The sequence below is a fragment of the Manihot esculenta genome, chromosome 12 (genome assembly GCF_001659605.2).
Source record: "Manihot esculenta cultivar AM560-2 chromosome 12, M.esculenta_v8, whole genome shotgun sequence".
Lineage (NCBI taxonomy): Eukaryota > Viridiplantae > Streptophyta > Magnoliopsida > Malpighiales > Euphorbiaceae > Manihot > Manihot esculenta.
In genome coordinates this window covers 36,241,065-36,312,695 of record NC_035172.2, presented here as the reverse complement: position 1 = coordinate 36,312,695, position 71,631 = coordinate 36,241,065, and the positions used below count along the sequence as shown (strand labels likewise).

At 36.7% G+C, this 71,631-nt stretch overlaps 5 protein-coding genes across 13 annotated transcripts; 4 read left to right on the top strand and 1 right to left on the bottom strand.

Annotated features, from left to right (window-relative positions):
* Positions 1-6,957: 6,957 nt before the first annotated feature.
* On the top strand, positions 6,958-9,126 carry LOC110627701 (thioredoxin-like protein YLS8). The gene is made up of 2 exons (XM_021774049.1): positions 6,958-7,177; positions 8,606-9,126. The coding sequence occupies exons 1-2, from the start codon at positions 7,058-7,060 to the stop codon at positions 8,912-8,914; spliced, it is 429 nt and encodes a 142-aa protein (XP_021629741.1). The 5' UTR covers positions 6,958-7,057; the 3' UTR covers positions 8,915-9,126.
* A 1,530-nt stretch (positions 9,127-10,656) lies between these two features.
* LOC110628464 (rhomboid-like protein 14, mitochondrial) lies at positions 10,657-13,610 on the top strand. 3 transcript variants are annotated; one of them, XR_002490056.2, is made up of 3 exons: positions 10,658-10,987; positions 12,092-13,053; positions 13,537-13,610. XR_002490056.2 is itself a non-coding variant. In XM_021775120.2 (2 exons), exons 1-2 carry the CDS (start codon positions 10,778-10,780, stop codon positions 12,872-12,874), a joined length of 993 nt encoding a protein of 330 aa, XP_021630812.1. In that variant the 5' UTR covers positions 10,657-10,777; the 3' UTR covers positions 12,875-13,056. The 3 variants fall into 3 exon arrangements, 1 of the variants encoding a protein (XP_021630812.1); XR_002490058.2 differs by having other exon boundaries at positions 10,849-10,987; positions 11,649-13,053; XM_021775120.2 differs by lacking the exon at positions 13,537-13,610 and having other exon boundaries at positions 10,657-10,987; positions 12,092-13,056.
* LOC110628465 (proline-rich receptor-like protein kinase PERK1) lies at positions 13,061-17,368 on the bottom strand. 3 transcript variants are annotated; one of them, XM_021775121.2, is made up of 10 exons: positions 17,037-17,368; positions 16,645-16,953; positions 15,215-15,271; positions 14,791-15,107; positions 14,658-14,714; positions 14,488-14,558; positions 13,788-13,846; positions 13,570-13,704; positions 13,323-13,484; positions 13,061-13,197 (listed from the first exon to the last, which is right to left on the bottom strand). In XM_021775121.2, the coding sequence occupies exons 4-9, from the start codon at positions 14,936-14,938 to the stop codon at positions 13,457-13,459; spliced, it is 498 nt and encodes a 165-aa protein (XP_021630813.1). In that variant the 5' UTR covers positions 14,939-15,107; positions 15,215-15,271; positions 16,645-16,953; positions 17,037-17,368; the 3' UTR covers positions 13,061-13,197; positions 13,323-13,456. The 3 variants fall into 3 exon arrangements, with proteins under 3 accessions (XP_021630813.1, XP_021630814.1, XP_021630815.1); XM_021775122.2 differs by lacking the exons at positions 13,061-13,197; positions 13,323-13,484; positions 13,570-13,704; positions 13,788-13,846; positions 15,215-15,271 and having other exon boundaries at positions 14,389-14,558; positions 17,037-17,296; XM_021775123.2 differs by lacking the exons at positions 13,061-13,197; positions 13,323-13,484; positions 13,570-13,704; ... (2 more) ...; positions 14,658-14,714; positions 15,215-15,271 and having other exon boundaries at positions 14,737-15,107; positions 17,037-17,296.
* Positions 17,359-21,248, top strand: LOC110627672. The gene is made up of 6 exons (XM_043948510.1): positions 17,359-17,394; positions 17,683-17,757; positions 18,783-19,054; positions 19,222-20,872; positions 20,960-21,092; positions 21,187-21,248. The coding sequence occupies exons 1-6, from the start codon at positions 17,359-17,361 to the stop codon at positions 21,246-21,248; spliced, it is 2,229 nt and encodes a 742-aa protein (XP_043804445.1).
* A 32,269-nt stretch (positions 21,249-53,517) lies between these two features.
* On the top strand, positions 53,518-64,159 carry LOC110627288 (proline-rich receptor-like protein kinase PERK14). Of its 5 annotated transcripts, none has more exons than XM_043948658.1 (15): positions 53,518-53,756; positions 53,842-54,150; positions 54,283-54,360; positions 54,496-54,560; positions 54,734-54,813; positions 54,982-55,114; positions 56,913-57,062; positions 61,567-61,618; positions 61,942-62,304; positions 62,376-62,462; positions 62,545-62,615; positions 62,680-62,765; positions 62,849-62,987; positions 63,098-63,254; positions 63,758-64,159. In XM_043948658.1, the coding sequence occupies exons 1-15, from the start codon at positions 53,645-53,647 to the stop codon at positions 63,775-63,777; spliced, it is 1,902 nt and encodes a 633-aa protein (XP_043804593.1). In that variant the 5' UTR covers positions 53,518-53,644; the 3' UTR covers positions 63,778-64,159. The 5 variants fall into 5 exon arrangements, with proteins under 5 accessions (XP_043804593.1, XP_043804594.1, XP_043804595.1 ...); XM_043948659.1 differs by having other exon boundaries at positions 63,098-63,259; XM_043948660.1 differs by lacking the exon at positions 63,758-64,159 and adding an exon at positions 63,340-63,728.
* The last annotated feature ends 7,472 nt before the right edge of the window (positions 64,160-71,631 follow it).

Here is a 71,631-nt window from a genome sequence, read left to right as displayed (position 1 = left end):
ATTTAGAGATGAATAAATCAATAAGAGAAAAGCTTCTAGTTGAAGTATGAGTCTAATTCAGTTTGTTCAGAATTGGTCATTGATTATTTGAAGACTCCTTTTTGATTTCAATAAATTAGTTTTGGTTGTGGAAGACGCTTCTCACAATCCAAATTCCTCCTTAGTTTTAGTTTGATTAGGAAACGTTCGCTAATCAAACACTAATCAACAAGTTGCCAAGGAACGTCCTTGGGGCATTATAGCATCGAACAACTGTTGATTGCATTAAGACTTAGAGAAACCCAATTCTATCCTTGCCAACCGCGTGGTCAAGTTTAGATTATGCAACCTGATTGAATGTGTATTTGAACAATCCAAGCAATTACGGACCTAAACCATTCAAACAATATTACTCAAGCAATTTAAAAGCAATGGGCCCTTATTGATTCTAAAAGCAAAGTAATACTTGTAGAAAAGATCAGATTGCATAAATATTGAAACAAATAAGAGTTCAACAATGGAGTATTAAACCTCCCAATTCATAACAAATCTGAATATTCTCAACTTCAACTAGAAAATAATGAATTTAGCCACTCATGGTGACTAAAATACACAAAAGAGATGAAAAGAACGAAAAGAAAGAACAGCTGAAGAGTTTCTGGCGAGGGAGAAGGTGCTGAGTTCCTGATCAGAAGATAGTCCTCTTGCTGGTTTTGAGACTCCCCTTTTATAGCTGAAGAATTGTCTAGGGTTTTGAAATCCCTTTTTGATTTGATGTTGGACTCCTCTTTTGATGTTGAATTTGATTGCAATTGGATTTCCTTGGATGAGAAGTTCTTTCGTGGCTCTTGGATTAGTGTTGGAAGTGATTGGATTGGATTTGGACTTCTGAAAATTCGGATTTCTGTTTGCTGTCCATTTTCCCGCTCTGCTGTAATTTTCTGCTGTCAAAGTGATTTGCCCGGCGATTTGACCAGTTTCTTCAAGTGATTGGGCAAATCACTGGGCAAATCGCTTCTCTGTGAGTCAGTCCTCTATGCCTTTGCGAGTGCTTTGGCCAGTGATCTTCGATTGTTTTGGTCAAATCACCTGCCCATATCACTGCTGTCTGTTGCTTCTGGGTATTTGCTTTAGCTTGATCTGGGCAGTGATTGGAGCAGATTTTTGGGCAAATCACTGGGCAAACCATCCTTTTGTAAATTTTCTGCACTTTTTCTTCCATTTTCCAAATTCTTCCTTTTCTGTAAAAACAAGATAAAAACCATAAATTAAACTGAAAAATGTGTAAATAAGCAATAAAGAAGATAATAAAAATGTGGCTAAATTATGTTTGATCAAAGGGCTACCCGTGAGAGACGAGGTGGAAACGCCCAAGGTACTAGCGAACCACAATACCCAAGGGTAGGGGTGAGCATTCGGTCGGTTCGGTTCAAAATTGAACCGAACTGAATAAACCAAAAATCAAAATTTTAGTAATTATGAAAATCGAACTGAACTGATTTTGGTTAGAAATCGAATCAAACCGATCTGATTCAGTTTGATTCGATTCGGTTTGATCGGTTTCGATTTTTAATAAATTTTTTATTTTTTTCACTTTATTTTTAGTATTTTAAAATTTAATTAAAATATTTTAATCTTAATATGATTTAGTTTCTCTATATTATTGAAAATAACATATTATTATCACTAATCGGTTCGGTTTTTTTGATTTTTTCTGATCAAAATCGAACCGAACCTAAATAATCAAAATTTTTGAAATTAAAAACCGAATCAAATCGAATTGAATAAAAAACCGAACTGAATTTTCAAATTAATTCGGTTCGGTCGATTTTTTTTGTTTGAACCGAATACTACTCACCCCTACTCAAGGGTCCGGTCCTCGTTAGCAATTGTATTCAATTCAGTTGCGACGAGGATGTCGCAAATTTAGCGAGACCGAGTGTAACGGTCAGCGGTCAGTCAGCTGCTTCCGCTGCGGCAGAAGCTGTGGAGAAGTTGTCCCACATCGAGAAATTATAGAAAATTGGAATTGTATATAATAGGTAGTACGAAATTACTAAATAACTTGAGTTAATCATTTTGGACCAAGTGAAAAGTGGGCTAAAAAATTATTTGGGTCAATTTGGACCCTTGGGTATTATGGTTTGCTAGTACCTTGAGCAATTCTACCTCGTCTCTCATAGATAGCCCTTTCCTCGCAGGTCTACTGGATACAATTGCTAATCAGGACCGGACCCTTGAGTACTGTGGTTCGCTACTACCTCGGGCGGCTCCACCTCGTCTCACATGAGTAGCCCTTTCCTCGCAGTTCCATTAGGTCTACACAATTTATCTGACCCATGGTGGCTCTGATATCAATTCAAACAGTTCGGCCCAAACTGAGCCAAATAATTTTTGGACCCACTTTTCACCTGGTCTAAAATGATTAACTCAAGTTATTTAGTAGTTTCTTGCTAACTATTATATATAATTCCAATTTTCTATAATTTCCCGACGTGGGACACCGATGTGGGACAGCTTCTGCAGCAGCGGAAGCAGGTGACCGTTACATACCATCTGGAAGATGAACGATGAAAATATTAGAAGGTAGTGAGATATGTGAGAATAGAGATAAATGAGAGCAAATATAGCTAGAAGCCCGTGTCAATTATGCAGATCCAATATTCACATCACTATTGCAAAAAAAAAAAAAAAAAAAAAAAAAAAAAAATACACTTGGTTGGATTCAATACCTGCAAAGTTGGAGGAGCTGAATGTGCTTGGATTAGGGATGTCAGGCGGGCGGGTTTTCACGGGTACCCGATCTGCCCAAACTCTATTAGGACAGATTTGGATTTTTACAAAACGGATTCGGGCGGGTTCGGGTTTAAAATATTTTACCCGTCTCGGATTCAGGTAGGGTTCAGGATTAGGTAATCGGATACCCGTTACCCGAACCCGATTAGTTATATTATGTCAAAACTAACCCTAATCCCTAATTTCTTTTTTCATTTTACTCGATTCATACTTCTCTCTCTCCGTCGGCGCCTCTCTCCCCCGCTTCACTAACGACTGCCGGCAGCCCAGGCACCGGTGACATTTCCTTCTCTTCCCAGTCGACAATAAATCTTCTTTCTCCTGATATCTCTTCTTTCTCTTCAATGGCCACATCTCCCACTTCCCAGTCGGAGACAACTCTTCCCTCTCCCCTGTCGGCATCGGCGACATCTCCTTCTCTCTCCCCAGTCGGTGACATCTACTCTTTCCAATTGACGCTTCTCACCCCACTTCACTGAGGACTGCTGGAGACAACCCTTGCCTCTCCCAATCGGCGTCGGCGTCGGCGACATCTCTTTTTACTCTTCAGGTTTGCAATCAAATTTTTTGATAATCAATATCTTTTATGTGCATGTTGTTAAAGAATTTTTAGTTACTATTAAAGATTTATAGAATTTATACACTATTATTTTGATTATTTGAATACTGTTAACGGTTATGATGGGGTGATTTATTATTTTTATTACTATTACTACTACTTTTTCTTCTGCCTTTTTTTTCTTTGTCAAAAAGAAGAAGAAAACAAGATTTGGGGTTGTTGGGGCAGCGTGGGAAAAGAATAAGCTGAGAATGGAGGATAATGTCATAAGCTAGCTGTGTTCAAGGATAATTTTCCTTTGTGGCTCTCTCAAATCCAAAGTTGATTATAAGATTGACTTCTCCACATTCAAAAAGGATATAAAAAATTGGATTCGGTCGGGTCCGAGTACTATGTAGGTAGTGTTAAACGGATTTAGAACGGATATGGGTAGTAAAATTAAAATACTAAACGGATTTAAGATGGATTCGAAAATTTTATACATAATCGGGTTCGAATTTGGATACTCTCAATTTTGCGGGTACCCTACCCGTTTACATCCCTAGCTTGGATCAATGACCGTCTTCACTTTCATGTATCAGGCAATCTCTTGCTGAATGATTTTTGATAAGTTTGCTGCATTATCGCTGGCATGATCAACTATGGGTATATCAAAAGGTGTTTCAGGTAATGGTGCCTGCACTGTGAAGGCATAGTTTTGTGGTCCCAAACACTTTTGACATAATTCCTTGTACCAGTCTGAAAAACCATGGAGTTTAAAATACCTGTCCCTTGTATGACTCGGTGCTTTGCAGTGATTACAATATCGATCTTCTTTCTGCCAGAGTCACATTTTCTTCCCCCATTATTCTGATTTCGGGATATTGCAAAATCTCTATTGTTTTCAGATTTGTACACCATGTCCTTTGCAAGCAGTGCACCAGCATGATCAGAAGAATCGGCAATAGCAAGCACCTAACATTGTTTCTCAACTATGAATATGCTCTTCCAACATTGGACAGGAGATCTTGTAGAAGGATTTGGTTTCGCACACTATCATACCCATCATTCAGTCCCATAAGGAATTGAATTAGCTTATTCTCGTTTTCAATATTAGCTACAGCCTTTGCCACCCCACATGTACAAGTTGGAAAGTTTCTCAAACAAGCAAGCTCATCCTAGAGTTTTTTAAGCTTAGTGTAATATACTGCCAAGGGTGAGTTTCCTTGACTGAAAGTGCTGATGTCGCGTTTAATTTGATAAAGTAATGGGCCATTGCTCTCACCGAATCGTTGTTCCAATTCAGTCCACAGTTCATGCGAGATGGCCGCATATAAAAATGCTTCTACTAATTCCTTAAGAGATGAATTAAGAATCCAAGAGATAACCATACTATCAACTTGTTGCCATTTTTCAAGAGTTGGAGCATTTGCTGGTGCTGTAATTTTGCCATTGACAAAACTGAGTTTACTCTTGGCCCGAAGAGCTATTATCACTAATCTGCTCCAAGAAAAATAATTAGCCTTGTTAATGGGCACTAACAACCGAGACTCCTGGGTGATCAGAGTTGAGCAGTGTATAAGAATCTGTAGCAATATTGCTGTTGATAGCAATATTATTATTGAGGGCAGCCGTGATTTCAATAGGATTACAGTAGTATTTGGGTCGTTATAATGAAGAAAGAATGAATTAGGCCACAAGATTAATGCTCTGATACCATAATGCAATAAATAATAAACAGGGAGAGAGAATTGTGTTTTTCATATTAAATCTGTATAATGCCTTCCCTTATATATACAGGTGGAAGAATAATCTAGAATACACTACAATCCTCTATAACAGAATATACAGTTATCACATATACCTTTATACATGTATTTTGGCTCACATGTGCTGGGTGATTATCCCATACTCCTCAATATCTCAATCTTTTAATATTGAACAGTTGGGATTCAATTATTAGGACTCAAAAACATGAGCGGTGCATTCTTAGTTAAGGCACTAGTAAAGAAGAAAAAAGCCAAATTAATTGATTGCTTTTTTCACACTGCAATGAAGAGAATAGAATAGAACCTAAATGAATAATAAAAAAAAGGAAAAATTACTTTGTAGTCCCTGAGGTTTAACGTAATTAACACTTCTGTCCCTCTATTTTGGCGACCCAACACTTAAGTCCCTCACTTTCCTTTCTGTCCAAATTCGTAGTCCTTCCGTCAAAAATAGCCGTTTGGGACACGTGAATTGACAAAATTAACTCTCTTCTTCTTCTTCTTCTTCTTCTTCTTCTTCTTCTTCTTCTTCTTCTTCTTCCTACCATTTCTGCAACTTTTTCTTCTTCTTCTTCTTCTTCTTCTTCTTCTTCTTCTTCTTCTTCTTCTTCCTACCATTTCTGCAACTTTTTCTTCTTCTTCTTCTTCTTTCTTCTTCTTCTTCTTCTTCTTCTTCTTCTTCTTCCTACTCTTTCTACAGCTTTTTGTTCTTCTTCTTCTTCTTCTTCTTTCTTCTTCTTCTTCTTCTTCTTCTTCTTCTTCTTCTTCTTCTTCTTCTGGAATTTCACGTTGAAAGAAGGGCATTTTTAGAAAAAATCATCACATCTCACTTTTGACTCTTTGACCAAACGGTTTAAATGGACGGAAAGACTACGAATTTGGACGGAAGAGAAAGTGAGGGACTCAAGTGTTGGGTCGCCAAAATAGAGGGACAAAAGTGTTAATTACGTTAAATCTCAGGGATTAAAAAGTAATTTTCCCTAAAAAAAATAGGTGAGGAATGCTAGTTTAGAGTAGAAGACCGTTATAAATAAATAAATAAATATTTTCTTCTCTAAACGAGCCTCCTTTATTTGTAATTTCTTTTTTCATTATTACTCTATTATTACTCTATTCGTTTAGATTCTATATCTTTTTAGAGTCAAATCTGCAAAGAAAATATATAATCTTGTTCTTCGTACCGATATCTTGATTAAGGATATAACTGTTTTGGGTGTTTTAATAATTATATTTAAGGATATTTCTCTCGTTAAGATAAAAAAGAATGTAATATAAACATAAATTTGAGAAAAAAATTCTAATAAATTAAAAAAATTTGAAATATGAATGTGAATTTATAAAATATTTTAGATTATTTTATTTAATAAATAAAAATATAATTAATTAAAAAATAATAAAAAACACCTAAATAATAGGTGAGAATTTTATATTTTAATCAAAATTAATTTTTATTCTTAATTAAAATTAAGATAAATCTTAAAAATTTGGTTTAATTTTATAAATTTAAAAGTTTAGAATATAAATGTGAAAGTATTTGGATTATTTGAATTAATAGGATAATTAAAAAAAAGAAAGTATAGTATTTAGATATAATGTTATTTAATTTAAAAAGATAATGATATTTTATAATTTAAATATGCCATAATAAAATAAATTTAGTAATTTACATAAATCGTTTAAAATTAATTTTCAATGTTTAATTTAGTTAAATTAAATATTGAAACGCCATTTGATTTAACATAAATCAATTATGTTAATATGATTTAAAATATTTATCCTTGTCTATAAAAATATTTTGAAATATATTAAATTAATGTAGAAATTATATTATTAAAATAATTTAAAAGACGTTTAATTTCACATTTCTATTGATTAAAATAATTATCGTTACCGCACTTAAACTGTAGGATCAAGTAATCGTAGTGAAGAATTGAATTCTAGGGATTCAACGACAAGGTAGAGACTAGAGAGCCATATGTCGTACCTGCTTCCTCATTTGCATTCAGGATGGGCCGTAGATCAGGCAATCTTAGCGGAGGAAGAACGCCTCGTCGTTATCCGCTTCGGCCACGACTGGGATGAGACCTGCATGCAGGTAAAACTCAAATCTTTCTTTCATCCTTTCTCTTAGGTATTTCAAAATTGATCTCTATTATGCTTTGGTTGGCTTCTCTACTATGCTTCTCGTAGCTTATTACCGGAAATTCAATTTTTTTTGGGTCTCAAGAACCGATCCTCAGAATTTTTCTTTTGGCTTGGAATTGGACTTTCTTGCATTTGTTTTACTTAGTAAATGCCTAATTGTTGTGTTGGCTTTATTCATCTATAATTGAGAGGGACTTTTTGGGCGTAGTATTAAATATTATTTCCCCCCTTGTTTCTGTTGTTTTTGCCCCCCTCAATTATAGCTTATATGAGGATAATTACGGATTGTTTGGAATTAAGGGTTACGGCTTAATAGTTATGGAAAATATTTGCTTTTCAACTATTTCTTGGAGTAATTTTTTTTTGTCAATAATATTTTATTACCATAATTGAAACTGTACAGCATACATCAAAACAAAACAGTGCAAAGAAACCACCCCATTTAGTATTAACAGTGCTCAGCACCAGCTCACTGCCTACACAAATCAGAGGCTAAAACCAACATATTCTCCACAAATACAAACCACAGCAGTAAAAACCAACATCCAAACACCACAGCAGATCAATCTGTGACAATATCCATTTTTGGCAGCAATTTCCTGCACCATAATAGCAATTCCATTCCATACTCCCCAACCATGGGAGTAATGTACCAACACCCGAAGAACAATCTGCAACAGCAAATTTTTTCTTTCAGTAGCAATTTTCTGCAGCACAAGATCAATTCCATTCCACACTCCACTCTTCAAGTAAAATTGTAGAGGCACTCCCAGCAAACAAGATCATAAGTATTAACAGCACATTTTTCATTCCAGCAAAGCACCAAACCAGCAGATATTCAGATTACAAAACCTCACTCATTTGCAGTCAATGGATTGTAGACTTGTAGTGCTTTTTGTGTTGCATCCTTTTTTTTTTTTTTTTGGTTGATGTTTTCTTCTCCTTTCAGCTGTTAAATGGGTTTAGCTGTTTAATTTGACTGCATTGTGCTATATATTCAGTAGACGTCTTACCAAATACTGTACATTGTGAAGCTGAGAAGTTTTATCTTCAATAGAGTTGAGTCAATTGAAATTGCAAGATTATGCTTTTACATGAAAGGTCATTTTTCGTGGAGCAGTTTCTGTTTGGTGAAAATATATCTGTGTCCTGGCTATTGATACTATATTCTTTTAGTCTATAAATGCATGATGTTATCTGATGAATTTCTATTGTTAGGTAGTTTTTCTTGATTATAAAGTGAGCTTTTCCATTTAAAAATTGTTTGGAAGACCAACTCAACCTGAATTTTCAAAGGTTATAGGCAAGGGGCCCAAGAATGGGCTCTAATATATCTAGTAGTGTTAACTCTCAATTTGGTTTTATTGGTCTTCTTTAGATGGATGAAGTGCTTGCATCAGTTGCTGAGACGATAAAGAACTTTGCAGTCATGTACCTTGTGGACATAACGGAGGTGCCTGATTTCAACACAATGTATGAGCTATATGATCCATCCACTGTTATGTTCTTCTTCAGAAACAAACACATTATGATAGATCTTGGAACTGGAAATAACAACAAAATCAATTGGGCTCTCAAGGACAAGCAGGAGTTCATTGACATTATTGAGACTGTATACCGTGGTGCAAGGAAGGGTCGTGGTTTGGTTATTGCCCCAAAAGATTACTCCACCAAGTACCGCTACTAAGTGTGTAAGAAAATTGTTCATTGGACTATGTAAGAAATTGTTATGAAAACAATATGTATGCATAAAACCTAGCTTCAAAAATTAATAGATTGTAATCTCCTGGTTAACTAACTAGGAGTTTGTTATGATGGTATAGTTCCTTTTTTTCACCTTTTGCATGGACAATGTATCTGATGTTTATTTTGAGTTGAAACCATAGAATTTTCTCTGCCTTTTCTTTCTTTATTTATTTACAATTAGGTAATTCTATAGGAAAAAGGGTTGTTGGTGTTAGCTTAAAATATTCTTTGAAGTAGATCCAGTGTGCTGCATAAGAACACATGTATTTCAGCTCTAAGGACGAGCTGGCACAAAGAAGAGGCGACATTCTTGGCCATGGAAATGTTATGTGTGAGGTGGGAATGCATTGTAATGGTCATATATCTGCTATTTTTTTTCTCTTTCACCTTTGTGAACTAGACCGAGCAGATTCCTAGGGCCACAGGATCTAGATATATAATAAAAATGCTTGGTTCCTTCAGTAGGCTCTGATGCCAAATCACCACCTACATGTTCATACAATCTTCCAAATCCAACAGCTTGGGCTCTTCATATATTTGTTGCAATGGGTGCAGTCACCATTGGAGTTCCCCACCTAATGGATCCCTATGGTTCTCTCTTGTTTGTCATCTATATCTTTTTGCTCTGCAGTATTTGTTGAATCCTCTGAAGTAGCTCTAGATCCCACACCTTTTGTTTGAGGCAGGAAGTGCTCCAGCTGATAGGAATCCAGTACTTATGTGATATATGTAAGTTCTTGCGCTTTGGCTTGCATGCTTTGTGGCTGCCTGAAGCTTTATCAAATATTTGGTTTAGTTGCATTTTGGGCAATCTGTGGATGGTTTGAGTTTGGTGATTTTCAGTGTAACCAATTTGAGATTGATCTGATTGATTGGATGGCTGATATTGTTTCTTCTCTTTGGAATTGGAACACATATGATTATATGTTCATTAGTGATTGACACATAGCTAATACTTTGAAATAATTATTTGTGCAATGCTTGGTCAATTTTCATGGGATATTGTGAAAAATGAAATCAAAGGCAATGTGCCCTTAACCAAGTAACCTAATGCTCAAGTATTTGCTCATACTTCAAGGCTAAGAATTTAAATCATTGCATTACAATTAAATTGAGAAAAAAAAAATCAGTATTATCATTAAACTAATCATTTAGAGATTAATTATGGAAGTACTAGATTAAAGATCATGAAAAAAAACTTCGAACCAAAAATGTTGACTTTATTTTTGTAAAATTTAATTAAAAACTGAATATAATATTCTTGAAGTGTATATTTTAAATTTAAGCACTATTAAACATAAAAGGTTTTACTTTTCAAATTTTATATAAAGGGTTTTGATAATTTGCTCTTATTTTTCTTTTAAGTAAAGAACACAAACCTTTTTGTTATGTTGAGATAAAGAAAAAATAATAATTTTGCAAAATATGGGATTAAAAATTAGTATATATGATAAAAAATATAAATTAATATTATCATTATACTACGAGTAGTCATTAAATTAAAATTAAAACAAAGTAAGGATTAAATATTTTTTAAAGCCTTAATTCTCTAAAGTCATCTATTCGAGTTTTATAGAAATTAATTATATAAAAAATTCAATAAAAAAAAGAGTGGACTCACAGCAATAAAATGAAGTTGACTGCGGAAGATCCGTGCCCAGCCATGAGAAGGAAGCAAAGTTCTAGAATACCCTCGCTGCAAGAAACCGACTTTCAATTCATGCATTTAAAGTGAGATGCGAGGCCTTGGGAAATCGATTCATACAATCGAGCAAATCGAGGAAGAGATTGGCAATTATCGGCGATGGAGAGAAGCGGTGGCAGGTTTTCAAGGGGACTGTTGCCGTTGTTGGCATTTCAAACGGTGGCCGAGTACTATAGGCTGCCATGGAAACCACCTGTCACGGCAGGGCTTCTTGCAGCCAACACTCTCATCTATTTGAGGCCTGCTTTTCTCCATCCTATCCTCCCTTCTATTCATGAGGTCTGGTTCAATCCCTATCTCATTCTCAAGGTATGGATTGACATCCTCTTCCAGTTTCTTCATTTCTGTTTGAATTTCCTCCTTTTATATGGTATTCATAATATTAAAGCTCACAACTTACTAATTTCTTTGATTGATTAACAGAAAAGGTTGAAAAAAAAAAATCCCTTGCTCTTGTTGGAATTAGCTTATAATTCAGCTTGACTATGTGCTTTATGATTGCTACTCTACTTTATTGTTGTCCAAGGATTGCTGGTCACCACTGTTTGATAAAGGACAGGGTGTATGTTCTAGTAGCCTAAATTGGTTATTGAATTTTTCGTAGTTTGTTTTGATCTCCTGTCTTGCCATTTTATGATTAGTGTTAGAAAGTCATTAACGAATTTTTCAGGCCATCTTGAATAAACTGAACATTATGACCATTTCATTTAAATTCGTTGCTTCATGAACCTTTGATTGTTGTATCTACCATTCTAAGGTATATGCAATTGGTGATGTTTTGGTAACATGGCTTGTGAGAAGCAGGGGAAATTTGAATTGGAAATTCTTCTTGAATTTGGGCACCTAGTCGGGCTAGTTCCCTAAAATAGCCAAAACGCTGCATTTTAAACAATGTCTGTCAAAACTATATCCTCTTTCGCATCCTTGCCCATTTTCTGCTTCAACTTCAGAAAGGCCACGCTTATTGCAGAAAACATTGATGTGGGTCGTGGCAGCTGGTATCTGCTTTGGAAGTACATGGATAGTATTGCTAGGCTTGATGGAGTAGGATGGATAGTGTTTGGATGAAAAAGAAGAAGTGACAAAATGCAGAAGGAAAGAGTGGACTCTGAAAAACAGCAGTAGTTTGTTTACGGAGATGGTTTAAATGTTCTTTTCTTTTGGCCTTTTTACTTAAAGAAGACTGCCTACCATAAATTTTCCCTCCACCTCAGCAAGTGTTGTCATCACCACATTATCAATTGCATCCACCCCCAATTGTCACTGATTTAAAATCTCACAGAACAAATTGATAAAACTAAAGCATGGGATTGTATTGAAATGTCTGCAAAGTTCAAGATATTTGGATCAGTAGGCCTATTTTGTACGTAAATATTCACCTTTTTATTCAACCTTTGCCTTTGAATGAAACAGTATAGGGACATGAAACGTTTCTTCCTCTCACCATTCTACCACGTTGGGGAGCCTCATCTGGTGTACAACATGCTGTCTCTTTTGTGGAAGGGTATCCAGTTGGAAACTTCAATGGGAAGTTCTGAATTTGCATCTATGGTTGCTGCACTGCTTACTATGTCCCAGGGCATCACGCTGCTACTAGCAAAGTCCCTTCTCTTGTTCTTTGACTATGAAAAGCCTTTCTATTCTGAGTATGCTGTTGGGTTCTCTGGTGTTCTCTTTGCAATGAAAGTCGTCCTTAATTCTCAGTCTGAAAACTATACATATGTGCATGGACTGGTGGTACCAGCGCGCTATGCTGCATGGGCTGAATTGGTTCTTATTCAAATTTTTGTTCCTGGGGTCTCATTTCTGGGCCACCTCGGTGGAATACTTGCCGGAATTCTCTATTTGAAGTTGAAAGGATCATTTTCAGGTCTAGACCCATTGACTTCAGTCGTAAGAAATCTTACAGGCATATTGAGCTGGCCTTTGAAGTTTATGAAAGGCTTACTTAGACTAAGGCGGCCACGGATTTCTGGTAGGGGAACTGTGGGAGGGAGTCAGGCAGGAAGGACGGTATCAGGGGTATGGAGGTGTCAAGCATGTACTTTTGATAATTCTGTTTGGTTAAGTGTATGTGAGATGTGCGGGACAAGTCGAGGCCACAGTGGATTTTCATCCAGCCAATCTCAACATCAGTATGACAACCTAACATTGGCAGAAATACGTCGAAGGAGGATTGAAAGGTTTGGTCGATGATTGTTCTGTTCTCCTCAATTATTTTGAATATATTGGGTATCATCTTATAGCTGATGCTGGCAATGGCATGTTTCTCATTTCGTCGTGTTAATTTCATAGTTCGTTCGATAGCAAATTGGTGATCATAGGCATGGCTTGCTTTCTACTCTAATATCAAATTTTGTAATTATTATTTTCTTTCATATGGTATGTTAATTTGTTAGGTATTTGTTTGAACCACAAACTTCTAATCTTCGTTTTTTTTTTCTGAACCACAACCTAACATTGTCATTGCTTGACCATATGCTTTCCACCGTGACGTTTCCTTGTAGGACTCCAACTATCTGCGTCAAATAGAACCAAGTTATAATCATTCATAGGATTTATGTTTAATTATAGTGGAAGTTATATGGGATCTACCATGCAATTGTTGTATTGTATTATTAAAATTCTCTTTAGATTTACGTACCTGGCTCATTTGTGGGCGATAATCTGCAAGCTTGTACACACATGATGCGGCACAATACATCACTCTCCTCATTTCTCTTTTATTGTATTGGTTTTGCAATCTGGGATCTACAGTAAGATCATGATTTTCTGCTTCTACAGCTCTTTTGAGTTGAGGCGCAGCCTACAATTTAAAAAACAAAAAATACTAGTGACTATGTTATCAGAAACATTGAATGTGCAGTGAACTGAGAGATTTGAATGCGTACCCATATAGACAAGTTATTGCTAATGCCATCTTTGTTTTCAACAGAGTAATCAATTGCAGAAGTATGATCCCAAAGGAAAAGACATCAAATTTAGTAGTAATCTCTCCATCATTCATATACTCAGGAGCTACATAGCTGCATGCATTAGAATAAATTAATAGGACGAGAACTTCTCCTAATATAAAATAAATAAATAAGAAAAAGAAAATATATCTTACCCCAAATTTCTGTTTGCATTATAGACAGACGGAAAACGATGATAATAATAATCTGAAATCTGAAATTAAAATTTTGATACATAATGTCATGTAAAATATATAAAAGCAGAGGACAAAACCGAGTCTTAATTCAACTAATTTCATATTTCAAATTTATTTCGTCATTATTTATAAATTACTAATATAAAATTGTGAAATTAACATATAATTGCCGGTAAATTCAAATTACATAGTATAAAATTGTTTTTAAATATATATATATATATAGTTCTACTAAGAAATATATATTTATATATATCAACTTAGAAAAGAAATATAAAAAAAAGTGAGATGTTATAAAACTAAAGCTACATAGAAAAATAAATTAATATTATCATGTATAGAAACATAGGCTTATACATATACACATATAGAATTTTTTTACTCTTATATTTATAAAAGCTTCATTCTAATTCTCATTATCCATCATGATTAATATAATTCATTTAAATTTAATATATTCATTATAGTAAATTAGTTGTATTAAATTATTAATTTTCTATTATGAATTAATTTTTCTTTTAAATATATATATAATCTCTAATTCAAAGACTGTATTTCAAATCTAAAGGTACAAACATTTAGCTTTAAGGTAGATATACCGTTATAATTCTCTTCGTAGTTATTATTACAATATAAAATTACAAAAAATGACATCTACCTTTGGTTCAAAGTTTTCCTGGAGAAGAATGTTATTCAATTTCATATTTCCATGTATCAACTTAGGCTGACCTAAAATATATATATACCACAAAAGTAAAAGTAAAGTAAGCAATCAATTCTTTAAACATTATTATCAATAATGTAAATATGTTATTCCTTTTGCAATACCTATGGCCATTTTCATTCTGATTACCCAACGGATATTGTTCTTGAATTTTCCTTTTCCTGCATGCAATTAATGAATGAATTTTTCTTTTTTTTTTCATAACATTGAGTACATATAAAAACAAGAGAGACTCACCATGTAAATGAAATTGCAAGGAGTTGTTGGAAACAATCTCATAAACAAGTAATCGATTGGATCCTTCACTGCAGTATCCAAGTAGCTCTACAAGATAACGACTAATTTCCATAATCTTCTTCTTAAATTCATTGCTTCTGCTGATCATGATTTCTTTGTCCGAATGCTTAAACTTCTTAATTGCAATTTTAACATTATCTTCAAGGGATCCCTTGAATACTATGCATTTGCTAATTCTTCATAAGTGAAGCGTCTTGGCTCAGTAATTTGTACGCTTTCAATGCCAAGTGCAGTTTGTATATCAATAGAAGCACCAACTGCAAAACACACAACGGTTATAATCAAACCGTTATATATACTATAATTATATATTAAAATTTTTTATAATTCACTTATAAAGAAAAATGAATGAAAAAATACATACCACCAAGAGATATACTTCCCTGTGAAAGCGTAGTTCCCCTTAAAGATTTTCAATTATCTACATCACATGGCATTGTTAACAAGAACACCATATATATACTTACATTATTTTATATTTATATAAAAAATTTTAAATTTTAAATAATAAAATTAAATTTTTTTAAATTCATCACAGTAATAATCAAAAGAATTAAATTGAATACGAAAAAGTTAATAATAAATTATTATATAATCTTTAAAGTTTTATATTAATAAATATATAATCTTTTAATTTAAATTTTATATTAAAAGTACATTTATTTTATATTGATTATATATAATATTAAATAAATATTTATTATAAATAAAATTTTCACTATATAAATATCACATATAAATATTATATATTAAAATATTCTATGGTAAATTTTATATTTACCATTACATATTTTAAATATATAAAAAATTATATTTCATATTAATAATATTAAATAAAATAAAATATTATATATTTTAATATGAAAAGCTATTTTTTTATTATTTTTATAAAAATTTAGATATATTAATTCATTTTATTTGAAATATTCAATATTTTTATTTTGCTTGTCCATATAACAAATAAATTTATAATGTATATTAATTTATTGAATAATTCGTTAAAAAAACTATATTTCATATTAATAATAGTAAATAAAATAAAATATTATATATTTCATACTATAATTTTTTTTATATATTTTAAATTTTTATTAAATTAAAATATGCATATAAAAATGAAAATTGAATAATAGAATTAAAAAAAGACATTATTAAAATAAAAATATATATTTTAAAAATTATTTTATTTTAAATAAAATTTTAGAGACTATATTTCTATTAGTGGATCATTTCACTTCAACTAAAAAATATATATTGTATTTTTTAATTTAAATTTTATAAAAATTCAACTAATAATTTGCTACTATATTAAAATTGCACTATTATGAATTAAATTCATATTCAATTAACTACTTCTGCTATGCGGTTTTTTTTTTTTTTTTGGCTAATCAATTCTAGAAGCACAACATCAAATGAATAAACAAAAAACTTTTCAGATATTTTTTGTATTTCATATTTTGAATCTGCATAACTACAATAAATAAAATGCAGTTAAGATTTCTTTTTCATAGATTAAAAATTTACATGAATCCTCAAATTTATTATTATTTTTTTCAAGTACATAAAGTCATTTATACACGAGTTATTTTGCGAGTATTGATGAATATAAGCTCTAAACTTTAAGCAACTCTGTGTTTTAAATCCATATGCAGATTTTATGGCAATATTCCTTCTTGTTGGCCAATCCAAAACTTCATCTTTTAGAGTTAAAAATGTAAACTCAGCTCAGAAATTACATATGTATGATGAAAATCTCAGGGCAAAAAAGAAATAAATAAATAAAAAAAGACTGACCATCTAAATGATGTCTCAAGGTCTTGTTGGGAACATACTCTAATACAAGCAATTTATCTGCACCTTCATGGCAATAGCCAATGAGCTTGACGAGAATTGGTTGACTCACTCGTTTATGGCATTTGATCTCCTCTGGTTCTCCATACTTTTTGTGTTTAAGTTTCTTGATAGCAACGCATTCACTGTCAAGTGATCCTCTAAAGACATCACCAAAACCACCTGAACCCAGCCAATTATTGTTGGAGAAATGTTGAGTTGCCTTTGATAGTTCCTCGTAACTGTACTTCCTCAGCGCAGGTGGATTTAGTTCTGACAAAATCATAGGACAAATATTTTAGTTTTTTTTTTTTTTTTTTCAAAAACAAATCCTAAGAGTTCACATAAAAAAATACCTCTGCTGTAATCGCTCTTTCCAGACGAGGAAGCCATCAAGATTTGCAGACGGACAGCTATGCTGCACCGCCACCGCCGAGAGAGAGATGGGTGCTTATTTAGGTTGAGAGAGAGGGCGAGAGTTACAGACTAGGAATATGTTTGGGTTGAGAGAGAGAGAATAATGTAGGTTTTAGGGAAAATTATTATTTAATTTTTAAAATGTAAAAAAACTAATTAATTTACGGTTTCCACTAATGTGCACCATTTACACAAATTAATTTTTATTTAATAAGAGAAATTACAATTTCAATAACAAAAATATCTTTTTTCTATATAATAATGGATGAATCTCGATTTTCATTGCCACTCTCCGTAGTAACATGCTGTTGAGGGCTTTAAAGAAATTGGAATTTTTCATATTAATAGAACTTTGATGAGGGTATATTTGCACCCATCAAAAAATTAAAATTTTATTTTTAAAATACCAAAACTCATATAAATATTTTTTGAAATGTATTAAAATTTAATAGATAGATTAAGCCAATATTTAAGTCCCATCTCAAATTTTATTAATTTTTTATTTGAAAAATTAGTAAAGTTATATATATAGTAAGTGCACGCCTTTGCGGCTTTTCCATGATTACTTGTCCTTATTGACAAAAGGTAAAAGGCTCAAATGGCATGTTCTCAGAAGAAAAGAAAAACGCGTTCAACTTCATAATTACAAAGGAAGAATTTGTATTTTTCTTTTAAAGCGTGGGGGTGGTGCTACCCATCCTCTGTCCTCATATGTCTCACTCACATCATTTTCGGCCAAGCACGCAATAAATAGCAGCGGCACGCGGCACGCGGCACGCGGCACGCGGCACGCAGCACTGTTTTAACTTTTACTTTCTCGTTAAAAGTAGTTTCGCTTTCCTGAGGAATATCAGTTTAGCATGATTTCGGTTCTGAGTTTCTCTTTTTGTCTTAAAATAACTGTATTTAATTATTTTCATGAAGCTTTACATTCGGAAACTCGAATTCCTATAAAAAATTATTAGATTATTGTTATTCATAATTCATTCTAATTAGACCTGATATAACATTAACCTAGAGAAACTTCGCGAGAGAACGAAAGGACAGGTTGATTAGTTTGTTTTCGACCGTTGGCCTTCTCCGCCTACGGGTGGCCGATGTTCGATGGTCCAATTTGTTTTTCTTTTCTTGTTTTATAAAATTTTAGTGTTAAATAATAAAATTTTTATAAAAATCATATTCAAAAGTTAACAAATAACTTCTTATATAAAAGTTGGAGGCTAAATTATATTTTTTACCTTAAAAAACATATAATAATATTAAAAATTATAATTAATTGAAAATTTCATCTAATTTTAATTCAATTCTTGTTAGAGAATAAAATTGAACTCAAATAATAAAATAAAGGGTAATTTATGATTTAGTCCCTGGGTATTGCCATTATTAACAAGTCAGTCCCTGTATTTTCAGAAACCTATTAAAACGTCCTTATATAATCAAAACGTTAACAAATCAATCCTTCCATCCACTATTACTCTTTTTTCCGTTAAAAATAAGATGAAAAGACCAAAATAACCTTAGTGTAACTTTTCCCCAAATCGATAATTTCTCTTCTCAAATCCCTATCCTCTCTCTCTCTTCTCCCGAAAATGAAAACCTCTGTTCCGAAATCCCTAATTTCTCTTTTCTTCCCAAATCGATAACCTCTCTCTTCCTAAATCCCTAACTTTCTGTCTTCTCCTAAGTCGATAACTTCTCTTCTCAAATCTCTAACTTCCCTCTTCTTCCCTAAATCCTCTCTTCTCGATTTTGTTGGTTTTTATCGAAGAGAAGTTGGGTTCTGTCGAAGAGAAGTTGTGGTCCCGATTTTGTTGGTTTTTATCGAAGATAAGTTGGGTTCTGTCGAAGAGAAGTTGTGGTCCCGATTTTGTTGGTTTTTATCGAAGAGAAGTTGGGTTCTGTCGAAGAGAAGTTGTGGTCCCGATTTTGTTGGTTTCTGTCAAACAACTGGGGAAAGGTAACTTTTTGTGCTTTCTTTTATTTTTTTTTTTCTTTGGATGTGTGATCATAATATTTGTATTATAGTAAAACATGTGGGTACCACTTACTGTTACTGATAGTTTTAGTGTATTTTTTTTTCAGGAGATTTTGACTAATTAAAGAATGTGTGATTCATGTGTGCAGGTCTGAAAACATGGCTGTGGAAGAGAGATTTACTGTGGTGTTGACATATGAAAACAAAACCGATTCTTTATATAATGTCCCTATTGCAAGGTATTCGTACATATCCTTGTTGTCTGATGTTTATAAGTTGTTTAACATAGCTGCATCATTTGTTTCGTTTGTTACTGGTAGTGGGATGAGTGTAGAAAATGATGATGATTTAATGTTGGCTTTTGAGTTGTACAAACGTAGTCATAAATTGCCTTTGACTGTACACGTAAAGGGGGTCCCTCTGAACACTGAGATGTCTGATGATGACGATGATGATGATGATGTTTGTATTATTGGTGAGAGCAGTGATACTGGTGAGGGTAGTAACCTTGGTGAGGGTGGTAATACTGTTGAGGATATTAACCTTGATGATGCCTTAGGTAGAAAAACTCCCCCATTAAATAGGGATGTGTCCACAAGAGGTAGGGGCAGGAGTGTACCATTAAGAGGAAAGGGAGGAAGAAGCAGTTTTACTAGAGGTAGAGGGATAAGACAGGAAAGTGTTAGTGAAAGTGGGCAGTTAGGGGGAGGGGCCAATGAATCACCACAAATTGATTCTGAAAGTGATGTATCATTCAATGAAAGTGAGGTTGGAGATGATTTACCTGAAGAAGTTATATTTGACAATGAGATTAGTACTGAGGAGTCAGATGGGTTATCAGGTTATGCTAGTGACAATGACAAAGAGGTTGAAGATAGTGAGAATGAGTCTTATGATCCAAATAATAGAAAGAAAAAATATATTGATCCTTATCATGGCATGTATGATCATCCCTACCAACACAATGAAGGGGAAGATATTTTGTTTAAAGAGGGCCAAGTTTTTAAGGACATTGTAACTTTGAGGAATGCAATGAGAGATTATGCTATTAAGGGGGGATATGATATTACAAGAGTTAAAAATGACTCTACTAGATTAACAGCTAAGTGTTCCAGTACAGGATGTCCCTGGAGGTTTCATGCATCAGTTTTGTCTGACCAAGTCACTTTCATGGTTAAGACTCTACATGATGAGCACACATGCATAAGACCATTAAGAAATGAAAATTCGAATTCAAACACCAAGTGGATAGTAGAAAAACTTAGGGAAAAGCTGAGGGCAGACCCTGACATGAGTTATGAACTCATGCAGCATGAGTTGATGGGAAAATGGGGTGTGGAAGTTCCTGTGTGGCAATTATATAGAGCTAAGTGCAAGGCTAGAGATGAGAATATGGGCATGCATTGTGAAAGTTTCCAAAAACTTAAGAAATATGTCCATTATTTGCAAACATATAACCCGGGTACAGTTGTAAAAATTCAGCCAGCTCCAAGGGTTAATGAAGATGATCCTTTTGTTTTTCAAAGAATATGGATTATGTTTGATGCTATAAAGTCTGGGTTTGAGAATGGTTGTAGACCCTTTATAGGATTAGATGGTTGCCACTTGAAGGGTCCATATGGAGGGATTTTCCTAGTTGCAGTCATACTGGATGGAAATAGAGGTGTGCTACCTCTTGCATTTTCTATAGTTGAAGCAGAATGTGGTGATAGCTGGACATTTTTCCTAGAGAATCTTTATTCTTGCATTGGTGGAGGAACTGATGCTAGGCCTTTAACTATTATGTCAGATAGGCAAAAGGTATGAATTAATATTCAATTTTTTTTTAATTTAGCATATTGAACTCTATGCTATTAATTTAAGTTACTAACTATTTTTTTGTTGTAGGGACTCATTGATGCTGTCAAAAATATATTTCCCAATGCATCTCATAGAGTTTGTTGCAGGCATTTATACATGAATTTCAAGAAAGAGTTCCCTGGACTGATGCTCAGAGATGATTTTTGGAATGCTGCAAAGAGTACTCATTCTTATGAGTTTTGGCTTCACATGAAGAATTTGAAGCCCAAGCGAGATCAAAAGCCATATGACTGGTTGATCAACATACCATTCAGTCAATGGACTAGACATGCATTCTGGCCTGAAGCTAAGTGTGACAATTACACTAACAACATGACTGAATCATTCAATGCATGGATAGTGAAATTGAGAGGTTTGCCTATTATCAATATTATTGAATCTATTAGGCAGAAATGTATGGTTAGGTTGCATAGAAGATTTGTTAAAGCTCAAACATGGGAAGGGATAGTTACACCAAGAACAAAGAAAGTATTGAATAAAATCATTACTGCCAGTAGGTTTCTTAAGTTGCTCCCTGGTAGAAATGAAGAGTATGAGGTTCATGAGGGTCCATGTAGGTTTGCTGTTAGTTTAGCTAAAAGGACATGCAGTTGTGGATGGTGGGATATAAGTGGTTTACCATGCAAGCATGCTGCTAGAGCAATTGCATATGTTAGGGGCAATATTGAAGAGTTTTGCCATGAATATTACACTGTGCTGTAACGACCCGGAAATCCGACCCGTTACCGGCGCTAGGATCCAGATCGGCTTAAGGCCGCCGGGACCCGTAGCAAGCCAAACATACCTCCTGTAACCTGTAATATCCCATACATGATCAACATACATAAAGCTGTAAACTTTTTTTTCTTTCTTTTTCCAAGCTTAACCTGAACATGTGCACATCAATAACATAACCACCACTGGAGTCCTCATCAAATGCTCCAATGGGGTATTTCATCATTCGATAAGCTTGGACTATCAAATACATCATAAAATCATTTCTATAGATCATGTGCCAAGGGGATAACCATAAACATAGGGTCAAGCACATACTAATCCTCAATCATCATCATCCTTACATATCATAACTATACATTACTCATTCATTACATTACATGGTCATAATTACTCATTACATCATGTTCATGTCCACTACTATCTATTACAACATACAAGGCTTGACTTCACTCTAGCCGACTTCTTGATCTATCCTGTACCTGCAACTTTGGGGATAAAGGGAGTGGGGTGAGCTACTAGAGCCCAGTGAGCAGAAACTAAAAACATTTGTTTTAATTCCTCCATTTTTAGGTATATTATTATTCATTTTATTATTGTTATTATCATTTAACTTTTTCTTTCTTATTCATGTTTTCATGTATGCGCCATAACACAAACATTTCACAACAAGGATGAACTTGTCACCATTTAGCCCCAATCTTTCTTACTCATACATGCCGGGGGCGTAGAGCCGTAGCAGGCACACCCGGACTTTCATAGTCAGTCATAGTGCCAGGGGCGTAGAGCCGTAGCAGGCACACCTGGACTCACATAGGCTATCATGACATACAAGGGCTAATGGATCATTCAACATTCATCCACATCAACAACAAAGTATGCAATGCAACATATTCGTGAATTCTAATGCATACAACCTAATATTGCATAGCATAATGATGCATGGGCAATGCTTTATGATTCATTCATTTATTCCTTTACTTTAAAGCTTAAGGAGTTGTTCCACTCACCTGGTAACTGAAGCTTTAATAACGAACTCTGAACGACTATCTCACAACCGGGGGTCTCGGTTCCTCGGGTCCGAACCTACACAGGTGGACGCAAATGAGGCACCAAACATACGTGAACATGACTCCAAAATACTCCCCAAAGACCCCCCAAAACATCCTGAAAACATCACATGAAAACATACAAGAAATGGCTGAACAGGGCACTTTCGGCGGCAGGTTCGGCGGCCGAAAGTCCCTCTGCAGCCGAAAGTCATGCAGGTTCGGCGGCACTTTCGGCGGCCGAACCTCCCAGACAGAGACGAAACTTGAGTTTCGGGGGCAGGCTTCGGCAGCCGAAACTGCCTCCACAAGGGGGTTCGGCGGCCGAAAGTCACTTCGGCGGCCGAACCTGAGTTTCTGCCGAAGGGCAGAAACTTGGCTCCCTTGTGTCCAAAGCCTCCAAAACGCCTCAAAACATGCATAAACTTGTTTCTACACATGCATACACATCATACATCACACCTAGGGGTCTCAAACTATAATATACCCCAACTACAACACTTCAAACAACACATTTCAAACATACATTGTTCAAAAACATACATTATACCCATAAACATACACATAACCTAAACATGCATTCTAACCCATAGATCTCGCATAAAACTTATTTAAAACATAATAAGAGTTCAAGATCGACCCTTACCTCTTGAAGATCGAGAGGAAAACGACCTTGACTCAAAGATGGGAGGATTGAGCTCCTTGAACCTCAAAGCACTTAAACTTGCTTAAAACTTGTAAATCTTCAAAACAAGGTTATAAACTTGTTAAAAACGTGAAAGATTGAAGGAAAATGCTCAAGATTGGTGAGGGGCGGCGAAGGTTTACCTTGGCTGACAACGGGGAAGAAAAGCTCGCCCGTGCGGACCAAAGAGACCCTTTTATAGTGGCTGGCCAGGCCACGTTCGGGGGCCGAATGTGCCTCCGCATGCATGCCATGTTCGGCGGCCGAACATGAGGTTCGGCGGCCGAACCTGGACTTCCCTCACTCATGCTTTCGGGGGCCTAACGTGCCTCCAAAATGCATGCATGTTCGGCGGCCGAACTTGACTTTCGGCGGCCGAACCTGGGTTTTCCTCCAAAGACTTTTCATGCAAAAACTCATTTAATTTCATACTTAAAACCATTGAAATACATGAAAACACTTCATAAAATCATAGTTTTACCCTTCTAGAGGTTTCCGACAACCGAGGTCCCACCGGACGGTAGGGATCCCGATACCGGAGTCTAGCCGGGTATTACATTCTCCCCCCCTTAAGAACATTCGTCCCCGAATGTTCCTCAACTAACATACAAAGCATGGCATCAATCATAACATACAACATATCATACATGCAACACATAGGACAACTAACACTCACCTCAAAACAGATGGGGGTATTGCTGGAGCATGGACTCCCGTGTCTCCCAGGTGCATTCTTCAATATTGTGGTGGTTCCAAAGGACTTTCACCATCGGAATTTCCTTGTTCCTCAGCTTTCTGATCTGAGTGTCTAGGATCCGCACTGGCTGTTCTACATAGGTGAGATCCTCATGGATCTCCATATCAGGCTCACTAAGAACCTTACTCGGATCTGACACGTACTTCCGTAACAGAGAAACATGGAAAACCGGATGGATTCTCTCCATCGAAGCAGGCAAGTCTAGCTTGTACGACACATTACCGACCCTCTGAAGCACCTCGAAAGGACCGATGTACCGTGGAGCTAACTTACCCTTCTTCCCGAACCGAACCACTCCTTTCATAGGAGACACCTTGAGCAAAACCAAATCCCCCTCCTGAAACTCTAGCTGTCTTCTGCGGGTATCTGCATAACTCTTCTGCCGACTAGCAGCAGTCTTGATCCTCTCTCTGATTATGGGTACTACCCTGCTGGTAAGCTCTACTAACTCCGGACCCGCAAGAGTCCTCTCTCCTACTTCCTCCCAGCAGATAGGTGATCTGCACTTCCTCCCATACAAAGCTTCATATGGAGCCATCCCTATGCTAGCATGATAGCTGTTATTGTAGGCAAACTCCACCAAAGGTAGATGCTGCCTCCAAGAACCGCCAAAATCTAGCACACACATTCTGAGCATATCCTCTATTGTCTGGATGGTCCTCTCTGACTGTCCGTCTGTCTGTGGGTGGAAGGCAGTACTGAAGTCTAATCTGGTACCCATAGCGTTCTGCAGACTCCGCCAAAACCTGGAGGTGAACTGGGGCCCTCTATCTGACACTATAGATACCGGGACCCCATGCAGTCTGACAATCTCATCTACGTACACCTGCGCCAACTTGTCCACAGAGTAACCACTCCTGACAGGGATGAAGTGAGCAGATTTGGTGAGTCTGTCCACAATCACCCATATGGAGTCCAATCTGTTGGACGTCGCCGGTAACCCCACTACGAAGTCCATAGCTATATTCTCCCATTTCCACTCTGGAATCGGTAGTGGATTCAACATTCCAGCCGGCTTCTGATGCTCTAGTTTCACCCTCTGACACACATCGCAGGCTGACACGAACAGTGCCACGTCCTTCTTCATAGCTAGCCACCAATACACTCTCTTCAGATCCTGATACATCTTGGTGGCTCCAGGGTGAACACTATACCTGGTATTATGGGCTTCCCCCATAATATCTCCCTTCAGACCAATGTCATCTGGCACACATAATCTGTTCCCGTAGCGGAGGATCCCCTTATCATCAAACTTGAACTCATTACTCTGGCCTGACTGAACCGTTCTGGCTATCCTGACCAACTCTGGGTCCTCATGCTGTTTCTGAGCTACCTGCTCCAGAAATACGGGTGTCACTCTCATCTGAGCCACTAAGGCACCTGTGCCAGACAACTCCAACTGTAATCCCTCACTCATAAGTCTGTGGAACTCCTTCACCACCGGCCTCCTCTCTGCTGAAATGTGGGATAGACTGCCGAGTGATTTCCGGCTTAGGGCGTCTGCCACAACATTCGCCTTACCCGGATGGTACTGAATCTTGCAATCATAGTCACTCAACAGCTCTACCCATCTCCTCTGCCTCATGTTCAGTTCTCTCTGACTCAGGATGTACTGCAGGCTCTTATGATCTGTGAAGATCTCACACTTTACCCCATAAAGGTAATGCCTCCACATCTTGAGTGCAAAGATCACTGCTGCCATTTCTAGGTCATGTGTGGGGTAATTCAGCTCATGCTTCTTCAGCTGTCTAGAAGCATAAGCGATCACCCTCTCATTTTGCATTAGTACACAACCCAGTCCCACACGGGACGCATCACAATATACGGAGAAGTCATCATCACTTTTTGGCAGAGCTAACACCGGTGCTGAAGTCAACCTCCTCTTAAGCTCCTCAAAGCTTTCCTCACACTGATCGGTCCATATGAACTTCTGGTTCTTCTTTGTCAATTTGGTCATAGGAGCAGCAATCTTTGAGAAGTCCTGAACGAACCTCCTGTAGTAACCTGCTAAACCCAGAAAACTCTTGATCTCGGTCACTGTGGTGGGTCTAGGCCAGTTAGCTACAGCCTCTACCTTCTTGGGGTCTACTTCAATACCCTGTTCTGACACAATGTGCCCCAAGAATGATATGCTCCTAAGCCAAAACTCACACTTGGAGAACTTGGCATACAAGCCATGCTCTCTCAAGGTCTGCAAAACTGTCCTCAGGTGATGGGCATGCTCCTCTGCATTTCGGGAATACACTAAGATATCATCTATAAAGACAATAACGAAGTGATCCAGATACTGACTGAATACTCTGTTCATGAGGTCCATGAATGCTGCAGGGGCGTTGGTCAGCCCAAACGGCATCACAAGGAACTCATAGTGCCCATACCTGGTCCTGAAAGCTGTCTTCGGTATATCTTCATTCCTTATCCTCAACTGATGGTACCCTGATCTCAGATCTATTTTGGAGAAACAACTTGCTCCTGCTAGCTGATCGAATAGATCGTCGATCCTCGGCAAAGGGTACTTGTTCTTGGTAGTGACCTTGTTCAACTGCCTGTAGTCGATACAAAGTCTGAGGGATCCATCCTTCTTCCTCACAAACAAAACCGGAGCACCCCAAGGTGAAGTACTCGGTCGGATGAAACCCTTATCTACCAGCTCTTGCAACTGTTCTTTCAGTTCTTTTAATTCAGCTGGTGCCATCCTGTAGGGAGGGATAGAGATCGGTCTGGTACCAGGCATTAACTCAATCTCGAACTCTATCTCCCTAGCAGGTGGTAACCCTGGCAGCTCGTCTGGGAAAACATCTAAGAACTCACTCACCACAGGCACTGAGGCGGGCTCTCTGACATGACTATCTAACTCCCTCACATGAGCTAGAAACCCCTGACATCCCCTCCTGAGCAACCTACGAGCCTGAAGAGCTGAGATCAGACCTCTAGGTGTACCCCTCTTGTCTCCTCTGAAGATGACCTCTGACCCATCCTGATCTCTGAATCTGACTACCTTGTCTCTACAGTCCAAGGTAGCACCATGGGTCGATAACCAATCCATCCCTAGAATGACGTCAAAATCTGTCAAATCTAGAACCACGAGGTCGGCGGAAAGGCATCTTCCCTCTATGAAAACTGGACTACATTGGCAGACTGCCTCTGCCACTGACGGGTCACACTTGGGTCCACTGACCCATAGGGGACACTCTAACCCAGAGACCATCAATCCTACCCTCTCCACGACTCTCGGAGCAACAAAAGAATGAGATGCACCCGGGTCCATTAAGGCATACACATCAGAACAACCAACGATGAGATTACCTGCCACCACGGTGTTGGATGTGTTGGCCTCCTGTTGAGTCATAGTGAAGATCCGTGCCGGAGCTGATGGACCTTCACCTCTGTATCCTGCTGATGAAGAGGCTGACCCTCTCCCTCTGCCTCTGCCACTGGCCTGTGTTGCGGCTGGAGCTACTGGCTGCACCACACTGTCGGAGGCTGTCTGCTGAGACGGTGCTGCAAAGGCTGCCCTAGGACAATCTCGAGCCAAATGACCCGCCTGTCCGCACCTGAAACATGTGTTTGTCCCTGCCAGACATACTCCCTTGTGTGGTCTCCCACATCTCATACATGCTGTAACCTCTGCGCCAGAGCTTGAGCCACTGCCTAAACCCAGACCTGACTTGATCTTGTTCTAGAACTTATTCTTCTTAGATTTTCTGTGGCCTCTGTCCCACTTCTTACTGCCTGCAACTGCTGTACTTAGAGAAGAAGAGTCTAACCTTTCCCCACCTGGGGTCTTGGAACCAGAAGACTGTGCCACTGACTGTTTTACCTTCCCCTCAACGATAGCACTAGCCTCCATTCTCCTAGCCATATCCACTATGGCATGGAAACTCTCCCTCTCTGCTGACTGTACCAAAGAGGAATACCTGGAGTGCAGCCTCATAATATATCTCCTTGACTTCTTTTGATCTGTGTCCAAATTCAGCCCAGCATATGGCAACAACTCCAGGAACCTGTCTGTGTACTCCTCCACACTCATCTGATCAGTCTGCCTCAACTGCTCGAATTCTATCATCTTCTGCTCTCTAGAGCTCTCAGGGAAAGCCCATTCTGCAAACTCATTTGCGAACTCCTCCCAGGACATACTGTCCGCTCTCGGGTTCACATAGTTCTTAAACCAACTACGTGCCTTCTTGCACTCCAGTGTGAACCCAGCCATCTGAATGGCTCTACTGTCATCAGCCCCTATCTCATCTGTAATAGTCTTGACCCTGCTCAGATACTCAAAAGGGTCATCACCTGCTCTGTACTGAGGAGCACCCAACTTCATGTAATCGGTCATCTTGACCTTGCTCCCTCTAGATGAGGTAGGTTTGGGTACTTGTGTTTCCGGGACAGTAGGTACTGGTGGTGGTGGAGGTGCAACATCCCCTGGGGTAGGGTTTGCTGTACTGGTATAGGGAGGTGGAGGTGGGTACATGGGGTACTGAGAGTACGGTGGGTAGTAAGGTGGGTATGGCATATGTGGAGGATAAGGGCTAAAACTGGGGTTATCCGATGTACCTCCCATCGAATACCCTGGATGGTGTGAATAGGGTGGGTAGTGATGTGGCTGGACATAACTCGAGGCCTGAGTGCCTCCTTCTGATTCTCCCATGCCCTCTTCCGGCATGCTCACACCTAGACTGCCATCCCTCCTCTGATCTACTTCCATATCCTCATACATTCCTCCCTGCACTGTTCCCCTTACTGATCTGCTTCTTCCCAGATCCAAAGACCTTCTAGGGTCTCTAGCTACTCTGTCTCTGTTGGACCTACTGGACATTGCCCTAGGCAAAGCTGAAGGACGGGCATCAGCGCCCTCGTCCTGAGGTGGCGCTCCAGTCAATTGTGCAGATCGACGAGTTCCCCTCATCCTTTCTTCTGAAAAACAGCACATAGCATAAACAATCATTAGCATCATATGGTTCATGTGGAAACACATGAACCCTCATCACATACATAGCATCATATCATAGCAATTATGCACATGCATATTATCATGGCATATCATATCATCATATAGACAGGACTCTACATCCTATCCTAGTGGACATGATTTTCCTAGTGTGCTTGACCTTCTAGAACATCTATGAGCCCGACATACTAGGTCCGACCATATGAACCTAGGGCTCTGATACCACTCTGTAACGACCCGGAAATCCGACCCGTTACCGGCGCTAGGATCCAGATCGGCTTAAGGCCGCCGGGACCCGTAGCAAGCCAAACATACCTCCTGTAACCTGTAATATCCCATACATGATCAACATACATAAAGCTGTAAACTTTTTTTTCTTTCTTTTTCCAAGCTTAACCTGAACATGTGCACATCAATAACATAACCACCACTGGAGTCCTCATCAAATGCTCCAATGGGGTATTTCATCATTCGATAAGCTTGGACTATCAAATACATCATAAAATCATTTCTATAGATCATGTGCCAAGGGGATAACCATAAACATAGGGTCAAGCACATACTAATCCTCAATCATCATCATCCTTACATATCATAACTATACATTACTCATTCATTACATTACATGGTCATAATTACTCATTACATCATGTTCATGTCCACTACTATCTATTACAACATACAAGGCTTGACTTCACTCTAGCCGACTTCTTGATCTATCCTGTACCTGCAACTTTGGGGATAAAGAGAGTGGGGTGAGCTACTAGAGCCCAGTGAGCAGAAACTAAAAACATTTGTTTTAATTCCTCCATTTTTAGGTATATTATTATTCATTTTATTATTGTTATTATCATTTAACTTTTTCTTTCTTATTCATGTTTTCATGTATGCGCCATAACACAAACATTTCACAACAAGGATGAACTTGTCACCATTTAGCCCCAATCTTTCTTACTCATACATGCCGGGGGCGTAGAGCCGTAGCAGGCACACCCGGACTTTCATAGTCAGTCATAGTGCCAGGGGCGTAGAGCCGTAGCAGGCACACCTGGACTCACATAGGCTATCATGACATACAAGGGCTAATGGATCATTCAACATTCATCCACATCAACAACAAAGTATGCAATGCAACATATTCGTGAATTCTAATGCATACAACCTAATATTGCATAGCATAATGATGCATGGGCAATGCTTTATGATTCATTCATTTATTCCTTTACTTTAAAGCTTAAGGAGTTGTTCCACTCACCTGGTAACTGAAGCTTTAATAACGAACTCTGAACGACTATCTCACAACCGGGGGTCTCGGTTCCTCGGGTCCGAACCTACACAGGTGGACGCAAATGAGGCACCAAACATACGTGAACATGACTCCAAAATACTCCCCAAAGACCCCCCAAAACATCCTGAAAACATCACATGAAAACATACAAGAAATGGCTGAACAGGGCACTTTCGGCGGCAGGTTCGGCGGCCGAAAGTCCCTCTGCAGCCGAAAGTCATGCAGGTTCGGCGGCACTTTCGGCGGCCGAACCTCCCAGACAGAGACGAAACTTGAGTTTCGGGGGCAGGCTTCGGCAGCCGAAACTGCCTCCACAAGGGGGTTCGGCGGCCGAAAGTCACTTCGGCGGCCGAACCTGAGTTTCTGCCGAAGGGCAGAAACTTGGCTCCCTTGTGTCCAAAGCCTCCAAAACGCCTCAAAACATGCATAAACTTGTTTCTACACATGCATACACATCATACATCACACCTAGGGGTCTCAAACTATAATATACCCCAACTACAACACTTCAAACAACACATTTTAAACATACATTGTTCAAAAACATACATTATACCCATAAACATACACATAACCTAAACATGCATTCTAACCCATAGATCTCGCATAAAACTTATTTAAAACATAATAAGAGTTCAAGATCGACCCTTACCTCTTGAAGATCGAGAGGAAAACGACCTTGACTCAAAGATGGGAGGATTGAGCTCCTTGAACCTCAAAGCACTTAAACTTGCTTAAAACTTGTAAATCTTCAAAACAAGGTTATAAACTTGTTAAAAACGTGAAAGATTGAAGGAAAATGCTCAAGATTGGTGAGGGGCGGCGAAGGTTTACCTTGGCTGACAACGGGGAAGAAAAGCTCGCCCGTGCGGACCAAAGAGACCCTTTTATAGTGGCTGGCCAGGCCACGTTCGGGGGCCGAATGTGCCTCCGCATGCATGCCATGTTCGGCGGCCGAACATGAGGTTCGGCGGCCGAACCTGGACTTCCCTCACTCATGCTTTCGGGGGCCTAACGTGCCTCCAAAACGCATGCATGTTCGGCGGCCGAACTTGACTTTCGGCGGCCGAACCTGGGTTTTCCTCCAAAGACTTTTCATGCAAAAACTCATTTAATTTCATACTTAAAACCATTGAAATACATGAAAACACTTCATAAAATCATAGTTTTACCCTTCTAGAGGTTTCCGACAACCGAGGTCCCACCGGACGGTAGGGATCCCGATACCAGAGTCTAGCCGGGTATTACATGTGCAGTGCTATTCAAGAGTTTATGCAGGTGCCATACATCCTGTTCCTCAAACTGAGCTTGAACCTGATAATGAACACCCATCAATGTTGCCACCTCCTTTGAGGAGGCAACCAGGAAGGCCAAGGAAGGCTAGAAAGAGAGATGAGAGTGAACCACCAGCAAGAGGAAGGAGGACAGCAACTGTCACTTGTGCTAGGTGCTTACAAACAGGTCACAATAAGAGAAGTTGTCAATATGCTGCTGTTGGGGTAACTATACCTTTGTTTGCTTGCATATAATGAATCTATTTTAACCTTTTTAACCTTTTTAACCTTTTTATGTATTTCTCTAATTGTAGGCAAATATGGCTGCAAGTCAAAAGAAGAGAAAACACACTACTGCATCAAGTGCGGGGACTTCAAGAGGGGTTAATACTAATCAAGTGGGATCAAGTGGTGGACCAACTATCTAAAGGAGCCTTTGAAATATCCAATGATCTTTTTGAGAATGTTGTTAGTTGATGGGATATAATTTGTACATTTTGGGAAAACATGTATTTTGGGGCATTGGATTGAGCTTTTTGTCTATTTAGAAATATTGTAAATCTGTGCACAGATTCTTTTTTGGGAGTTTATCATAGATATTGGTACAGTGCTACAGATATTGGCCTTACTTGATCATTAAAATGGCAGTAATAGATGTATGACATTGTAATGATCAAGTCTGATTTTGTAAAGTCTCATTTTGTAATACATATTTGAACAAAAAGGACATATTAATGAAGTTATGCCTTTAATTTCATTTGCTCAGCTCCAATTTTATTCATTGTGTATTTATAAAATTTGTTTGTACTTGATATTAAGTTACAGTTGGATAAATGTAACATTATCATCACTCTTCTATTACTTTTAATTTTACAACTTCTAAGTCCATCTATTTAAGTATTTAAAATTTCTCCGTCCTTTAAGTTTTAACGTTTACAATTTTTTAGTCCTTATATATTAAATTTCGAAACTATTAGGTCCTCCAGTTTTGAATCAGTACAACTATTTGGTCTTTCATTTTAACCATTCACTTACAAGAAACTAACATGCTAAAATTCCACTCATCTAACTTAGATAAATAGTACAGAATTCATTCATACATAAAGAATATACTACAATCTGGTTCAACATTACTTCTATCTTCTGCAGCTTTATATAATGCATCTAAACAACTTTTTATGGTGTTTTTACAGCAAACACTATCAAGAGTAACAATATAATTATCATACAATTCTTCATCTGGTTCAAAATAGCTTCAATCTTTTGCAGCTTTACATGTAATTTTTTGGTCTCTTCATTAATCTTCAGCAACTCTTCTTTAATCTCTGCAATCGTTCTTGATAAGTTGGCCTTGAATACCTCTAACCCTTCACCTATACTGTTTGATGTTGGAGAGTTCACATTTGTTGGAATGCACCACCCAAGAAATGACCCACATTTGTTATCTCGACAGTAATAATACAGCTTGTTTGGATTACTAGCAGATTCAGATATGCGAACCCCCGCTCTTTTTCCACAGCAGCAATTCACATTCATGTAACCACCATCCCAGCTTCCCATCGATCCGCTGATGCCAGACATTCTCGCGAAGATAGAATGAATCCTTTAGGTGCTTGATCGTCGGCTATTATGAACGAAACGGATGTGGAATCCTTTCAGTGCTTGATTAATGTTGAAGATAGTCTGCCGAGAGATGATGGAGTATGCTGAAAAGGGTAAAATTGGAGGTGAGAGAGTAAAGGGAGGATTGTCTGCTGAGAGATGATGAGAGGTTGCTTCTAGGGTTGTAATCGGACTGTTATGGCAAACCCACCCATACATTTCTGCTTAATAGGGATTGAAAAGGGTAAAATTGGATTTTTAAAATATTCTCTCTCCTTTTCATCTTATTTTTAACGGAAAAGAGGGTAATAGTGGATGGAAGGACTGATTTGTTAACGTTTTGATTATATAAGGACGTTTTAATAGGTTTCTGAAAATACAGGGACTGACTTGTTAATAATGGCAATACCCAGGGACTAAATCGTAAATTACCCTAAAATAAATTTGATCATTATGGTTATTATCGATTTAATATGATTTTTTTTTTACTTGCATTAGAAGGTTTCTGTGAGCAGTAAAGATAATACATCATAATAACACACTTGGTTCCTCAAAAAGTAGAACGAAGCTAAGAATGTGAAAGCTTCCCTTTCAAGTATGGTTTTACAATCGCATTTTGGACAAAATTTGCTAAAAGATTAATTGTTGAAAACTTGATTAAAAAAAAACATAAATAGTTGTTATTGTGACATCCCAAAATAATTGAAGGTGTGATAAGTATAAATAAATTAAATTATTTATGAATTATTTAAAATTTGATTTGATAAGTTGAATTGGATTCGGTCTGATTTTTAAATAAATTAATTTCAAAGTTAATTTTTAAATTTGTTTAGTAAATGAATCAAATTTAAATTTCATAATATTTATCTTATTAAAACTCATAAACTCATTTCTAAATTTACGAGTAGAGTTATGAATTGAGTTGTAAACAAAACTCAATTAAAAGTGTATATAAATTTTCATGACCCGTACTTGAATTTTTTAAAATTAAGCCTTATATGGTTTGATTATATTTTTAAAATTTAAAAATATTTTACATGTTTGTGAACTAATTTTTAAACATATATATTTATTTAATTAATATTATTTAATTTTAATTTTAATTTTATTAATTTTAAATTAAAATTTATTATAATAATAAAAAATTAAAATATTTCTAAACTTTTTGATATTAAATTTAATAAAAATCTATTCGTTTTAAGGTATTTATTAAATAAATTAAATTTAAATCTATTAATATTTAATTCAATTTTAAAATAAATAAAATTTAATTTGAATCCATTATTTAGACTCCTGCCTGCATGCGATAAATACCAAAGAATCCATTGATTTGATACGATTCTCTTATCCGAGTTGAAATAATAAAGACTCTACGCAGCTTTAATTGCTAACTCAGTGGATTACTTTAAAAAAAAAATTGAATTAATTAAACTAAAAAAAGGAAAAAAAAAAAACAAAAAAAAGTTGGTGATTAGTGGTCCAAGCGGTAATCTCGACCTTTTAATTTTTTTTCTTTCGGTGAGTGCTTTCAGCAGTAACCAGTAACGTAGATCCATCATGAATTTCTCTTTTTTTTTTTTTTTTTTTTTTTTTTTTTTTTTTTTTCTAAACAAAAGTTAAATTTCAATAAAGAATAAGTGAAAGCAAAGTTCAACTAATCAATAAATATATATAAGCTAAAATTACATTAATTTTTATTTTATTTAAAAATAATATAGAAATTTATTATTATTTTAAAATTTTTTATTTAATTGATTAAATAGATTACAATTTATATTTAAATTAGTTAAAAAAAATTATTCAATTACTTATTTAAATTAAACTTTATGTTGTAATCTAAAATAAACTTTAAAAAATCATAATTTTTTTTTATAAAATTAATCTTTTAAAAAACCAGTATTTTAGCGACATAAAAATTCTTCGCTAATACTATAAAATTAACTAAGAAAAACAAATTTATATTCGTAAAAAAGATATGAAACAGGTTTTATTTAAATTTTATTAAAAAATTATTCTAAATATTTATAAATTTATCACAAAATATTATTTAAGTTAATGATAAAACAATTTTAACTTATATAATAAATTTTAAATTAATTTTTTTTTACATGTGTGAAATAAAATTGTATTAGAATATAATATGTACAAATAGTTAATTAAAATATAATTTTACTATAATGTATAAACAAATGAAAATTAATAATAGTGGATGGTCAATATGCATAATAATGACAAGCTAACTTCATTTTACTTAAATTATTCATATCAATATTTAATTTTCAAACAACAGTGGTTTTTCAAGATCCACATGATTTTAATTTTTCAAGTCTTTTATATACTTTGGTTTGTAAATAACAAATTTAATTGATCAGAGCTAATTTTTTCAATAAGGATTATTTTTATTATATTTTAATTATTAATTTTATTTTAAAATTCTTAAATAATTTCTTCAATTTTAAATTTTCAATTTTATATAATATTAACTTTTCAACTCCTACATGAATTTCTTATATTCTTATTTTAATCTCTTAATTCTTCTATTAAATGTCTCTTTATATTCTTATTCTTGTGCACAAATTCTCTAATTTCAAGTTTTGCATGTATCATACTGAAATTGGATTTTGCTTTTTATCTACTTGTTTTGTTTTGTAATAAGTTAATATTAAATTTTATATTTTACATTGACATCTATTTTTTTATAATATAATTGGAAATATAGTTTATATGTTTTTTTTTCATGAATATAAGTTCCGAAATCTAGTAAAGTAGAATCAAAATGTATTTCAGTAAACTTAGTTTGGTTGGCTTATACCTTCATTCTTTTATTTTTTTTCCCTTTTATCTTCTAGTAATGTGTAACCATCGTCCTGTGTCTCTACGTCCTGTCATTGTCACGTTGGGCTATACATACGGACGTACTATGTCCTTTCCAATCGTCAAGCGGTCATTTAATTCCCTCCGGAGCTATATGGACACGATCTCAGATGTCCAGGGGTCTGTTGTCCCGCAAATCCGTCAAGTCGATTGAGCTGGACATCATACACATGAGCTTGAGCCCTGCCTTGTCTGACTCGTCTGAGCGAGTTCTGAACTGCGTACTGGGGGATAGGCCTATGTATTGGGCTTTGATAGGGTTATGGCCTGACCTTTACAATGTGGGCTCAGTCATAGCCCGAGTATCCAAGGCTCGGTGGTTATCAAATGCCTCTTTACCCGCTCATTAATTATTCCATGATTAATAAAGGGTTAAATCTCGAAACTCTAATTATTACTGCACGGTTCTAGGAGTGCTCTTGTCAAAATATCATCTCTTCGCCTTTACCCATTTCAAATTTACGCTTTTAATTCCACTTGTTGTTCTGCTTTTTGCACTGCTTCTGCTATTTTGTCTTATCTCTTCTCTGTAATTTCTGCTTTTGTGATCTGAAGTACGTCTTACTCTTCTCATAACTTTCGTTAAAATTTTTGATGTTGTGGGTTTGGTGTCCTCTATCATCCCTTCTTCTCTTTATCATTTATTTTCTAACGACTATGCTGATACTATTATATATAAGTTTAGGGATTCCCCATTTCAAAAAAAAAAAGTTTAGGGATTCCCTTCCTAATAAGAGGATTGTCCTTCCTAATCCACCTCCGGCGGGCTTAATAGACGCCTAGTAAGGGTGAAACCTGGTCTTCTTTGTCAAACAGCGCGATTTTGGACTGACATCTCGTTTACCCCTTTCTTCATTAAAGTCTTCCGTCATTTTAGGGTGGCTCCCCGTATGCTGTCTCTCAATTCCATCCTATTCATGTGTTGCTTTGAATCCGTTTGTTTATGCTGGAGTTTTGTCTCCTCTGTTACATTGTTTTGTACCTTCTTCTGTCTCGTCAGGTTCATCCATGGGTTCTACTACTTTGGTCCCTGGGCAGGGTTGTCCATCTTCGCTGGGTATAAGGACTTAATAAAATGTTGGGCTTTGTGGTAGTCGAGCTAAAGGAGAGTTCGAGGATCAATTAGGATGTTGAACTCTCTTGGGGGGAAGTCCCTCAAGGCTGCAACGACTTTTCTAGATTAATCCTGATGGACCAAGTCTACCTTCTTCGACTGACCTCTGTAAAGAAAAAGTATGACGTCAAAAAGTGCATGTTTATATCCAGCCTTCAGGACTGCCGGGAAGCTGGTATTATTATTTTTCTGTTTTTTTTTCTTGTTGTATTTTCCTCTATTGCTTTGAGTTTTAACATGATTGGTATTTTCTTTTTAGCTTCTGTTGTACCCATGGACACCATCAAGCTTCTAAAGAACTTTACTCTGTCTCAGGAAAGCATGAAGGCGACTCCAGTAGCCTTTAAGGCCAACAAGACAGTGGCTGATGTAATCCGGGAGGTTTTCCAAGCTGCGGACCCTACAACTATGACTCGTCGCGATACCCCTGCCCCTGCGCCTTCTCTAGCCTTGGTACCTGTGGTAGGAGTTCTCGCTCCACAGCCTCGAGGACATCCTTTCCTACTAAGGCGTCGGCTCCATCCAAGACTTCGTATGCTCCTAAATAGACTCCTAAAGACCCCATCGCACTTAGTGAGTCCACTAAGAGTAGCTCGAAAGAGGGCACTGGGGTTTGCCCCTCTGGAGGTCCTACCCCTCTAGGCTGTGGGGGTTGTTGTGACTAGAGGCAGGGCTGGCAAGAGGGCCCGGACCTTGAAACCTACTGCCGAGAGCAGGGTTGCCAAGCGAGCTCTCACTATCGAGCCTGCAAGAACAACCCCTCCCTCCTCAGCCAACAAGGGGAAGAAAGCAGTGGAGCACCTATCGTCTACTCTGGACAACGAGCTCTTGAATGCTGCTAAAGTGACCTTTGACTCCACATCGGCTTCTGCAACCAAGATGCTATGTGAAAAGATGTTCGAGTGGATCTTGGATGCTTTTGATCCTCATTTCTTGGTTCTTATCAGCCACCTCGCCTGCTCCACCAAGCAATAGACGGTTTTCAGCTCTCGCTCTTTGGATGACCACTGGGATAGTTTGAGGGAGATGTTCCTCATGGTAAGTCATCTACTCACTTAAGGATATCTCTGATTTCTTTGGCTTTTTAACCTTGTTTTTGTTTTTCTATGGTAGGCCTTTAGGGTATTCATGGAGATTGATGCCCAAAACCGGTCCTTTCAGAGCTTGATGGAGCAGCGTATTGCTGAGGAGTGCCGAGATGAGAACATTGTTGCCACGAGTGAGGCCCGTGGACATATCATTGAGTTCCAAGGGCAAATCGAGGACCTCATTAAGCAACTAGGGGAGATGAGGGAGGAGGTTACCTAGGCTTCCCGATGAGCTTCTGCGGCTGAGTCTCAGCGAGATGAGGCCTTAGTAGAGCTGTCCTCTTTGGAGGAGTCCTGCCGCCAATGTGATGAGGCTAAGGCCCAGCATGATGAGGCCTTAGCTCATGCTATTGTCCTCTAGCAGGAGCTCAATAAACACATCGAGGACCTAAAAGGTATGGCTTCAGCAGTGGAGAAGTCCTCCCTTCAGTAGCAACAACTCTGCCAAGAGGTCTCTACCTTAGAGGAGAGGTGTACTTCATTACTAAGGGATGTCCGGGTTACAGAGGATAGGGTCCAATAGGCTTGTGAGGAGCATTTGCAAGAGTACAAAGACTCTATAGAGCTGAAGGATAAAATCTAGCAGGCCTGTGAAGTGTGACTAGAGGAGTATAAGGCCTCTACGGAGCTGAAGGAAAGAGTGTAAAACGAGGCTTTTCGAATGTTCGCTTCGGGTTTTAACCAAGGCCTTAAAACAGCTAGGGATGCCCCCTCCACTCTGTTAGCTGACCTGCGAGCCCCCAAAGTAGATTCTGACAGTAAGAAGGTGTGCTACGGAGAGGATGACAACCCTTTGCCTAAGAACGCTCTTTATTTGCCTTCTGGAATGCAAGAGGGAATTGCTACAGAGAATAATCCTGTAAATAATTTAGTCAGTTTTGCTCCCCCTTCCCCTGCTGCCTCTGTAACTCATTTCAACAGTTAATAAAGATTTTGAGTTTTTGCTATTATCCTTTTGTCAGCTTTTATTTTTCTTTTTTATTAAATTTACTTGTATTCTCATACTTAGACTATTTTTTATGTGTATTGCCTGTGAACTGTACCGAGCTGATTTCTCATTGGCTTATTTTGCTTGTAAAACATCTTGTTATATTGTGTTTTCTGCCTATCGAATGCCTTAGTATTTTTATGTTCCCTTGAAGCTTTTAACGGACTGGGTCTTTGTATGTTATCGCATTCAATTTTCATACAGCCCTCTATCTCAGCTCGTACTGCCTTTAAGTTACATATTTTTCCTTTACTTGTATTCTATCGTTCGAGGGTTTGTTTCTGGGGTTTAGTGATAAGGCTTACTTTTATTTTTATTTTGCCTTGGCTTTGTTTTCCTCTAGGCTTTAGGAGCACTGAGCTCTTTTTCGAGATTAGCATTGTGCCTTGGTTTTGCAAGCCTTAGATTAGTTTTTTAGTGAGTAGTACTCTTTCGTGAAGTTGGCATCAAAATGCCTTAGATTAATTTTTCTATATGTCGGGCTCTATCATGAGGTCAGCCTCATGCCTTAGGTTAGTTTCTCTACGAGCCAAGCTCTTTCGTGGGTTAGAATCTTATTTTCCTGCGATTCGAGCCCTTTGGTGAGGTTGGAACCAAGTTTTGGCTTATACTCTCGTATGATTCGAGCTTTTTCTATAAGGTCGAAACTAGGTTTTTTTTTCTTATATTCTTGTGTGATCTGAGCTCTTTTATGAGGTCGAAGCCAGGTTTTTGCCTTATTTCTTGAGTCTTATATGTGCCAAGGTCCTTTCTTGAGGTTAGCACTATATTTCTCAGTTTGCTTTTCTTTGAGCTTATAGCCTTGCTGATATGGGGCCTTCATCATTGGCCTTTATCCCCCCAACCGATTTTGTGATTCCGACAGTCTTATTCCGAGACCGATCACCTATCTCATTGAGGGCTTCGTCTCTCTAATCGGTTTTATGGTGTCGACAGTCTTATCCCAAGACCGATCACCCACCTCATTGGAGTCTTCATCTCCTCAACCGATTTTGTGATGCTGGCGATCTTATTCTGAGGCCGGTCACCTACCTCATTGAGTGTTTCGTCTCCCCAACCGGTTTTATGGTTTCTAGCAGTCTTATTCTGAGACTGGTCACCTACCTCACTAGGGTTACATATGTTACAACCAGTACCCGATTTCGGCATAACAGCTTCCGTAGCAATAACTGCCAAGTCTATCACCCATGTTACAACCGGTGCCCGATTTCGGCACAATACCTTCCATTGTAAAAACTGCCAAGTCTATCACCCATATTACAACCGGTACCTAATTTCAGCATAACAACTTTCATCGCAGAAACTACCAAGTCTATCACCCATGCTACAATCAGTTCCCGATTTCAGCATAACAGCCTCCATCGCAAAATCTGCCAAGTCTATCACCCATGTTACAATCAGTGCCCGATTGTGGCATAACAGCTTCTATCGCAAAAACTGCCAAGTTTATCACCCACGTTACAACTGGTGCCCGAATTCGGTATAACAGCTTACGTCACCAAAACTCCCAAGTCTATCACCCATGTTACAACCGGTGTCCGATTTCGGCATAACAGCTTCCGTCTCAAAAACTCTCAAGTCTATCACCCATGTTACAACCGGTGCCCGATTTCGGCATAACAACTTCTATCGCAAAAACTACTAAGTCTATCACCCATGTTACAACCAGTGCCCGATTTCTGCATAACAGCTTTTATTGCAAAAATTGCCGAGTCTATCACCCATGTTACAACCGGTGTCCGATATCGGTATAATTGTAACAGCCCGGAAATCGAACTGCTACCGGCACTAGGATCCAGATCGACTTAAGGTTGCCGGGACCCGTAGTAAGCCTGCTATACTGTCTGTGTACCTGTGAAATCCCATACATGATCATACATTTTCTGTATTCATTAAAACTTTTCTTTCCTCCAAGGCTTAACCTGTGCATGCACTCTTTCTGGTCTATCAATTCATAATGGTAAGCCTGGTTTTCTCATATTCATTAACAATAAAAGAAACATACATAAACTGATCATGTGTCTACAACAAGGGAGTACAACTCTTATAAGTCAAGCACAAAGCTACATACTATACATTATCTCTTTACATGTACATGTCCACACTAGCTATTACATAACTCTTCTTCTTGCAAACCCTGCTGGACTCCCTCTGAACTCTGAACCTGCAAACCTGGGGGATAGGGGAGAGGGATGAGCTATACAAGCCCAATGAGCAGAACTATATAGACCATAAGTTGAAAACATGATCTCATGGAATGCACTACAGCACATCATCTCAGGGATCAGACATGACCACCAACAATCCCACTCAAAGGATGCCTGGCCTAGCCAGGTCTTACAACCTCAATCTGCCTGGCCCGGCCAGGTCTTACCACTCTGCCTGCCTGGCCTAGCCAGGTCTTACTATCTCTGCTGCCTGATCTAGTCAGGTCTTACCTACAGATGGCTGCCTGGCCCGGCCAGGTCTTATAACAGAGTTTGGGCTATTGGAGTCGCCTTGGTCTATCCACAGCCTCATACACATCGTATTATGCAATGCGTCAACTTCGTGAAACTAATGCAAACACCCTACTATACTCTTATGATGCATGCCATATGCTCAAAGCAGTTTAGTTCTGAAAAGAGAAGTTTCACTCACCTCTGGCTGACTCTGTACTAACTCTGCAGGTTCTGCAACAGTGCTCACTGCTGCTCTCTGGGGTTCCTCTGGTCCGTTCCTACACAGGTGGACTCAAATGAGGGACCAAACTAACTCAAGAACATCTCTAAGAAACTCTCCAAAAACACTCTAAACGATCCCCAAACAATCACATAAAACATGCAAAAGAAAGCTGGACAGGGCACTTTCGGCGGCAGGTTCGGCGGCCGAAATCCCTCTCCAGAGACGAAACTCATGCATGTTCGGCGGCACCTTCGGCAGCCGAAAGTCTCGTCCAGAGACGAAACTCAACCTTCAGCGGCACTTTCGGCGGCCGAACCTTGCCTCTAGAGACGAAAGTCCCAAGTTTCGGGGGCAAGCTTTGGTAGCCGAAACTGCCTCCACAAAGGGTTCGGCGGCCGAACCTTCCTTCGGCGGCCGAACCTGGTTTTGCCCGCTGGGCAGAACCCTGCTCTGTTTCATGCAAACCTTACCCAAAACGTACCCAACATGCATCTCAACTACTCCCAACTAGCACATACCATAAAACATGCATAAAGAGGTCCAAAACTAGCCTAAAACCTCAAACAAACACATCAAACAACACTTCACATGCTTGAACATAAACATCTCCCAAAAACCTCACCTAAACCTAATCATGCATACTACCCATCAAACTTTCATAAAACCTTGTAAAATCAGCAAGGAAGTTCAGGATCCACCCTTACTTCCTTAAGAACTTGAGGATGAGTGCTCCTAACGTGGAGATATGAAGAAAACCTCTTCCAAAGCTCCAAACTTCCAAACTTGCTATTTTTGCTCAAAACCTTCAAAACACATCAACACTCTTCAAACCCTTGAAAGATTTGGTGAAAAACATGAAAAACATGAAAGTCAACTTGGGAGAGGCTGGAACTCACCTCTGGCTGCAAGTGGAGGAGAAATATCCTCCTTCCACCGACCTTTGGCCCTTTTATAGGTGGCTGGCCAGACCACCTTCGGCAGCCAAACGTGAATCCGAAACCATGCAATGTTCGGCGGCCGAAAGTGACCTTCGGCGGCCGAACCTTTGCATTTTCCCTTATTGCTTTTATTTCAAAACTGCTTTCCTTTCACACTTTAAACCATGCAAAACTCTTAAAACACTCATGAAAACATAGGTCTTACCCTTCGCGAGGGTTCCGACACCCGAGATTCCACCAGACGACAGGAATTCCGAGGCCGGACTCGAGCCGGGTATTACAATAATAGCTTCCATCCCAAAAGCTGCCAAGTCTATCTCCCATGTTACAACCGGTGCCCGATTTTGGCATAACAGCTTTCGTCGCAATAACTACAAAGTCTATCATATATGTTACAATCGGTACCCGATTTTAGCATAACATCTTCCGTCGCAATAACTGCTAAGTCTATCACCCATGTTACAACTGGTGCCCGATTTCAGCATAACACCTTCCATCGAAAAAACTACCAAGTCTATCACCCATGTTACAACCGGTGCCCAATTTCGGCATAACAGCTTTTGTCGCAGAAACTGCCACGTCTATCACCCATGCTACAACTGGTGCCCGATTTCAGCATAACAGTTTCCATTGTAAAATCTGCCAAGTCTATCACCCATGTTAGAACCGGTGTCTGTTTTCTGCATAACAGCTTCTATTGCAAAGTACTGCCAAGTCTATCACTCATGTTAGAATCGGTGCCCGTTTTTTGCATAACAGCTTCTATTGCAAAGTACTGCCAAGTTTATCACCCATGTTACAACCGGTGCCCGAATTCGGCATAACAGCTTCTGTCACAAAAACTCTGAAGTCTATCACTCATGTCACAACCGGTGCCCGATTTCGGCATAACAACTTCCATCCCAAAAACTGCCTTGTCTATCACCCATATTACAACCGATACCCGATTTCGGTATAACAGTTTCTGTTGTAAAAACTGCCAAATCTATCACACATGTTACAACCAGTGCCCTATTTCGGCATAATAGCTTCCATTGTAAAAACTCCCAAGTCTATCACCCATGTTTCAATTGATGCCCGATTTCGGCATAACACCTTCCATCGCAAAAACTGCCAAGTCTATCACTCATGTTACAACCGATGCCCGATTTTGGCATAACAGCTTCCATCCCAAAAGCTGCCAAGTCTATTACCCATGTTACAACCGATACCCAATTTCGGCAAAACAACTTCCGTTGCAAAAACTGCCAAGTCTATCACCCATATTACAACCGGTGCTCGATTCCGGCATAACAGCTTCTATCGCAAAAACGGCCAAGTCTATCACCCATGTTACAACCGGTGCCCGAATTCAGCATAACAGCTTGCGTCGCAAAAACTCCCAAGCACCCATGTTACAATCGGTGCCCGATTTCGGCATGACAACTTCCTTCCCAAAAACTGCCAAGTCTATCACCCATGTTACAATCGGTACCCGATTTCGGCATAACAGCTTTCGTTGCAAAAACTACCAAGTCTATCACACATGTTACAGCCGGTGCCCGATTTCGGCATAACAGCTTCCGTTACAAAAACTCCCAAGTCTATCACCCATGTTCCAACCGGCGCCCGATTTTGGCATAACACCTTCCACCGCAAAAACTGTCAAGTCTATCACCCATGTTAGAACCGGTGCCCAATTTTGGCATAACAGCTTCCATCACAAAAACTGCCAAATCTATCACCCATGTCACAACCGGTGCCCGATTTATGCATAACAACTTTCCTCCCAAAAACTGGCAATTCTATCTGCCATGTTACAATTGGTGCCCAATTTCGGCATCATAGCTTCTATCCCAAAAACTACCAAGTCTATCACCCATGCTACCCCCGATGCTCGATATCGGCATAACCACTTCCATTGCAAAAACTGCCAAGCCTAGCTGTGTTCTGTTGCGGTCTTTAGCCCTCTGGCTTTTTTACAAAGTTCCTGAGGTGTCCTCTTTTGATGAGCCTCTCTATTTCATTTATCAACTGGTAACAGTCGTTCGTATCATGGCCATGAGCCCGGTGGTATTGGCAGTACTTATCTGGATCCCTTATGTTCGCTTCTGCCTTCATCGGTTTGGGCCACTATATGAAGTCATTGTCTTGGACTGCCACGAGCACTTCGACTTTGGACACATTCAAAGGAGTGATCTCTGTAGGGATTAGGGGTTGATAGGGTCTCTGCTCCTTCCTCTCCTACTAGTGTCTATTCAGTGCTTTAGGCCCCCGGTCCTGTCTCCTCTTCGGCCTATCTTGCCTCTTGTCCTCTCCAACCCTCTCTTTATCTCCTGCCTCCTTGGCGAACCTACTTGTGCTTAAGGCGTCGTCCTGCCTTATATACTTTTCTGCCCTTTTCATCAGCTCTGCCAAGGTGGTAGGTGGCTTTCTGCATAGTGATCTGAAGAACTTTGGGGAGGTGGTGCCATTCTACATAGCTTTCACAGCTCTTGCTTCATCAAGCTTGGGTATTTATAAAGCCTATGAGCTGAACCTGGCCATACACTCCCTTAAAGATTCCCTCCTCCTTTGCCGAACCATTTCTAACTCCAGTAATAAATCTGCTAATAAACACGCTGGCCAAGTCTATAAAGTTCTTAATACTACTGGCCTCAAAGTTGTTGAACCACACTTGGGCTGGTCTGGTTAAGGTGGTGGGAAAAACCTTGCACAACAAGGCATTTGAGTGAGTTTGCAGCTTCATGAACATCTTATAGTTCAAGACGTGCTCCCGGGGGTTTCTCATTCCATCATTGGCAGCCATCATCAGCATCATGAACTTCTTGGGAATGGTTTCCTGTTGTACTCATCTCACAAATAGGGATGAGGTTGGAAACAAGGGATTGTTGTTGTCTCGTGCCTCCAACTCTGTCAACAGTTGCTCTTTCAGCCTTTTTAACTTTTGATCTACATTTGCCTCCTCTCTTCTGGGCATTTTCTCCATATGGTAGTTTCTTTCTAGCTCTTCATTCTCCAACTTTTCTGCTAGTTCGGAAGAGTAGCTTTCAGCCCCATCGTTCTCGATAAGCTCTCTTACTACTCAACCTCTTGCTCTGGCCATGGGTTTGTTCCTTCGGTTGGCTTCTTCATCTCCATCACTTGTTCTCCTACTGCTCTGTTGAGGGCCTTGATGGTTTAACGTGGGTTGGGGCTCATTGATGTTGAACCCTTTGGTTATGGGTGATACATTCAACGGGGTACTGAGTCCCCTCTGCTGCAATATCTGGCCTAGCCAATGAGCAGGTTTTTAAGTTGGAGGGCCATGTTTTGTAGATCCTGGTCTGATAAGGTGGTTCGACATATGGTTCCTACTGAGCTTAGTAAATGGTTAAATGATAGGCGGTTGTCGAAGCCGTCAAAAATAAACCTATTATCAACCAACAATAAACTTGTAGATAGTGGCAATAGGGTCGAACCACAGGGAATTGACACCAAAGATTTTCCTAATAATGACTAGGTGAAGTAAATAACAAGTAAATAAAAGAGGGGGTTTTTGAGTTGATGGATTAATACTAAATAGCAAAAGAAAGCAATAATTTAAAGATAGAGTAATCAATAAGAGAAAAGCTTCTAGTTGAAGTATGGTTCTATTTCAGATTGTTTAGAATTGATCATTGATTCTTTATTACTCCTATTTATCTCAATAAATTAGTTTAGGATGTGGAAGACGCTTCTCACAATCCAAATTCCTCCTTAGTTCTAGTTTGATTAGGAAACGTTCGCTAATCAAACACTAATCAACAAGTTGCCAAGGAACGTCCTTGGGGCATTATAGCATCGAACAACTGTTGATTGCATTAAGACTTAGAGAAACCCAATTCTATCCTTGCCAACCGCGTGGTCAAGTTTAGATTATGCAATTTGATTAAATGTGTATTTGAACAACCTAAGCAATTACGGACCTAAATCATTCAAACAATATTACTTAAGCAATTTAAAAGCAATGGGCCCTTATTGATTCTAAAAGCAAAGTAATAATTATGGAAAACTCAAATTGCATAAATATTGAAAATAAATAGAAGTTTAACAATGGAGATTTAAATCTCCCAATTCATCACAAAATCTGAAATTCACCAATTTCAACTAGAAAAGAAAGTGTTTAGCCACTCATTGTGGACTAAATACACAAAAAGATGAAAAGAAAAGAAAAAGGAAGATGCTGGAGAGTTTCTGGCGAGTTGAGTTGCTGATCAGAAGATAAGATTGCTGGCTTGGAGGCTCTCCTTTTATAGTTGCAGAATTTTATTCATCTAGGGTTTCAAAATCCCTTTTTGATTTGATCTTGGACTCCTCTTTTGATGTTGAATTTGATTGTAATTGGAATTCCTTGGGTGAGAGACTCTTTCGTGGCTCTTGGTCTTGTGTTGGAAGTGATTGGATTGGATTTGGACTTCTGAAAAATCGAATTTCTGTTTTCTGTCCATTTTCCCGCTCTGCTGTAAGTTTCTGCTGTCAAAGTGATTTGCCCTGTGATTTGGGCGAGCAGTGGGCAAATCACTGGGCAAATCACTGCCTCTGTGAGTCAGTCCTCTATGTCTCTGCGAGTGATTTGGCCAGTGATCTTCGAGTGTCTGGGGCAAATCACTGGGCAAATCACTGCTGCCTGTTGCCTCCGGGTTTCTGCTTTAGCTTGATCGGGGCAGTGATTGGAGCAGATTCTTGGGCAAATCACTGGGCAAATCATCCTTTTGTGAATTTTCTGCACTTTTTCTTCCATTTTCCAGTTTCTTCCTTTTCTGTAAAAACAAGATAAAAACCATAAATTAAACTGAAAAATGTGTAAATAAGCAATAATAATTATGATAAAAATGTGGCTAAATTATGCTTGATCAAATACCCCCACACCTAGCTTTTTGCTTGTCCTCAAGCAACAAATAACTTAGCCAATTAAGCTCCCTTTTTCCTTAGAGCCTAAGTACCACTTAATCAGCCCCCCCTAGACTCCTAATCTGAATTATCACAGTATAGAGTACATGCACTAAGGTCATCCTCTTCTTTCCTTGTTTCCTTTCACCTACCATGGTCAAGAGAAAGGTTTTTGGCTCAATCATGCTTATTCCTTTATGTTAGTTTTAATGCAACCCCTAGGAGTGACTTGCCCCTTTTCTTCTCTATTTCTTTTTATTTTTGTTTTTATTTTCAGCAGCACTTATTCTTATCCTTGCCTGAAAAAGTCACTAACCTTTTTACGCGATTGTGTACATGGGTGATACACCCCCGGTTACTCAGTTAGTCACTTGTTCAAGTGGCTACTAGCTCTGTTCATAGTCTAGACCATCGAAACTTATTTGCTTAAAAAAGTTACTGACCTTTTTACGCGATTGTGTACATGGGTGATACACCCCCGGTTACTCAGTCAGTTACTTCTCCAAGTGGCTATTAGGCTTAGTTCATAGTCTTAGACCATTGGAACAAGTTTGTGATTTGTGCTTTGTGCTGGTTTGTCATGATAGTTTGGGCAAATCAGCTCATAGGGAGTTACACTAACTTTGTGTTTGCATGTATTTTTATTTTTATTTCCCTTGACCACAACAAATTTAAGGATTCAATTCAAGTAAAGAACTTTCTAAGTGAAGGTAACATACTGTGAATGATTCAATTTAGGCTTAGAGGGGTGGTAGATCAATGGGGTCATGAGATAAGGAAACTCTTTTAACCTTGTTATCTATGTTGAGTAGAGCAAAAGCTAAGACAAAAATTCTGTGTGTGTGTGCAAAAAGTGAAAAAATTCTGGTGTGTGCAAAAAGGGGTAAGAATAATGCAAAAAGAAAAAAGAAACAAAAAGAAATCAAAAAAATGGAAAGATGGTGTGATCAGTGAATAAAGACTCTCTAGTACCCCCACACCTATCCCACATATTGTCCTCAATGTGTGAATAAACATATAGAAAAATGAAGGAGAAAAGGGAAAGATATTTCCTGGCCTGGGGGTGATTTGACCAGTGACTTGGGCAAGTACTGGGCAAATCACTGGGCAAATAGCTATCTGTCACGGTGCTGGGGCAGAAAATGGTGAACCAGCAGCTGCAACATGCTTTCCATGTGCTGCATCCTATCTTGAGCCTCCACCGAATGGTCTTGAGGTGCCTTTTATGTCCTCCAAGGTCCACCCAATTGCTTTCTTGTGCTTCCTCAACACATCAAGGAGCTTTTCCTCTTCTTCTTGGCTGAGCTGGTTGGAAATAATTACTGGAAGTGTATTTCCAGCTCCCAAGTAGGCATATTTGAGGTGGCTAGGCAAGGGTTTCAGATCTGGTGCATTCTCTGTCTGCTGGTTTTTTGTCTGCTTACTGTCTGATTTGAGCTGTGATTTGAGCAGATTTTCTGGTATTCTGGGCAAATCACTGGGCAAATCACTCACTTCCAGCAAGTTACAGCAGTCTGCTGTTTTCTTTGTTTCAGTGATGTTGCTGTCCACTTCTTCTCTCCTGCAAAGACCTTCATAAAGTAAATTTTCTTGATCAAAATCAAAAATTTCTTGACTTAAATCATCAATAACATCAAGGCCATAAACAGGAGAAACATCATTGGGGAATTTCATGGCATCATAAACATTAAATTTTATAATTTCCCCTTCAAACTCCATGGTCAATGTGCCATCATGCACATCAATTTTTGTTCTTGCTGTGCTCAAGAATGGTCTCCCAAGTAAGATATCAGAGGTGATGTTGCCCTTATCCTCCTCCATGTCAATCACATAAAAATCAGCTGGGAAGACTAGTTGGTCCACTTGCACCAACACATCTTCAAGCACTCCCTTGGGGTGGACAATGGATCGGTCAGCCAATTGGATCACAATGCTTGTGCCCTTGAGTGTACCTGCATTTAACAAGTTAAAAATAGAAAGGGGCATAACATTAATTGAAGCTCCAAGGTCACACATGGCTTTCTTTATCCCCACATTGCCTATCTTGCATGAAATGGCAAACATTCCTCTATCCTTGCATTTGGTGGGAAGTTTCCTTTGGATGACAGCTGAGACACACTCCCCCACACTTACCTTTTTATGTTCAGCAAGTTTCCTCCTATTGGTGCATAGCTCTTTGAGAAATTTAGCATACCTTGGTATTTGTTTGATAGCATCAAGTAGAGGTATGTTGATTTCTACCTTGCGAAGTGTCTCCAATATCTCTTTTTCCTCTTTCTCCTTTTGGGACCTTGCAAACCTCTTTGGGAAGGGAGGAGGTACCTTGAATTTCTCCATAAGTTGCTGTTTCTGCCTTTGACTGGATTCTGCCTGGTCTGTTGATTTGGGCAAATCACTTCCTGCCTTCTCTGGAGAATTGGTCAAATCACTGCTGGACAGCTTAGTTTGCCCAGCGATCGGGTCAGTTTCTACTAGTGAACTGGGCAAATCACTGCCCTGATCACTTTCTGGCAGAATTTCTTCCATGCCCTGTTTTTGCAATTTTTCAGCCCTATTGTCTTGCAACTCCTTTCCACTCCTTAATGTGATGGCGCTAACATTTTGTCTTGGATTTATCTCAGTTTGGGAAGGTAGCTTTCCTTGTGATTCAATTTTGTTCAAGGATGAAGCCATTTGCCCCATTTGTTTCTCAAGATTTTGCACAGTATTTGCCAAATTTTTCACAATCTCTTCAAGAGATGCATTGGAATTCTGAGGTGCAGCTTGAGCTTGATTCCTTTGCTGGTAGCTTGGATATTGATTTCCCCTTGCATAACCGAAATTTGGATGGTCCCTCCAACCTGGATTATATTGCAGATCTCTTTGGTAATCATGGTAGTGGTCTGTCCTAGCATAGCCATAGCTCAGATTGTCTCCCCAACCTGTATTGTATGTGTCAAGGTAGGGATTATGTCTTGGCTTTCCATAGAATCCTTCAAATGCATGTGCTTGTTGAAGTTGTTGAACTTGTCGAGCTTGACTATAATTTCTCACAATAGAGGTTAGTTCAGAAATTTGAGAAGAGAGAAAAGACATACTTACCGTAGCCATGCTTGTAAGGTCTTGGCAGTGCGTTCAATTTCAGGATCATAAAGAAGAGCTTTTTTACGATCAGCCCTGATCATAAAAGGAAAATACGTTAGTTTAAATCAATTCCCCGGCAACGGCGCCAATTTTTGATAGGCGGTTGTCGAAGCCGTCAAAAATAAACCTATTATCAACCAACAATAAACTTGTAGATAGTGGCAATAGGGTCGAACCACAGGGAATTGACACCAAAGATTTTCCTAATAATGACTAGGTGAAGTAAATAACAAGTAAATAAAAGAGGGGGTTTTTGAGTTGATGGATTAATACTAAATAGCAAAAGAAAGCAATAATTTAAAGATAGAGTAATCAATAAGAGAAAAGCTTCTAGTTGAAGTATGGTTCTATTTCAGATTGTTTAGAATTGATCATTGATTCTTTATTACTCCTATTTATCTCAATAAATTAGTTTAGGATGTGGAAGACGCTTCTCACAATCCAAATTCCTCCTTAGTTCTAGTTTGATTAGGAAACGTTCGCTAATCAAACACTAATCAACAAGTTGCCAAGGAACGTCCTTGGGGCATTATAGCATCGAACAACTGTTGATTGCATTAAGACTTAGAGAAACCCAATTCTATCCTTGCCAACCGCGTGGTCAAGTTTAGATTATGCAATTTGATTAAATGTGTATTTGAACAACCTAAGCAATTACGGACCTAAATCATTCAAACAATATTACTTAAGCAATTTAAAAGCAATGGGCCCTTATTGATTCTAAAAGCAAAGTAATAATTATGGAAAACTCAAATTGCATAAATATTGAAAATAAATAGAAGTTTAACAATGGAGATTTAAATCTCCCAATTCATCACAAAATCTGAAATTCACCAATTTCAACTAGAAAAGAAAGTGTTTAGCCACTCATTGTGGACTAAATACACAAAAAGATGAAAAGAAAAGAAAAAGGAAGATGCTGGAGAGTTTCTGGCGAGTTGAGTTGCTGATCAGAAGATAAGATTGCTGGCTTGGAGGCTCTCCTTTTATAGTTGCAGAATTTTATTCATCTAGGGTTTCAAAATCCCTTTTTGATTTGATCTTGGACTCCTCTTTTGATGTTGAATTTGATTGTAATTGGAATTCCTTGGGTGAGAGACTCTTTCGTGGCTCTTGGTCTTGTGTTGGAAGTGATTGGATTGGATTTGGACTTCTGAAAAATCGAATTTCTGTTTTCTGTCCATTTTCCCGCTCTGCTGTAAGTTTCTGCTGTCAAAGTGATTTGCCCTGTGATTTGGGCGAGCAGTGGGCAAATCACTGCCTCTGTGAGTCAGTCCTCTATGTCTCTGCGAGTGATTTGGCCAGTGATCTTCGAGTGTCTGGGGCAAATCACTGGGCAAATCACTGCTGCCTGTTGCCTCCGGGTTTCTGCTTTAGCTTGATCGGGGCAGTGATTGGAGCAGATTCTTGGGCAAATCACTGGGCAAATCATCCTTTTGTGAATTTTCTGCACTTTTTCTTCCATTTTCCAGTTTCTTCCTTTTCTGTAAAAACAAGATAAAAACCATAAATTAAACTGAAAAATGTGTAAATAAGCAATAATAATTATGATAAAAATGTGGCTAAATTATGCTTGATCATTAAACAATACGAGTGGTTGATTCAATGGGGTAGTAGGGCTAAAAAATGAGAACTGCGGTCCTTCTTGAGCAGAGCTCAGATCGTTTGGAGTATTTTCGGTATGGTTTTCTGTGATTAGCCATATAGATCTTAGTGGGTGGGATGAGGATGAGAACTCCGATGATGAAAAGATCTCCTTCGTTTCCACAAACGGTGCCAATTGATGTCCTGAGATCCAGTAAAGAGTAGGATCAAGGCGTATTTCGGTAAGTTTGGTCTGATTGGCTTATGCCTTCATTCTTTTATTCTTTTTTCTTTTGTCTTCTAGTGACACGTAACCGTCGTCCTGTATTTGTACGTCCTGTCATTATCACGTTGGACCATATGTACGGACATATTGTATCCTTTTCCATTATCAGGCAGCAATTTAATTCCCTCCGGAGCCACATGGACATGATCCCGAATGTCCAAAGGTATGTTGTCTCGCGGATCCATCAAGTCGATTGGGCTGGACCTTCTACACATGGGCCTGAGCCCTACCTTGTCCAACCCGTCCGAGCGAGTTCTGGGCTACGTATTGGGAGACAGACCTGCGTATTGGACTTTGATAAGATTATGGTCTGGCCTTTCAACATGGGCTAAGTCATAGCCCGGGTATCAAAGGCCCAATGGTCATCAACAAGTATTATTATTTATATAAAATTATTTGAATATAATTAATTACTTTCCAATTTAAATACCTAAATAAATTTTTTTAGGTCTCTCAATTTTATACGGCAAGAAATATTTCTCATGAATTATATAGGTTAGAAATCTAATTTGATGAAATGAAATTTATTTTAAATTAATTCTCTTGCTTTATTATGAAAAATTATTTTATTCTATTATAATGTGGTAGCACGTGAATATCGCATATTAATCGTATAGATTAAATTATTTTAATATTTGAAAGTTGAAGTAAATATGATAAAATTAAAGTTGAGGAGTGAAATAACTTTTCATAAAAAAGTTAGAAGCAAAATGATGTATTTTGCTTCCATTCCATTTTACTGTTCCGTACATACAAATAGACTAGAAGAGCATGATGATATTGAATTATATATATGCATGGAATTTCAGAGGTGTATTCACTTTGTGTTAGAGAAGAGATCTAGTTATGATGATATGGAAATTGAAATGGAATCCGCAGATGACAAATCTCTTCCTTGGAATCAAGAGGTGGCTTCACTTGATAGTTTCCTGCTTTAAGTGTTTTTTTGGAGAGAGAGGTATTATATTAATTCTTTCAAATTTATCTGTTAATGAAACATTTCCTTCTTACAGTTTTATTTCTTTATAAATTTTGATTTGGAGGTGCGTGGAGGGAGTATAGTTTCCATGAACTATCGAGGGCAGCTAAGTTATTCTCCAACGGAAATCTGATTGGCTCCGGTGGTTTTGGAGATGTCTACAAAGGATCACTGCATGGTAAAGACGTGGCTATCAAGAAATTTAAACATAAAATTAATGAAAAGCCACAAGGTAAATCAGAGGAGATCGAGTACCTTAAAAAAGTAAATCACCAAAATCTGGTTAAGCTCATTGGCTACTGCGATGATGGCATAGATAAATTGCTCGTATTAGAGTATGTTCCAAACAAATGTTTGAGACATCATCTAGATGGTAAGTCAGTCTTTTTTTTTTTTTTTTTTCTTTAAATTTTTGGCTTTTACATATGCAATTATCTTACCCATTTTTACTGTCATTGTTAGCGATAGTTTCTGAGCTGAGTTTTTATATTTTTAACGAGAAAAGGTGGTAATTTGAATTGGTCACAAAGAATGAATATTGCCATCAAATCCGCACGTGGATTACATTATCTACACAAAGACTGTAAGTAATTATTTTTAGGCTATAATTATATTTATACATCCAGCTTGTTACATTTTAATCTTCTTTTTTTTTTTAATTTTTATCATAAATATTTCTTACCTTAAAATTTTATTCTTGAAACATATATAATTTCAGGTAATATTATACACCGAGATATTAAACCAAACAATATTCTTCTCGATGACTTGTTTGAACCGAAGGTAAAGTAATTTAATAATAAAAAAAATTTAACATCTTCTTGAGTTAAATATATATATTTTTTAAAGGATATATATAAAAAAAAATTATTTGAGATATTTTATATTTAAATATAATAATTTTTCATATTAAATTGTATGGAAAAATAAATGTGCTAGTTGAATATATATTGCAGATTGCAGATTTTTCCCTCTCTATGTTTTTGCCAAAAACTGATAAGAGCCATATCACCAGCACGTGGCAGGGAACTAACATGTAAGTTATTTATGTATATTTCTCTATTTTACGTATAATTACACGGCTAATTAGCTTCTAGGGCTTAATTTTTTAACAGCTACAAATATATATGAGATAAAATAATAACACATAAAATTTTAATTTTTTGAAAAATAAATTTTAATATTTTGTTTTTCTTTTATGTAGTTATGCAGATTCAGAATACGGAGATAAACAGAATGTTTGTGAAAAATTAGATATTTATTCTTTTGGTATTGTGCTTTTAGAATTAATTACAGGGAAAAAGCCAACATTTGATGAAGGTGACATTGTTAATTGGGTAAGTTCCTAATCTATAATAATGCACTTTTTAATTAATTAGCAAATCATTCATTGATTTAATTGAGAAATATAAAATATCTATCTTTTTCATATATATATATATATTAGAGAGAATTAATATTAAATTCTTTGAATTTTTTAAAAACTAAAACGTTTTTAAATTTTATAAAATCAAATTTTTAAATTTTTTTAATAAAGAAAATTATTAATCAACTTATTTTATCTTTATTAATGATTAAAATAATATAAATAGTTAAATTTAGAAGCTAAATAATATATATAATTAAAATTATAGGAATTAAATAAAATAAATAATTAAAAAAGCTAATGGCTTTTTTTTAAACTAAAGAATTAGATTTTATAAAATATTGAAATATTTTAATTAAATAATTTAAAATAAAAATAAATTAATTAATTTAAAAATAATAAATTATATTTTAGTATCTGAATTTTAGTATAATTAATAGAATGATTATTGTATTTTTAAAATCGAATATTTAAATTTCTCTATAATTCAAATGTGAGATATTTTCGTTCATAATTCCGTTAGTTAACAAGTCAAAATCACGAAATATTTGAAAGAAAGGTATTTTCATGCTCTTAATTGCAAGAAATAGATGAAAAGATTGAAATTTAAATAAATTGATTATAGAGAGATTTAAACGGTCGATTTTAAAAATATAAGGACTGATCCGTTAATTATATCAAAACTTAAAAATTAATATATAATTTACCCAATTAAAAATGTAATAAAAATATTTCTACACTTTCAACGATAAAAATGAATAAATGAATTTAAAATCTTTCGTTCAAAAATTTTCTATTTAAACGGATTGATTATAAAGAAAATTAAGAATTTAATTTTAAAAATATAAAAATCGATCCGTTAACAATACTAAAATTTAAGAAATAATGTAATTTAACCTTTTAAAAACTCAAAAATTTGATAATAATTTACTCAATTTTAAAAATATCTTACATACCATTAAAATTTTAAAACAGATTATTAATGAAAACTAATTAATTTAATTTGATCAACTTTGACCTAAACTAATTAATTTTGAATAATATGAATACTCTACTTCACCTTTGGTTTTGCAAATTATTAAAAATAATTTTTTAAGAATATGATCGTAGAATGACTTTAAACCTGATAAAATTAAAACTAAGTAGAAATATGAAGTTTAACTATAACTAATACAATATTCATTTATCTAATGATTTTTATGCATTATAAAATTAAATTTATTAAACATAAATATAAATATTTCAAAACTTTAGTGTTTTTATTAATTTTAGCAACTTCTTTAATTTTAATTTTTTTATATTTATTTTAATCATAGTAAAAAATTGAGATTAAAAATTATTAACATAGCTAATGATATAATATAAATATAAATATTTTATTTATATATACTGGTGCGAGTAAAAGCCTCTTAATAATTATAAAAAAAATATCATAGCTTTTTGATATTTACCCATTATATTCTAATTCAATTTTATTTTAATTATAATTAATATTTTATTTATTTTACTTGGTATAGTTCATAAACTCTCTTCTCTTTCACTTTCACATTATATTTTTTTAATGTATTGATGAATTTTAATTATAAAAAAATATAATTATTTACCATCATAAATATTTTTTTTTTCTGAGTTCAATTAATTTTTCTTGAAATTTGGTTGAGCATACATGATCAATATCTTCAAAACGAGAAATACTCTTTAGGCCAGGAAGAGATTTCCCTTATTTGGAAGAGGTAGAATAACTGATACTTGTATTCATTGATATTCAGGCACATTCTCGGATTACTGCTAAAGATAGGACGGATTTTGTTGATTTAAAGTTGCAAGGAGAATACAATGAAATGCAAATGGAGAATATCATTAATTGCGCTCAAGTTTGCGTATATGAGCCTTCACAATCACGACCAAACATGGAAACGGTAATGTATAAAAATGATTTTGAGATTAATTATTTATATATATATCTTCTTAAAATACTCACGCTTCTTTAAAACTTTTAAAATTTTCAATTTAGGTGTGTTACCGATATTCAGTTGATATCGAAAAAATTGATCGAATCAAATTAATTTAAAAATTCAATTGAGGTTTTTATTTATTTTGGTTCGATTTAGTTTTTAATTTTAAAATTTTCAGTTATTTCAATTTGGTTTAGTTTTAATTAGAAAAAAATAAAAAAATCAAACCGAACCGAATAGTGATAATAGTATATTATTTTTAATAATATAAAAAAATTAGATCATATTAAAATTAAAATATTTTAATTAGATTTTAAAATACTAAAGATAAAGTATAAAAAATATAAAATTTATTAAAAATTCAAATCGATCAAATTCAACCGATCAAATGTTCACCCTCCTTTGAATTCAATATAAACTAAATATGTATGTTAAAATTATAATTTACTAAAAACTTAAATTTATATAAATTATAATGACCAAATATAAATACTCACAATTTTAATCGGGTGGTAAGTGGAGTAAATCCGAGATATCTCAAGTTTTATTCTTTTGATCCTAATTTTTATATAAAAAAAAATATTAAATATAAAATTAATTATATTATTAAAAATTTATAAAAAAATAAAAATTACTCGCATATATTGTTGATTGTTTTGAATTTATAAATCGATAAAGTTAAATAATTTATTATTCTCTGCTCGGTATGAAAAGTTTTATAAAAATTTAAAAAGCAAGTAATCATCGCTACCTTCGCACCACGGCCACACCAGCTAGCAAAGCAAGCACCTACAGAGAGACTAAAGCAACCTGAATTGATAACGATCATGCAACAATATTTCGACAGAAAAATAAAGAAGACCAAATAAGCATATATGCAAACAGATAGAGAAAATGTTAATAGTACGAGTCCTTGATAGACAAAGCAATCCAAAGGAGAAGATGCCGTGGAGCTCAAGAAGACTCGACAGGAGCATTAGTCAACGGACATATGTTCTAGATTGCTGACATCACGCGTAAAGCCATTCACTGTACTAAAAGCTAAAGTTGAAGTCTAGCAACATGTCTTTCGAATCAAAATCACTCGCTAAGACCATCTGTAGGACCGGCAAAAACGAAACATCAACAGTAATAAACAAATCTAAACAATCAAAAACAGAAAGAAGGAAATAAAAAGAAAAAAAAAATTAACGGCGCGTCCATCCATAGCGAGGAAAAGCCGGGAGAGACGGCCGCACCAAAAATACCCTACCCGAAGGTAAGGAAAAAGAGGAAACAAAGCTAAAGTCCGCAAAACTCCAAAGGCCAAAACGAAGAAACCCATGCCACCCTTCTGTTTCCCTTTCGCTCTCCCTTTTTAATTAATAAGTGCGGTATTCAAAACATCTCTGAATTATAAAGTGCTAATATAGCTTTTTATGATTTTGCTTTGGGTAAAAGTTGTAAATTGAGGGAAAGTTAAGAGAGATGATAGAGAATTAGTTTAAAAAGAATAAGAATTTAATGCTTCTTGAGTTTATGGGCATTATATGATTAGATATTACACTACAGCATGAAAAGGAATTATATGTAATATTAGAACTTCTTTTGCATAATTTTGATTCATTATGAACTAAAATATAATTATTTATTCATTCAATTTTTAAACTATACGAAATAATTTAATTTATATAAATGGCGATAGTATTTATGCACTCGAATATTATAGAAATTAAATTATTATAAAATTAAATAAAAAATATAATATTTATACTCAAAAAATTTAATTAATAAAAAAATTTCTTTGATAAATATATTATTTTAAGTAAAATAACTTTTTTAAATATAAAATTATTTTCCACATTTTAGATATTCTTATTAATATAAATTTATTAATAAATTTTATTTTTTAAATTAAAATTAAATAATAAAAAAATGCTATATTATTGAAAAATATTTTTCATAAAATATATTCTTTATAAGATTTATTTTTTAAAAAAATATTTTCAAAATGTATTTTATGTTCCACGAACAATCAGAATCTTAGTTTAATGATTTTTTTTGTCAAATCGAGAGCTCTTTACTTTACTTTTTTTTTTTTTTGAAAATGTACTTTATTTGATTATTTATGTAGTTAGTAATAATAGGACAGGAATTATATGACTTATTTTTAATTAGTTTTAATAATTTATACACGAAATTAAATAGTTAACTATTTAAAAATATAAAAATTAATTAATATATTTTTGAAAAATAAAGACATCAAATAGTTAAATCCATTAGATTATGTAAATATAGTAAACAATTTAAATTTTCCCTTAAATATTTTTTGTTTAATATATATAGAGATTCGTCTTGTTTTAAGTGTCAGAAACACTTTTAGGAAGGATTAATAAAATCTCAAAAAATAAAATTATTTTTATTTTACTTTTTTTTACCAAAAAAAATTTTTATATTATAATACTGCAAAATTAACAAAATTTATAATATAATTAAAAAAAACTGCAAAATAATCAATCCAAGGTAACAAACAGCATAAATAAAGTTTAGCCATGGTATCAGTCCAACAATTAGCGGCATGTGGTATATATTTATTAAATATTTGATAAATTATAGTACCAATTTTCATAAAATAAAATTGATAGAATAACATTTAGCATTATACAAAATAAAAAAATTTACTTCATCATATACGGTAAATTATGAGTAAATATAAATTTAATATCTTTTAATAAATATTTTTTTTTTCAGTAACTATAGTCGGTATACTTGTCTAGTGATATTACATATAATAAATCTATACTATTAATAACAATGACAACAATAGCTATACGCAGAAATTAATTTTTCTATACGATATTATAATTGAATTTATAAAATTTCGATGGAGAAGGAGTTCAAAAATATACTGAAAAGAAAGAATTTTGATAAAAAGAAGGTCTAATAAAAACACACTGAGCTCTAACTACTCTAAATGGGAATAAATATCGTGTAAGGCTAATATAGGATATAAGATCACTTTATAAAAAATACACCTATTTATACCCATCCATATGTATCAAAGAGTAAGGATAACAAGAGTCAGAAGTAAAATACTATCAACATTTACTCTTGACCTTGCTAATAAAGCTTGTAGGAAACTATATAAAAATAATAAAAGACGATCTCTATGAATAGAAACTAGTAAACTAAACTAGATGAAAATAAATACTCTAAAATTGAAAGTGCATATCGATAAATAGAACAAATTAAGTCAAATTTACCACATCTCCTAATAAGATTAATCATAACTAACAACGCGTTATAAAAAGCGTGCCAAAAAAAGAACTTTAGTTTTGGCATAACTAATAAAAACCAGACATTTTGCCGTATGTCAGGTTGAGACAAAATAAAAGATGATGGATAGTGATAACCGTTGGCCCTCTCACCCTCCCCTGGGCCGAGTCAGAACCCACAAAAATAGATCAGGCTCAGACCTCAGGACGACCCTAGACAAGGCTGCCCGTCAGCCTAAACGTGGGCCACCAAATGCTCAGCGGGTCGGGTCGTATTTGAGCGCAGGGACCCGGCATGATGATAAATGAACCGATTCAGTTCTTCCGCAGCCCTTTTTCGTATGCGTACTAAAGAAAATTAAATGGCAGCCTGACGTAGGTGAGAAAACTGATATTTCTGCACGTACGAACCTGTCTGACAGGGATGAGCGTCACTGTAGTGGAAAAGCCGTTAGGCATCACCAGCAAGCAAGAGAAAGTGAATAAAAAGAGAGGAGGATCCTCCTCTTGGACCAAACTCACTCAACTACTGTAAACCCTATTTTTTCTGGATCTCAGAACATCAGATAGGAAGATAACTCATTAGCATGCAAACAACACATCAAAAATTTATAGTCTACTCGCACATTATATCGGTTGTCACCCACATAATGCCACATTAATGAATTAGAGGTACTAAGAGGTGTAATTAGAATAAAAAGGATAACCAACATTTTGTTGTAGAGAAAATACGTACATATAAGTCTGTATTTTTAGTTAAGAGCATTGTGATCTATCAAATCAACTACCATTTGAGCACATTTGCCACTCTAGAGAGAACAAGGCAACAAAATGTTATCAATCTAAGATATTCAAGGATCAGACTAAATAGCAATATCCATTTATCACTGATGTTTATGCAAACTCAACGCATCTCAAATGCTAATAAATTTTGTCAAAGCTAATAACTATGTTGCTCGCAACTTGCTTTAAAAAAAAAGAATGTGAAAAATATAAATCTTATAAAATTTTAACTATATATAAACTAGTCAGATTATGAAGTAAACGACCAACAATATTTAGCTAAGAAAGCCAGCATTTCCTCTTCTCATCTTTAAGAAACAATATTTTGCTTTGAGAGGAAAGAGTTGTTACTTAAACTAAATGAAAATATAATTACGTATGATGTAAAAAAAATTATGAATTGATTTGGCTTTTTTAACATTATCATGCAGATAATTCAAATTCTTGAAGGAAAAGAAGCTCTACTTAAAACATCTCTTCGCGGTATGTGTTGTATATATATATAATATTTTTTTTCATATAAATATCTAATAATTTTTATCTTAAATTTGTATTTAAATATTTTTATTTTATTAAAAAGAGTAGACTTTTATAGTTAGAAGGGTGTATGACAGTTTGGATTGTCATGCTAAGTTTTTCTTGAATTTTATAAAATTAATAATATTTGCTTATAAAAAAACTTTGGCTTGTTTATCCAATCTGATTATTTCAATGATAGAGTCTAAAATAACCATGAGATTTTGATCATTATTACTAACTATTCTCTCTTTACATGCATGTATCTATATTCTTCTTGACTCGCGTAGAATGCGATCCTATTAATCTAGAATGTCTACTTGGCATCGAGAGCAAACAAATTAATTCGCCAAAAATCTATAGTTATGATGAAGTAGCAAAGGCTACAGGTAGTTTCTCTAACAATAACTTGATTAGCAAGAACACAATTTATCTGGGATCCTTTGATGATAAAAAGAATAATGCTGCAATTAAAAAGCTTGAATATTTGGGTGAAAATGTGAACGAACAAAAGATTCAGGAAGAGATTGAGGCCATTAGTCACATCTGTTACCCACATATTGTGAAGTTGATTGGATACTGCGTTGACGGATCCGATAGACTCCTCGTTTATGAGTATTTTTCCAACAAATCCTTGCTGTCTCAATTCCACGGTGAGTCCCTTACATTTATATCTAACCTTTAATATATATATAAATGTATTATAATATGCTGAAGGTTGCAGAAAATGGAGGAGCAATTATGGACTGGCCAAGTAGAATGAAAATCGCCGTAGGTGTCGCAAAAGGATTAGCATATTTACATGAATTTTGTGAGTATTTACTTAATAAATTAATTGATTCTCTGTTTTTTTTTTACATGCTTAAATTAATTTGTGATATATGTACTTTTAGGTCAACCTCAAATTGTCCATGGAAATATTAAGATGGATAACATTTTTGTTGGTGAAAGCTTTCAACCAAAGGTAATTAAGATTTACAGCAAGTGCATGCTTGTATAATTCTTGCTAATATTTTATATATGTGCAGATTTCAAATTACAGATTAGCCAAAGACGTTTTGTGGGCTTTCAAATTTAAGAGTTCAAATGTTGGTAATTTGAAAGGAAAATCGGTGTAAGTTATATTTTGCATGATTGCATTTGGATTATTAGTTTTTCTTACACGCATTAATATTTTGTCGGAGGGCATGCATGCAGTTATTTAGCTCCAGAGTATCGCGAAGATGAGAAGCTTACTGATAAAAGCGACATCTTTTCCTTGGGTATTGTATTTTTGGAATTAATTACTGGGAAACCAGCCATTGGGAACGAAGATGGTGTTAAGTTGTCTATTTGGGTACGTATAATTATTTGTTCCTTCATCCATAATGTCTATTAAAAAGAAAAATACTCTGAATTTTATTTAAGAAAAGAAACTAACATGCATGTTTATTTTTCAAACTTCAGGCAGCACCTCTACTCAAAAAAGCTTTGCCGATAAAGGATTACAGTGGCCTCGTTGATGCCAGACTGAAAGACAACTACAATCGAGAGGAAATGATTAGAATGATTTATTGTGCTGCATCTTGCGTATATAAACGTGCAAATTATCGTCCGCGAGCAAGTAAAGTATGTAAACTCAAAAAGAAGAGAATTACTTGCACATTTGCTTTCCAAACATAGTTCTTTATAATTGTTATGTGATGCAGATTGTTGAAATCCTACAAGGGCGTGACTCGGTGGATAGAATATGGTTAAGCATTGACAACACTAGCCTTTCTTAAGGAGCCCAATATGTACGGCTGCACATGCAGCCGTAATATTAATTTGTTCTTCAGATTTGAATAACAATCATCCATGATTGTTCTAATATCCTCAAAACTATTTTGAATATGGAGTATCATATAGCTGATGCCGTTCATCTCATAGCCATATGTTTATTTTTAATTTGATGTATTTTTTTAATTTAATATATTATGGATAATAACAGTAATACATAATTCCTGATCTTAATTAGCAGAATTGATTATTTATTTATACTAGTAGAAGAAGATCCGTGTGCTTAATTATGTGGTAGGTCCAAGTCTCTTGATAACAACAGTCTGACCATCTAGTGTTCCCTTGTAGACATCACCGTGAGGACCTGAGCCAATTCTATTGTGGTCGGAGAAATCTTGAGTTGCGTCTGCCAGTTTCTGCATAGTATAAATCTTCACATTTGGTGGATTTGGATTTGGAGCTGGTAAACTAGATCCTCCACCATCTGACCAAATCAAAAGGAGAAGGAATTACAATTTAAATTGAAGATATATCATACACAGTAAAAAAATTTACCTCTGGTGTGGACGCTCTTTCCCAGACAAGAACCCATCAGGAGTTGCAGAAAGCTATCCAGATGAAAAATTAGGTTGGGAATGTTAAGGTTCAGGAAATTATAATTATATATACACATTCACATGCCATGAGCTAATTAAGTATAATCCTTATGATATAAATTCAATGCTTTAATTGCAATTATGGTATATGCATGCCCTATAATTCTTGAGTGTTTAAAAATTAAGATGAGATCATTTCTAGATTTTGTGGTATTCAATCTCCTCCATATTATTTTGTGGGTCTTCATCCTTTCTAGATTTAAGTTTCTTGACGGCAAAAACTTCACCATGCAGCGATCCCTGGAAAAGAGTATACATATATCGTCTCTAACCTCCAAGTATGTAGATAAATTAATTCTAAGAAAATCTTATAAAGACATCACCAGGGCTGCCTGAGCCAAGCCTAGCTATTATTATTGGAGAAGTATTGAGTTGACTCTGATACTTTCTGATCATTACTATATTTCCCCAACTCAGCTGGATTTGGTTCTGGTAAATTAGATTCAACATTTGTGCAAAACAAAGGAGAAAGATAAGCATGAGAAAGAGTATACAGACAATATATCTAAACAAATTCTAAGAAATGATTCCTAATATCACCTCCGGTTTCAACTCTTGTTTCAGAACAACACCCAATCAGCAGGAAGCCATCAAGAGTTGCAGAGATCCAATGAACAGTTATGCTATACCACCATCATTGAAAGAGACAGAGAGGGAACCGAAGGTTTGACAAGTTCATAAATAATCTGTTAGTAATAAAAAAGGGAAATGTAATTTGGCTTCGAATCAACAATGAAAAGCAATCATAACTTTATCAATAGAGTTAGCCAGACTTAATTCGTTGTTATTTCCTAAATATTATTAAAGTAAAACTTAATGATTGAAATAATTTTCAATGTTTTGACCAATTAAACAGAAATAAGATGTAATTTTCAGTTTAAATAACTAAAAATTTTCAAATAAAATCATCTTATCATATAAAAATCAAAATAAATATATATGTAAAAATAAAATCTCAATCATTCATTCATTAAGGTTGAAATGGAGTCTCATTACTTTTCCACGACCATGAGATGAATTACAAAAGTTGAAGAATATAATAGAGATGATGAAGCTAAGTTTTCATCATAATTACTTGTGATGAACTCATTATTTATTTATTTATTTTTATGATTAGAGGTATTTTCAAGTTAATTTTTGCCTACTAATATTAATCTCTCCTAAATAATTTTAAGTGGATACTCACGTTTATAATATATGAAATACGGTCCCGTTTAGGATCACAATACATATCTTATGCTAAAATCCAACCATTCACTCAAGTAGGTTAGTAGGCTTAGACCCTAGCTACAAGAGGCCCGAACGGGTCAAAATAGTCCAAGCACTCTAATGCTATTTCTGACATTGACTCTTAACTTCTTGAATAATCAAGATATTAAATGCATGTGTGTTAGCTGTCTTAACTTAGTCTGTGTTATATTTATGAGTCAACTGTTACATGCTATTAATGATCCGATTGAAATGTTCCTATAGAAAGTACGACACCCTTACTCTAAAATGACATGTGCTGAGAGTAGCTTGTACGAATAGAAGTATAAATACTTTTGTCTTTATTAAGAATGGAGACTCCATTCTGTCATCTTTAATCTTATAATTTTTTTTTGTATCTCTTTAACCTTAAAGTCTCCAAATACTTTAGACTCAACCATTATTATTCTCATTTACTAAACTTGTCCGCATGCATTTACTATCTTAAATCTTTAATCAGACCACATGTTTCGATCTTATTCTCTGCTAGATCTTTGAGTTATCAATATAGTCATTTAATGATAAAAGTTATCATTTTTTCAATTTAAAATCTCTAATTGATCTTATTCTCCAATAACTTTTTAAATTTCTATGATGAAAAAAAATTATGGATACACGCTGATAACATATAAATATTATAATATTATTTTATTTAAAAAAAGGGTCCACTTATGAATATATCAACAAATATTCTCAAATTTCTGATTGACAAGACAAATGAGAGCTCATCGAGGTGGGTAGACCTTTAAAAGGGAGCTTCTCTCTCCCTTTTAAGGGACTTCCTCCCCCACACAAGGGCTCTCTATCTCTCCAATTTTCTTTTTTCCTAACTTCTTCTTCCTCTTCTCCATTGATTTCTCTGCATGTCCTACCTATCATTATTACTCTAATTCACGGATTTGACTTGAACGTCGAAGGTCTCTATTAGAAAGATCCTCGACAGATCCCTGACTATTTTTTTTTATTTTGCAAATCCATTTCTTAACATCAAGTACAAAGACCCATATGAGGGAGCAAGAGAAAACAAGACTATTAAATAGCATCATCTATGGGAACAAAGAAGATTTTATTACCTATAGAGTTTCCAAACTCACCCATTAAAATCCAAACGAACATCTAAAAGTTTGAAAAGGAAGCTGGAGCTGGAGAGAAAAACTCATGCTACTCAAAGACTCTTTGACAAATCTTGAGGTTATTTATTCTTATTGTTACTGAATTTTACTTCTCCACCTAATTTCTATTTTTTAAATCACAAAAGATAATTTTCAATTGCAGTATACTTTTTAAGCTTGTAAAGTGATATATGATGTCGAATATTAAAAACCTAATTATTTAGATTTGAAAATTAATTTGATTAAAATCTGTCTGACGATTTTGAGGCTTTTAAAAGTTTAGAATAATCAAAATATTGATCGTAAAAAAAAATATGCCGAAAATAAATGAAAAGGAAGTGTAATGATCCGGAAACCGGACCGCTACCGGTGCTAGGATTCAGATCGACTTAAAGTCGCCGGAACCCGTAGCTAGCCTACTATACATCCTGTATATCTGATAAAATCCCATACATGATCATATATTTTCATAAAATTTAAATATTTCCATGAAACCAAACTTGATCTGTGCATGTATCATTAACTGAAAACATATAACCCATACTAGAGCTTTCATCAAATGCTTAAGTATGGTCAACATACATGCCTCAACTTGGTTCAACATAATATATACATAAAACTTTTATATAAAGATCATGCAAACCGAGATTACAAAACTATCATTAGGGTAAAACGCAATTCTAATCCATAAGATATTACATGTCTACTACTATTCTATTACATTAAAACTATACCAAAAGTAATGCCGACTCTCCCAAGCTATCTGCGCTCCTGCAAACCTGGGGTTAGGGGAAAGGGATAAATTACAAGAGTCTAGTGAGCAGAATATAAAAACAGTTTAATAAACATATACTCATATGGAATGCGTCACAGCACAAACAAATCACAACAAGATAGACTTGTCACCAGTAACCCTCTACATATTCCAAATAGTGCTCGGCCCTCGACGGAACTCCTCAGGACTTCCTCTTAATCATAACATAACATATCCATAAATGCCAGGGGCGTAGAATGGACAGCCCTGGTCTTTCTCTTACATAGTGACAGGGCACGTAGAATGGGCAGTCCTGGTCTTCCGTATCCATCATAACATAACCTGCTCGAGGGCTAGTGGGTCATCCAATATCCATCCACATCAACAGTAAAATATGCAATGCATTATATTCGTGAATTCTAATGCATACAACCTATCATATAACATGGCATTCGTGATGCATGAACATGCTCAAAAGTTTGATTACTTTAAAACAAGAAATTAGTTCAGTTCTACTCACTTCTGGCTGACGCCTGCCTAACAATGATGCAGCTAGCTCACTGAAGGCTTCTACTGTAATAGCCCGGAATCCGATACCCCTCTGTAACGGCCCGAACCGCTACCGACGCTAGGATCCAGATCGGCGTAAGGCCGCCGGGACCCGTAGCAAGCCTATCCTGAACTCTGTGTACCTGATAAATCCCATACATGATCAAACATAAACATAAAAACGGAAAAAACCCTTCTTTCCCTTACCAAGCTTGACCTGCATGCACTATGTCTGTCAACATAGAACCTACTCTCATAGGGTGAGCATATCACAAGTCCGCCTTGGCTCCACACCTTTCTTATCTTAACACATAAAACAGTCAATAAAGATCATGCATAACAAGGGAGAAACCATACACTAGGGCAAAGCACAACTCTATCCATTACATGACATTACATATCGAGACATTCCATTACATACTAATCCTTTAATTTACATCATGTCCACTACTCTATTACATACACTTCATACTCTAACTCTGCAGACTCTGACTCCCCATAGCTATCTCTGGCCCTGCAAAACTAGGGTTAGGGGAGAGGAGTGAGCTAAAAAGCCCAGTGAGTAGAAACAATGAAAACAATTCATTAATAACATGCTTTCATGAAATGCGTCACAGCACAAACATTTCATATCTCGGATTGGACATGACCTCAAAACTCCCTCTGTCAGCGCCCGGCCCCCCCAAGGGAGCTCACACAGGTCTTTCCTTACTTAACAGATCGTAGGCTATTGAGGTCGCCTTGGTCCATCCACATCAGCAAGAACTAATGCAATGCATCATAGTCGTGACTACTAAGGCAATCAACCTATTGCATACTCATGGTGCATGAAACATGCTAAAAGTAGTTAATTGCTCAATTGAAAACATTAAGTTTAGTTCCACTCACCTCTGGCAGACGCTGGACTGACTCTGCACCAGCTAACACTGACAGCCTCCTCGATCTCTCGGGTCCGATCCTACACAGGGGGACCCGAATGAGGTGCCAAACACACTCTAAACAACTCATAAACAACTCCCCAAAAACCCCCTAAAACATCACAAAAGCATGCATAGAAAACACCCAAGAAAAGGCTGGACAGGGCACTTTCGGCGGCAGGTTCAGCGGCCGAAAGTCCTCTCCAGAGACGAACCTCATGCATGTTCGGCGGCACCTTCGGCGGCCGAATCTCCCCTCCAGAGCAGAAAGTCCAACTTTCGGGGGCAGAGTTCGGCAGCCAATACATGCCACCACAGGCAGGTTCAGCGGCCGAACCTGAGTTCATCCAGAACTCAGCCTCATGCCCAAACAAGCCTCTCCAAGCTTCCAACAACCCAAAACATGCATCCAACCTCTCCAACACATGCATAAACCCTTAACCATGCATAAACAAGCTTAAACTCCAACACACAACAACATAGAGCATACATAGGCATAAAGGGTCCATAAACCCTCACATGCACAACCATGCAACTCATGCATCAAAACCCCCATAACCCTTCATAAAACTCACTTAAAACATCATAAAAGCTAAGGATCTACACTTACCTCTTGAAGAACGAGAGTTGGTGCGATCCAAACTTAGAGATATGGAGAATCCAAGCTCCAAAGCCTCCAAGCTCTAAAACTTTGCTTAAAGCTCAAAACCTTCAAAACCAAGGATAAAACCCATGAAAACTTGAGGGATTTGGGAAAAGAACTTGAACTCTATCCAAGGAGGACAAAAACCTACCTTTGCACGAAAAGAGAGTGAAAGCTCACTCTATTTCCGGTCAACGGGGCTTTTATAGGTGGCCAACCGCCTCTCCTTTGGCGGCCTAAGCTGCATGCAAAACCATGCAACGTTCGGCAGCCGAACTTCACCTTCGGCGGGCGAAACCATGCAATGTTCGGCGGCCGAACTTATCCTTCGGCGGCTGAACCTGAAATGTTCCTCCTTGGTCTTTTCCCTTTCAAAACCCAATTCCTTTGCATTCAAAACCATAAAACACTTAAAAACATTTTGACAACCTCTTTTACACCCTTCGAGACGGCTCCGACATCCTCGTTCCGCCGGAAAGTCAGAATTTCGATGCCGGCGTCTAGCCGGGTATTACAATCTATCCCCCTTACAAAAACATTCGTCCCCGAATGTTCAAACAACAAACATGCAAGCAAGCAAGCGAAGCCTAAAACCTCTCTCCAAAGAGAGACGCAGGCACAGCTGGAGTAAACACTCCCGGGTCCGCTAGGCACATTCCCAAACTGTGGTGATTCTAAAGAACTATCACCACCGGGCTTCCTTGTTCCTCAACTCTCTGACCTGCGTGTCCAGGATCCGGACTGACTACTCAATATAGGTGAGAGCCCCTAAGATCTTCACCTCTGGTTCCTTATGAACCTAACTTGGATCGGACACGCACTTCCACAGGAACATGGAAAACCAGATGGATTTCCTTCATTGAAGCAGGAGATACATCCCCAATCCTTTACAAGACTTCAAAGGGTCGATGTACCTTGGAGCCACTTTACCCGTCGACTCACAACGGATCACCACTTAACAAAAGAAGACGCCACAAACAAAATCCCAACCTTCGCCTGAACTCCACAAGCTTCCGCTACGCACTCTAATCCTTGCCCTTCTCTCTTCATCTTTACTAAACTGGCTTCTTCTGTAACTCTTAACAGGTAGTACCCGGATCTTGGATCTATCTTGGAAAACAACCAGCTCCTACTAGCTGTTCCAATAGATCACCAATCCTTCATGGGAATACCTGCTCTTGGTACAGTCGTTACAAAGTCTCAAGGATTCATCCTTCTTTTCCCTCAACAACACTGGAACACTCCAGAGTGAGGTACTAAGTCGGATATAACCCTTGTCTACCAAGACTCACCACTACTCTGACTACTACCTCAACTCTACAGGTACCATCCTGTAGGGAAGAATAGAAATGGTTCTGGGTCCAGACACCACTCCTATTCCAAACTCTAACTCTCTAGCAGGTGATAAACCTGACAGCTCGCCTAGAAAAAACTGCTCAGAACTCTCTCTCAACCCACAGACACTGAGGTTGGTTCCCTGACCTGACTACTAAACTCTCAGCAAGAGCGAGAAACCCTCTGGTACCCTCTCCGGAGCAATCTATGAGCCTGTAGGGCTGACATCAAACCTCTAGGCACCCCTACTATGTCCCTTCCAAGGACTACCTCTGTAACGACCCGGAAATCGGACCGCTACCGGGGCTAGGATCCAGATCGACTTAAGGTCGCCGGGACCCGTAGCAAGCCTAACATACATCCTATACAGCTGGTAATCCCAAACATGATCAAACATAAGCATAAACTTTAAAACATGAAACTGTAAACTTTTTCTGTAACCCGTTTGACCTGTGTATGCACTATGACTGAACTCATAGGACCCCTAGGGTCAGCATACCCTATGTCAAACTCGGTCCATCACATGAAACAACATAAAATAAAACTCATGTACAAGGGGATTATCCAACTCGGGCCAAGCACCATACGATAACTCTGAACATATAACATAATATCATTATGCAATACATCTCTTTTTACATCAATACATATCCTTACATTACATCATGTCCACTACTATTCTATTACATGTCCTGACCATAACCATATCTCGTCATCTTCCTGAACTACCTCTGACCCTGCAAACCTGGGGTTAGGGGAGAGGGGTGAGCTAAAAAGCCCAGTGAGCAGAAACCATAAAAGAAAACAGCTCATTTTAACGTATGCTATCATGAATGCGTCACATCACAAATAAATCACCTTAAGGATGAATCTGTCACCAATAGCCCTCTACATATCAATCTCGTACCACAACAAGTCAACAATGCTTTATGCCAGGGGCGATACGGCCACACCTGGACTTCTCATACTATATGCCAGGGGCGATACGGCCATGCCTGGGCTTCTCAT

Coding starts and splice junctions, on each gene's coding strand:
- LOC110627701 (XM_021774049.1), top strand. CDS start 7,058: ATGTCGTACCTGCTTCCTCATTTGCATTCAGGATGGGCCGTAGATCAG. Junction 7,178..8,605: donor GGGATGAGACCTGCATGCAG/GTAAAACTCAAA, acceptor GGTCTTCTTTAG/ATGGATGAAGTGCTTGCATC.
- LOC110628464 (XM_021775120.2), top strand. CDS start 10,778: ATGGAGAGAAGCGGTGGCAGGTTTTCAAGGGGACTGTTGCCGTTGTTG. Junction 10,988..12,091: donor ATCCCTATCTCATTCTCAAG/GTATGGATTGAC, acceptor TGAATGAAACAG/TATAGGGACATGAAACGTTT.
- LOC110628465 (XM_021775121.2), bottom strand. CDS start 14,938: ATGATCAGCAGAAGCAATGAATTTAAGAAGAAGATTATGGAAATTAGT. Junction 14,715..14,790: donor CTTGCAATTTCATTTACATG/GTGAGTCTCTCT, acceptor AATTGCATGCAG/GAAAAGGAAAATTCAAGAAC. Junction 13,705..13,787: donor AATGCAAACAGAAATTTGGG/GTAAGATATATT, acceptor TAATGCATGCAG/CTATGTAGCTCCTGAGTATA.
- LOC110627672 (XM_043948510.1), top strand. CDS start 17,359: ATGGATGAATCTCGATTTTCATTGCCACTCTCCGTA. Junction 19,055..19,221: donor TGTCAAACAACTGGGGAAAG/GTAACTTTTTGT, acceptor TCATGTGTGCAG/GTCTGAAAACATGGCTGTGG. Junction 20,873..20,959: donor TTATGTCAGATAGGCAAAAG/GTATGAATTAAT, acceptor TTTTTGTTGTAG/GGACTCATTGATGCTGTCAA.
- LOC110627288 (XM_043948657.1), top strand. CDS start 53,645: ATGATGATATGGAAATTGAAATGGAATCCGCAGATGACAAATCTCTTC. Junction 53,757..53,841: donor GTGTTTTTTTGGAGAGAGAG/GTATTATATTAA, acceptor TTTGATTTGGAG/GTGCGTGGAGGGAGTATAGT. Junction 62,616..62,679: donor GTGAAAGCTTTCAACCAAAG/GTAATTAAGATT, acceptor ATATATGTGCAG/ATTTCAAATTACAGATTAGC.